At 46.7% G+C, this 71,084-nt stretch overlaps 6 protein-coding genes and 1 pseudogene across 6 annotated transcripts; 2 read left to right on the forward strand and 5 right to left on the reverse strand.

Annotated features, from left to right (window-relative positions):
- Positions 1–13,842: 13,842 nt before the first annotated feature.
- Positions 13,843–15,439, forward strand: LOC119361861 (chalcone synthase 2). The gene is made up of 2 exons (XM_037627017.1): positions 13,843–14,113; positions 14,228–15,439. Exons 1-2 carry the CDS (start codon positions 13,927–13,929, stop codon positions 15,223–15,225), a joined length of 1,185 nt encoding a protein of 394 aa, XP_037482914.1. The 5' UTR covers positions 13,843–13,926; the 3' UTR covers positions 15,226–15,439.
- A 706-nt stretch (positions 15,440–16,145) lies between these two features.
- Positions 16,146–18,466, reverse strand: LOC119361862 (glyoxylate/hydroxypyruvate reductase HPR3-like). Its single transcript, XM_037627018.1, has 2 exons — positions 17,961–18,466; positions 16,146–16,999 (listed from the first exon to the last, which is right to left on the reverse strand). The coding sequence occupies exons 1-2, from the start codon at positions 18,435–18,437 to the stop codon at positions 16,463–16,465; spliced, it is 1,014 nt and encodes a 337-aa protein (XP_037482915.1). The 5' UTR covers positions 18,438–18,466; the 3' UTR covers positions 16,146–16,462.
- Positions 18,467–21,641: 3,175 nt separating this feature from the next.
- LOC119366879 lies at positions 21,642–23,181 on the reverse strand (annotated as a pseudogene).
- An 810-nt stretch (positions 23,182–23,991) lies between these two features.
- On the reverse strand, positions 23,992–27,317 carry LOC119361864 (arginase 1, mitochondrial). The gene is made up of 6 exons (XM_037627019.1): positions 27,037–27,317; positions 25,711–25,870; positions 25,492–25,625; positions 25,098–25,307; positions 24,713–24,823; positions 23,992–24,409 (listed from the first exon to the last, which is right to left on the reverse strand). The coding sequence occupies exons 1-6, from the start codon at positions 27,181–27,183 to the stop codon at positions 24,149–24,151; spliced, it is 1,023 nt and encodes a 340-aa protein (XP_037482916.1). The 5' UTR covers positions 27,184–27,317; the 3' UTR covers positions 23,992–24,148.
- A 5,796-nt stretch (positions 27,318–33,113) lies between these two features.
- LOC119366880 (uncharacterized acetyltransferase At3g50280-like) lies at positions 33,114–34,860 on the reverse strand. Its single transcript, XM_037632569.1, has one exon. It carries the CDS (start codon positions 34,754–34,756, stop codon positions 33,350–33,352), a length of 1,407 nt encoding a protein of 468 aa, XP_037488466.1. The 5' UTR covers positions 34,757–34,860; the 3' UTR covers positions 33,114–33,349.
- A 13,963-nt stretch (positions 34,861–48,823) lies between these two features.
- On the forward strand, positions 48,824–50,365 carry LOC119366881 (uncharacterized acetyltransferase At3g50280-like). Its single transcript, XM_037632570.1, has one exon. It carries the CDS (start codon positions 48,856–48,858, stop codon positions 50,272–50,274), a length of 1,419 nt encoding a protein of 472 aa, XP_037488467.1. The 5' UTR covers positions 48,824–48,855; the 3' UTR covers positions 50,275–50,365.
- Positions 50,366–68,624: 18,259 nt separating this feature from the next.
- Positions 68,625–70,618, reverse strand: LOC119366882 (uncharacterized acetyltransferase At3g50280-like). The gene has a single exon (XM_037632571.1). The coding sequence runs from the start codon at positions 70,616–70,618 to the stop codon at positions 69,236–69,238; it is 1,383 nt and encodes a 460-aa protein (XP_037488468.1). The 3' UTR covers positions 68,625–69,235.
- Positions 70,619–71,084: the final 466 nt, after the last annotated feature.

The raw sequence follows: 71,084 nt of genomic DNA on the forward strand, positions 1-71,084 counted from the left end.
TCTGAGAAAAGAGATATCTATGGTCCCAATTATGGCCGAACTCGCGCCTTGAAGGCAAAAGTGGTTTCCTCATCTGAAGAAAATCTGACTGCGGTTCTGAAGATCCTGAAGACATTGGAAAGGAACTTGCCATGCTTGTGAAGAAGTTCCAGAGGTTCACCAAGAAGAAGGGCTTCAGAAAGTCTTCACGATCTAGCTCAAGAAATGATGAAGCCTCCACTCATGACAACAAGAAGAGAACATGTCACAAGTGCAAGAAACCTGGACACTATCTCTAAGTGTCCTCAGTGGGACAATGAGAAGAACAAGAAGAAGAAGAGCAAGGAATATAATTCTGATGACAAGAAGAAGAAGAAATCTTCAAAGTCTTCTTCTAAGTCCTCATCAAGGTCTTCATCACATAAGAATAGCTAATCTGGAAAGGCTCGTGCTTTTGTTGGCAAGGAAATGGATTCAGAGGAGGAGTCTGCTTCTGAGAAGGTGGAGGTGGAGTCTGAAGAAGAGTCCGACCCTGGCATTGCAAGTCTGGCTCTAGCCACAGCCTATGTTGCCAAGTCCATCTTCAACACTGAAGACAATGACTTCCACACCAACGCTGAAGCTGTTGACATGGACTATCCTGCTCCCACCTACTGCTTCATGGCATGCGGTGCCAAGGTAAAATCACGCGATGCTTACTTTCAAACATCAAGTGAAGATGACTCTGATTGTGAATCTAAACCCAGCTACAAAACACTTGCTAAAATTGCTACTGAACAACAAAGGGCTATGGAACATACTCAAAAACTGTTAGACAAAAGCGACGACCTGTTGGACGCGGAAATGACACGTTCACAGTCCTTAGTTGAAGTCATAAAAAATCTTCATGCTAAGTACCAAGAACTTGAAAGTCTTCATCAGACGCTCTCAACCACTTATGAAAAGCTCTCCTATGATTATCTTCAAAGGAAGCAAGAGTTTGAGAAATTGAAAGCGACTCATGAAGATCTTCAAAAGGAGAATGAGTCATTTCGCGCTCAACAGATCAGTTCCGCTCAGGATGGATTTGAACCACCATGTTTAAAATGCATTGAGCGTGATAACGCTGCCTCTGTTGCTGAATGTTCCAATGCTGCTACTGTTGCTTTGTCTTCAACTACTGATGTGGAAACTAACCCCTCTACTGAGGATACCACTACTATTGCTGATGAAAATGCTAGGTTGAAGACATTGCTTGAAACAGGGATGTATAAAAGTCTGAAAGGGCATCAGACACTTTGTGATGTCCTCAAAAAGAAGATTCTGAACCGAAACCCTAGGAAAGAGGGTGTTGGGTTCGAGAGGAAAATGAATGCTGATGGTTCCAACTGGAAGCCTGAGCAGTATCCCAAAACCACATGGGTTGCTGCAAAGGAACCTTCAGTGGATCCATCCACTTTATCTGGCTTTACCTGTGCTAATCCTATTATCATTGATGAATCCTTTGATGCAAACTATAAACTGTTCAAAAATTAGAATGGTGAAGTGTTTGCCAGGTATATTGGTACTAACTGCAGGAATGGACCACCTATGAAGAAGTTCTGGGTTCCCAAAAGTTGTCTTAAGAATCTTCCAGTGAATGTCATCATGACACCACCTGGGAACAAGACAAACCCCAAACCAAAGGCATCATATGGTCCAACGGCTTCATACGAATACAGGACTCACTTGAGTCACCCTAACGCCAATGTTTTGCAGGGAAATAGTACTCAAACTTATGAATATGAACGTGTGTCCTCAAACCGCCATGTTCATAGGACTAAGAACTTTTATGCTTATTCATATGAGTATCGTTCATCTCCTGCAAGGCTATTTGCTAGGGCTTCAAAGCCGAAATTCTCAGATGCTGCACTTAGACTCATTGCTTCTAAGCCACCCCAGAAGATGTGGGTGGTGAAGAATAATTAACTCTCTTTTGCAGAATATGGTCTCCAGCCAGCAATCAAAGGCGTCTGATATTATTGTTGGGGACCTAAAACACAAAGGGACGCATGATAAAATGACTTACTATGTATTCCACATATGAATCGCTTACCTGTCATACCGTGTGCTAACTTTCATCTAAGCTGTGATAATCCAAGTGTGCGTCAAATGCTTATGCTTCACAACATACCTTGTGAAGCCTATCCTCCTAACTGCACTGTAGGGTATGACACCTCGTGCTTCAGAATGGATTATGGACAGCGGATGCACTAATCATATGACTGGTGATCGAAGTCTTCTCATGGACTCAACCTTACGTCCATCCGACAAGAGTCAAATCACATTTGCTGACACCGGTAAAGGCAAGGTATTGGGTCTAGGTAGAGTTGCAATCTCAAAGGATCAACACATGGATAAAGTGATGCTTGTTGAATCCCTTGGATTCAACTTAATGTCTGTCTCAATGCTTTGTGACTTAAACATGATTGTGATATTTGGAAAATATCGTTGCCTTGTACTAATGGAATCTGACAAGTCTCTAGTCTTCGAAGGGTATAGAAAAGGTGATCTATACATGGTAGATTTCTCAGCAGGTCCACAGCTTGCCATATGTCTTCTTGGAAAAGCTTCAGAATGCTGGCTCTGGCATCGAAGGCTGGGGCATGCTGGCATGAGGAACTTACACACTCTCGTCAAGAAGAAGCATGTCATAGGCATCGAAGGTGTCAAGTTCAAGAAAGATCATTTGTGTGGTGCCTGCGAAGATGGAAAGATGACGAGGGCCAAGCACCCCTCGAAGACAATCATGACGACATCTCAACCCTTTGAGCTGTTGCACATGGACTTATTTGGCCCTACTCACTACTCTACCCTCACAACAACAGCTTGTCTCTATGGCTTCGTCATTGTTGATGACTACTCAAGATATACATGGGTGCACATAATTCTCTACAAGACTGAAGTACAAGATGTCTTCAGACGATTCGCCAGTCAAGCAATGAACAACTATGGCGTCAAGATCAAGCATATCAAAAGTGATAACGGCACTGAATTCAAGAACACCAAGCTTGATCTCTATCTGGATACAATGGGAATCACTCATGAGTTTTCTGCTCCATACACACCTCAGCAAAATGGCATTGTTGAGCGCAAGAACAGAACGCTCATTGAGATGGCTCGAACAATGCTCGACGAGTACAAGACACCAAGAAAGTTCTGGCCTGAAGCTATTGATACAGCATGTCACATCATCAACCGTGTTTACATCCACAAGCTTCTGGGCAAAACATCCTATGAGCTCCTTACTGGCAAGAAGTGAATTGTCAGCTACTTCAGAGTCTTTGGTGCTAGGTGCTGGATCAAGGATCCCCATCACAAGTCAAAATTTGAACCCAAAGCTCACGAAGGCTTCATGCTCGGTTATGGAAAGGATTCACACTCTTACAGAGTCTTCAACCTCTTCCACTACAAAATCGTTGAAACTGTGGACGTGCGATTTGATGAAACCAATGGTTCATAACGAGAGCTCCTGCCAAGCACATTAGATGAAGCTCCTTCCAGCGAATCTATCAAGCTGATGGGAACTGGTGAAATCATGCCCTCTGAAGCACAGCCTGAAGAGGAACTTATCATTTCTGCACCAAACCAACCTGAAGACAATGCTCAGACCAAAGACAATCCTCCCAATGATGACAATGATCAGCATGAGCAAGGGCTTCATCCAGTTCATCCTCGTGTTGCAAATGAAGTACAAATTGAGAAGATAATTGATAGCATTAATGCACCTGGTCCGCTTACTCGCTCAAGAGCAACACAGTTAGCAAATTTCTGTGGGCACTTTTCATTTGTATCAATATCTGAACCCAAGAAAGTTGCTGAAGCCTTTATGGAACCTGGATGGATTCAAGCCATGCAAGAAGAACTTCAAGAGTTCAAGCTGAATAATGTTTGGGAACTTGTCAAGCGCCCTGACCCTCGCAAACATAACATTATTGGCACTAAATGGATATATCGGAACAAACAAGATGAGCATCGTCAAGTCGTCAGAAACAAAGCATGTCTTGTGGCTCAAGGATATACTCAAGTTGAAGGAATCGACTTCAATGAAACATTTGCTCCGGTGGCTAGGCTTGAAGCTATTCGCATACTGCTAGCCTATGCTAATCACCACAACATCTTGCTATATCAAATGGATGTGAAGAGTGCTTTCCTCAATGGCAAGATTCAAGAAGAAGTGTATGTTGCTCAACCACCTAGTTTTGAAGATCCAAAACATCCTGATATGGTGTACAAACTAAACAAAGCACTGTATGGCCTCAAACAAGCTCCTCGTGCTTGGTATGATACAATCAAAGACTTCCTGAAGAGCAAAGGCTTCAAACCAGGATCCCTAGATCCCACACTCTTCACGAAGACATATGATAGTGAACTATTTGTATGCCAAATATATGTGGATGACATAATCTTCGGCTGGACTAACCAGAAGTATAGTGATGAGTTTGGATATATGATGCAAGAGCAATATCAGATGTCCATGATGGGTGAGCTGAAGTTCTTCCTTGCTCTTCAAATTCGTCAGCAAAGAAATGGCATCTTCATTTCTCAAGAAAAATATCTCAAAGACTGTCTGAAGAAGTTCGGCATGCAAGATTGCAAAGGTTACACGACGCCAATGCCAGCCAAACATCATCTTGGTCCCGACGACAATGGTAAAGAGTTTGATCAAAAGGTATACCGCTCCATGATTGGTTCTTTACTTTACCTATGTGCATCTAGGCCAGATATTATGCTTAGTGTTTGCATGTGTGCTCGATTCCAAGCGGCACCAAAGGAATCGCATCACTTAGCTGTGAAGCGAATTCTTAGATATTTGGCTTACACCCCAACACTCGGATTATGGTATCCAAAGGGCTCAAGATTTGATCTGGTTGGATTCTAGGATGCTGATTATGCTGGTGACAAGGTGGATCACAAATCTACATCAGGAACATGTCACTTTCTAGGACGATCACTTGTCTGTTGGTCTTCAAAGAAGCAAAACTGTGTATCACTCTCAACTGCTGAATATGAATATATTGCTGTTGGATCTTGTTGTGCTCAGCTTCTGTGGATGAAGCAAACTCTCAAGGACTATGGCATCAATCTGAAGCAAGTCCCTCTCTTTTGCGACAACGAAAGCGCCGTCAAGATTGCCGACAATCCAGTTCAGCACTCGAAGACAAAGCACATTGAAATTCGTCATCACTTCCTCAGAGATCATGTCATGAAGAAAGATATTGACATCATTCACGTCAACACTGATGAGCAACTGGCAGATATCTTCACAAAGCCCTTGGATGAGAAAAGGTTTTGCAAGTTACGGTGTGAGCTAAATATCTTGGAATCCTCAAATGTCCTGTGATCAGGCACACATCCTAACACTTATGCATGTTGATGACTTAGATGTGCAACACACGAAGTAAAGTATATCTTCAATCAACGAAGACTTACATTCTAAGTGTGAATACATTAACTTGTAATTTGACTTCGGAGCGCCACGATAATTGTGCGCCGTGTCTGGGTCTACTACTTCCTATACGGTGGGTAACGCCACCACCAAATTTCTTGGTTTGAAGTGTTTCACTCATGGCGTTATTGTTGAATACATTCACATTTGATTTGTCTTCAACTTTCAACTTATCTTCATGAATTACTTCACTATGTTGAGTTGATTGCTTTCCCATATATATATACTAGTTTTCTGTCCTCTACAGCATTCACTTATAGCTATGTCTACACTGTTGAATCTTTTGAACTAAGTGAATGTGATCGGACCCTAATCTTTCTATGCTTTCTATCTCAAACTCTATCTGTCCAAATCATATGCATTCTATTGAAACTGTCAAATGTCTTCTCTGCATCCTTGTCAGCAGAAGACACAGAGACAAACATCAAGTCCTTTTAAATGATTCATCTTTATTGTTGAAATCTGGAGAAGCCGGAACGACCATCCGACAAACTTGGCGGGCGTGGGAACGTGGGACAACTCTGAGTATGTTGCATGCTTGCCACGTGTCCCTCAGATGTGAACAGGCAGGGGCACCTACGTAATTGCGCTGTGTCGCACACCTTCTTATAAATACGTGCCCCTGCGGTCAAGAAAACCTTCTTCCACCTCTCCACCTCGTCAAAACCCTAGCGCCATCGCTAGCTCTCGACGACGCCGGCGACGAAGTGCTTAGCTGCCACGACTTCTCCGACGCCGTCCTCACGCCGGCCGCGGGCATCGTCCTCTCCGCTGCCGCCGTAGGTGTCCTCCGTCGCCAAGTTAGGGCACGGTGGATTGAAATGCTCGATCTCCAATTCATCTCATCTAGCAGTTCATCGTGTGGTAAATATAACTCTATTTTTACCATCTTTTTGATCCTCAATGATTCATCCAATTTACCAAAATTGGTTTCTGTCTATACAAAATTAGATCTACTCTCTCCATCTCATACTGCCTAGAATATTCACTTAAGCTTCATATCTAGTTAGATTCCTCACTTGTACTTATTCACGGATTCGTACAAATCTGGAACCGACTCTCAACATATAAGTGAATGTCTTCGCAACATGAGGTCAATGTCTTCAAACTGATTTATCTTCAAACTCTTCTGAGAATGCATATGACCTCTTCCCCTTCCCTCGCATCTCTAATGCTGTCACAGGTACATGTCCGTGGGAGAATCCCTAGGTTCTCATAGTCTGCATTCGTTTGCAGAATTCTTACAGCAACACATTGAATCTCCCGAAGCCAGTTCCTGTCTGACCAGCAAGCGAAAGCCTTTGAAGCCTTTGAACATATTGAAACCATTCAGTTTGAAGTTCATGGCTACGGAGAAATCTGTAAGGAAGGGTGGCAGACAGCGTCGAGGGGGAACATCAAAGGATCTGCCTGATGATCTTGCAGAAATCTACAAAACAGATCCTGAAGAGGATTATAATCAGCGCAAGACACGAATCCAATGGATTCGATGCTATTGGGATAAACAATGGTTCAAGTACAAATTCATGACCCAGGAATATGCTGAGAAGAATGCTATCAAAAGTCCTTGGGGTGATATTCTCTATCGAGGCCTTCAACCCAAGAACAGAGCTGAAGCTATTGCACAGGGTTTCTATCCTTGTATGGTCCGTGGACCTCAGCCTGCAAATGCCGACCCAACATCATTGCTCTGGTGTCGTGACGATAATCTCTTCAAGCGCAACTTCCAGTATGCAAAGGCATCGGCAAAGGAGAACAAGAAGTCATGGGGATTAGACTTCAATCCTGGTCCCTCTGCTCCCCATGCTGATGGCACACGTGAAGCGGAAGAAAATAGAATTGGCCCCTTTTCAAACTTTGATGGCCTCATCTCTTACATCTTGGTGCAAGGTGCCAAAGTCGATCATTCTGATAATGATGTTGATTCTGATGAAGCCCCAGCTCCTCCTCCAATTCCGCAGAAGCCAAAGAAAATTAAGGCTTCAACATCAGCTGCACCTCCAAAAGCTTCTCGTGTGAAGCCACTGGCCACTGCACCTCCTGAAGACAGTGTGCAGTCTGAAGATCTTTCACGCATCTCCAAGAAGACGGAGAAGAAAAACAAAATCATCAAGAGTACTGATCAGACATTGACTCCTGCTGCTATTCTGCGTGAAGAGCACATTGATCTGTCCAGCGATGACGATCTTGCAGATGATGCTCTTGAGCAACTGATCAAGAGCAAGGAAGAAGCTGAGATCTTCAACAACTTGCCTCTTTTTGACGTGGCAATCATCCATAACTTCATTGATGAGTGGTTTGACACACCAAATCTCAGCTTTGATGACTTGCAACTTCCAATTGGCCTCAACGTCGCCTTCAATGGCGCCATTGCTTCTGAGCTACCTATTGCTCAGTGCATCGTCGAACTGAAGCACAAGAGTGACTATGAAAAGGCTCAGTTCAAGAAGCATGTGGCCACGCTCAACGTGCAAGATGTCAAGAACTTCAAGATCATGCTACACGAGCTCAAAGAAGCCTTTCACAAGAAGCGTGAAGAAGCTCGAGGCTCCAGAGAGCGCATGAAAAATCTAGCTCACAAGTGTGTGTTGCCTACAATGAGGCTGGGAAGCGCAAGGCTCTTGGTCGTCCTGGCATCGACCCCCAGGATGGCTGCAAAGAAGAAGAAATTGACTGTCCAATCTGCACCTTCAAGGCATGATGAACCTCGCATTGTCTTCCCAAGCAGCATGACTGGCTCGAAGCCAAAAGTCACGTCAACCGCTTCAGAACAGAAGAAGACGAGGGCTGCAGAGGCTGAAGCCAGAAAACGGAAAACCTCAGAAGCCTCTGATGCTGCTCCCTCCAAGAAGAACCGCAAGACCAAGAAAAATCGGGCTGCTCCCATAGAGCCCCTTGTTGTTGAACCCATCTCAGTGGTTCGTCCTGCATCTGCAACCCAAGAACTTCGATTGACTGTTCATGAGCCTGCTTTCACAGAGGCTCCTGAAGCTGAAGAGATTCTAGCAGTTGATCCCATCACTGCTGAAGACATTGGTCACCATGACAATTTTGAAGATGATGAAGTTCTTCCTCAAATTGAATACAATGCGGTATCATCGCCTGTTCTTACGAACAGCGAAATCATCAGCATTGGTCGTCTTCTAACGCCAATTGCTCAGGATGCTTCATGGGCTGATCACCCACAACAACAAGACCCCCCCCCAGTACTCCCCAACAACAACATGTCACACCCTCCGTGCAAGTTGAAGAGGATGAGGACCTGCCTACTCCATCTCCAAAGGCGTCGCCTGTATTACAAAGGCTTCGCAAAGGACCAAGGCCTCAAGTCCCTCTTCCGAGCGTTCCAGAAGGAGAAGTGCACCATCAACCTGTTGCACGTAAGTGTTTTCAGAAGCCACTCCAACTGTGAATGTCTCCGTGTCTGAAGTCCCAGCTGCTGAAGACAATTCGGCTGCATCAGCCGATGACGAACTTCAAGAAGAACATGTCCCTACTCCCCCCCATTCCTGAAGAAGTTGTTCATGATGTGAACGTGTCTGTGCCTGACCCTCCAGCTCATCAAGTGGAGGTTGAAAACCTTGAGGCTGCCACCACCAACACCAATGAACCTGATGACATAGTCATGGCTGAAGCTAATGTGGAGCCTGTCCCAAGCCCCATACCAGAAGTCAATGCTGAAAATTCTCCTGAAGCTTCTGTTGTGCAGTCCGAAGCCACTGTTGCTGCCACTGCTCCTGTTCCGCCACCAAGGACCTATACAATTGAGCAAGCATACAACCATGGCGAGCTAATCACAGTAAGATGGCTCGTTCTGGTCCCTCCGCCTACTATCTCGGGTCCTCATTTTGATTATCACATTGAGCATAGGCCTCAGGTCCAGAAGCCAAAGCCAAGACTGCCAAGGTTTCCAGGTACTGACACATCTGTCGGGTCCTTCAATGCAAATGTCTTGAAAAGCCACAACACATTCTTTGACAGTTCAAAGAACCCCTACACAAAGCCAAGAATATCATCAGATCGTTTCTGGAGTCATTAGTAGCGAAGCTATTACTCCTGTGTTCTATATGATCAAGGGCGCATTTTCCCTCATATGCGCCTCGACACTGAAGCCATTGCTGGACTGCCATGCTTAGAAGAAGCACTTGACTGCTTTCATGATGCTGGTCTGCTCAGCTTTGTGACAGACAAAGAACATTGGAATGAAGATCTATTGCTTCAATTCTATGCTACGCTCCACATTCGCGGTTATAACAGAGATACGAAGACATGGGTTCTCGAGTGGATGACAGGAAATGTTCATCATCAAGCCAAAGCTCTTGACATCCTTGAGCTTACAGGCCTATCCACTCCCGGAGAGCTTTATGAACCTGGCTGTCAAAACCACCGCAATGCACTGGAGAGCATCTTCCACAAGCCTGAACCCAATATGAGCCAGATGTTGAGCATGATGAAGCCATTGCCTCATGACGCTGAATACCCAAAGGAGTTCTTTGTTGATGACCTTGAGTATCTGCCGCGCACCATATATCACATCATTAGGCGGACTCTATGGCCTATCAAAGGACATTCATCAGCTGCAAAACTTGAAGGAGCCATGAAGACATTGATCTTTTACATCCTCAATGGCATCAGCTTCAATGCGCAAGATTTCTTCATCAGGTAACTGGCTGCATCTGGATCTGACCTTTTCGAACTGAAATTCTATGCTCCATGGGTCATGCGCCTCATTAAGCAACATTCTGCTGTCAACTATCAACCCTTTGCTCGCAATCATGTGATCTTTCTACCAGAGGTTGATATGTCAGTTGAAGCCATATACCCTGAACCTGCCAAGAAGCCTCTTTGTCTTCAAAATGTTGAACATCAAAGCTTCACTAAGCCTATGGAAGGAATCCAAGCTGTCATGCGTGTCTATCCGATGGCTGGAAATACTCGTCTGCCTCATCGTGCGCCAACTGAAGCTACTGAGAGCACAATTGCTCAAAGGCCTCGGAAGCGCTCTCGGGTCCTAAATGATCGAGAACTTCTTGTGGCCCTGCATCAGAAACAAGATAAGCATCATTTTTGGCTCAAGCGTCAGATGCAAAGCCTCTTGGTGGATGTAAATCGCATTCGAAACCTTGCCACCAAGAATGCATTTGTCACTCACGAAACTTGTCGACGATCATGGAAGAGTTTGACCCTGCTCAGTGCTGAAGCAGATCTTCAAGATGATGGCTTCACTGAAAGATTCAAGTTTGACTCCACTCCTCCACGGAATGTTGTCCTACAAAGAACTCCATCTCTTGAAGACTCTGACTATTCTTCCTCCGCGGCAACTGTAAATGCCAATGTGATCGATGATGAAGACGATGCTACGTCACCACCCCCTACTTCTGCACGCATCAACACTGCACCAAGTTCGCTGCACCGCCAAACGACAACGACAACCCTGCTGCTTCAACTACTCCTCCTGAGGACGAGTAGATGCTCTATGTCTTCAAACCTTTTTGGTCATTACTGACAAAAGGGGGAGAAGCGTATGAGTTTGATAGTCTTCAAGCGGGTTCATATGGGCAGTTGCTTTATATTTTTGCCTAGTGTTTACAACTCTTGCTTTTGATACATTTCGTTCTTTGAGTTGTAACACTTAAACTCGATGGTCGTCTGGTACTTATTTGCTCTTTCATGTGCGATGATAACTTCCGCACTTAGATCATTCTGCAGACATTCATTTTCCATTATGCATGTCATTCCTTAAGTTATATCGTTTCATGCATGATGAATTATCTTCATAAGTTGAAGGGGATCTCCACAAGTACAACCTGCCATGTGCATTTGCAATCCAAAAGCAAATCATCTATATGCACATCTTCAGGGGGAGCCCTTGCCACTTATGAAGACAATACACTATCCTTTACAATTTCACATACTTCTTTCCCGTTGAAAACTTCAACCAGTTTGTCATCAATCACCAAAAAGGGGGAGATTGTAAGTGCATCTAGTGCCACCCCTAGTTGGTTTGGAGTATTGACGACAAAGTTGGTTGAGGGACTAATGCGTTTGTGAGAATTGCAGGATAACGCGGGTAGTGTCCCTCATTGATTCGGTTTACCTACCGAAGATGACCCCTAAAAATGTATGAAGACATTGAAGACAATGGTGGTGTGTGAAGATATTCACACTGAAGTCTATGACATGAGAAGACATTGAGTGAAGACTATGGAGCGCGAAGACTGAGTTGTTTTGTTGTTTCCTTTTCTTCTTGTTGAGTCATAGGAACCACCGTACTGTTAAGTGGGGTCCAAGTGAACAAAGTCAGAGTGACTGAAGTGATGCTCAACCCAAATCCTATGTCTTCGAGCGAAGACAATGAGAGCAAATCTTATCCAGAGCTGGATGAGTCAGCTTTGCTTGTAGCCCAAGTAAACTTGTCGTGTGTGTTTGAAATCTGACCGTTGGAACACGTGTCAGTTCCTTAGTGACCCAGGGTCATTTCGGACATATCAGGTCGGGTTGCCTTGTGGCTATAAATAGCCCACCCCCTACACCATAAATTGGTGGCTGCTCAGAGTTAGTTTACGACTTTTGTCGTTTTGAGAGCAACCCACCTCGAAGCCTTTGAGAGAGAAATCCTTGCGAGGACAAAGCCCAAACACCCAGAGCCAAAGAGTGTTAGGCATCACTGAAGTCTTTCTGTCTGTGTGACCTGAAGACTTATTACACTTGAGGACTGTGTATCCTTCAGCCGGTTAGGCGTCGCGTTCTGAGCATCCAAGAGTCATTGTGGATCGCCGGTGAACGAAGTCTGTGAAGGTTCGGAAGTCTACCTTGAAGACTTATCAGAGTGATTGGGCGAGGACTGTGTGTCCTTAGCTCAAGGGGAATAAGGTGAAGACGCGGTCTTCTGAGTTGAATCTCAGTCTCCCTAACCAGACGTACAGTTGTCACAGCAACTGGAACTGGTCCAACAAATCATGTGTCTTCAACAAGTGACTGGTTCTATCCCTTCCCTCCTTTACTTTGAGTTTGTCTTCGTGAAGTCATTGCTTATTTGTCTTATCTGTTTGACTTCATCGCTTGACTACTATCGTTGATTGGCTTCATACTATCTTCCATCCTGATCCTTACTACCTTGTTGCTATTAGTCTTTGTACGTTCACATTATTGCATACTTGACTATGGCTTGCTCGTTGTAGTTTATCTTCCGCTGCATATCAATTAGGTCATTTCTATTGTTTGTCTTCGAAACTTCCACGTTTTGAAGACTTTGATAAAAATCGCCTATTCACCCCCCCCCCCTCTAGTCGATAACTAGCACTTTCAGTGTCAGCGCTCAGTCCTCCTCCTTTTATAGTGCGCGAGGGATGCTGGATGCTCCCCTCTTTTATTCTTCTGCGTCATAGCTGGAAGCCGGGGTATCTCGTAGCTTGACACGCCTTATGCACCGTTGAAGTGCCTCGGTGTTTGCGACATCAAGCCTTGCGTGACTCCGATGCTAGACTGATATTTTTGTCTAGACTGAGAACTTTGTCCAGACTGAGAATTTTGTCCAGACTGGAATATTTGTCTTGACCGCGAATTTTGTCTTGACTGGAACTTTTGTCTTGACTGGAATCTTTGTCTTGACAGATGATTTTGTCCAGACTGAAGCTCTTGTCTTCATTGCAACTCTTGCCATGATTTATACTTCCACGCCTTGCATGCACCCTGATATGGGTCATCCATGCATGGCTGAATATTGTCTTCATGCAACTTGGATGAAGGGTCTTGTCTTGAATTAACTCCTTGATCTTTCCCGATACGGATGTTGCATGGCTGCTTGTTGCATAATTATTCTTGCTACCATTATTATTATTATTATTATTATTATTATTATTATTATTATTATTATTATTATTATTATTATTATTATTATTTATGGGTATGGGTCTACCCCACCCATATTATTGATAATACCTTATCAATATTTCGAATTCTATCAATATTCGGGCACCCATAAAAATAAAAATAAAAAAATAATAATAATCGTTCTGGAGATACAATTGTCGGGCCTTCAGGAGATACAATTGTCGTTCTGCTGGTGATGCGGACGGCCACACGAGTCCTACTATAGCTGTGGTAGTAGCTGAGGGAATCAAGCACGAGTGCGTGCAACTGTCTGGACAGATGATAGCACACGAGTGCGTGCAACCGGGGAGGCGCAAAGCCAAGCGACCCAACTAACCCCCACTCGACCGGACGGTAGACGTACGTGGCACACGCGCCATCCATGCATCTCCTGCCCCGGCATTCGTGGCCCTCCATCTTCCCGTCCAGCTGACCAAATCACTTCTCCGCATTTCCCCTACCAACCCTTCCCGCCTAGGAGTATATATCCCTTTCCCCACACCCGTATCACCACACCGCACCAGTATCTGTCACACTCATCTCCGCCTCCAGCCGGCCACTGTTGAGCTAGCTAGTCGATCAGCCGCTTGTAACGTACGTGTAGATCAATGGCGGCGACGATGACGGTGGAGGAGGTGAGGAAGGCGCAGCGGGCGGAGGGGCCGGCCACGGTGCTGGCCATCGGCACGGCGACGCCGGCAAACTGCGTCTACCAGGCCGACTACCCGGACTACTACTTCAAGATCACCAAGAGCGACCACATGGCCGACCTCAAGGACAAGTTCAAGAGGATGTGTAAGCTCAATCAATTCCATTCCATTCCATTCTTCTTTGCCGTCTCTTTTATGACTTCTCTCGGACGATGGACACGCGACCTAACGAACAAACTATGCTTCATTTCATGTTCAGGTGACAAGTCCCAGATCAGGAAGAGGTACATGCACCTGACGGAGGAGATCCTGCAGGACAACCCCAACATGTGCGCCTACATGGCGCCCTCCCTGGACGCGCGCCAGGACATCGTCGTCGTGGAGGTCCCCAAGCTCGGGAAGGCGGCGGCGCAGAAGGCCATCAAGGAGTGGGGCCAGCCGCGCTCCAAGATCACCCACCTTGTCTTCTGCACCACCTCCGGCGTCGACATGCCGGGCGCCGACTACCAGCTCACCAAGATGCTCGGCCTGCGCCCCTCCGTGAAGCGCCTCATGATGTACCAGCAGGGCTGCTTCGCCGGCGGCACCGTGCTTCGCCTTGCCAAGGACCTCGCCGAGAACAACCGCGGCGCGCGCGTGCTGGTGGTCTGCTCCGAGATCACCGCGGTCACCTTCCGCGGCCCGCACGAGTCCCACCTCGACTCGCTGGTGGGTCAGGCGCTCTTCGGCGACGGTGCAGCCGCCGTGATCGTCGGTGCGGACCCCGATGAGTCCGTCGAGCGCCCCCTATTCCAGCTGGTGTCTGCGAGCCAGACGATTCTACCGGACTCGGAGGGCGCCATCGACGGACACCTCCGGGAGGTTGGCCTCACCTTCCACCTCCTCAAGGATGTGCCCGGGCTCATCTCCAAGAACATCGAGCGCGCCCTAGAGGACGCCTTCAAGCCAATTGGCATCGATGACTGGAACTCCGTCTTCTGGATGGCGCACCCCGGCGGGCCGGCAATCCTTGACATGGTGGAGGCGAAGGTAAACCTGAACAAGGAACGGATGCGCGCCACCAGGCATGTCCTCTCCGAATATGGCAACATGTCCAGCGCCTGCGTGCTCTTCATCATGGACGAGATGCGCAAACGCTCTGCCGAGGATGGCCACACCACAACGGGCGAGGGAATGGACTGGGGCGTTCTCTTCGGCTTCGGCCCCGGTCTCACCGTGGAGACGGTCGTCCTCCATAGCGTCCCCATCACTGCCTAGGCCAGCGCATGATCATTCATTCTCCATTTATCGTCGTCATGAAATAATCTACTACTGTTGCTGCTACACCCAAGTTTGGACTCTATTCTGTTGTATGAGGTTTGTAAGTACTAGAAGAGTAGGCGCGTTTCTTTCCTCTGTGCTACATACACCCTGTTTATTGTTGAGATCGTTGTGGTATATATGAACTGTTGATCTACATGATTGAAAGTAACCAATTACGTTTCTGATGAAACCTCAGAATCAAGCATTGATCCAATTTGACTACCCCTACGGGATAGACCTCAACAAGAAAACCGTTGAGTAACGGCACGGAGTGAATGAGTTTAGTAATTCCCAAGAAATTATTGACTCTATAGATACGGTAATATGGACAAGATAAAATTGTTCGAAGCACTCGCAGAAGCGGAAGCGCCCCTTATTTCAAAGAGAGGACTCGCAGAAGCGGAGGCGCCACTTATTTCAAAGAGAGGATGACGGGTTATTCACATTTAATTTGATGGCCACAGGCAGTGGTTGATGCGTTGGACGTTCTCTGTGTGGGCCTAGTCGTATGACAACGGCCTTCGTGAAAACACCCGTGGTGGCATTTCATTTCCACATTTGAAGAACAATCATCAAATAGGCTAAAACAGTGAGATATTTATTGGGATGGAAATAATAAGATATACTCCACCTTTTTGTCAAGCAATCGCACTTTGAGAGCCTATCAACGTCCAAGGTTTGTCGCCGCAAACCTCGAAGCCTTCTTCGCAGGGGAGCCTTTGCTCAGCCCCGCGCAGCTCTGAAACAAGAGCACCATTGGTTGATTGGATAAAATTGGTCTGCGATCATCCACTCTTGTGCTCTTGTGATCAATCGGCCTGAATGAAGTGCAATCTGCAGAAATAATATGCTCATGACTTTACCAACCAGAGGAATGCTGCACAAATTTGCTTCTTGTGTTCTGAATGTTCATGTGAAAAAAATTGTACAATGGCAACAGAAGGCTAAACAGAGAGTAGTACTAGAAGAAGCAACTCCACTACTTTTGGCGGCACTATTTCTGATTTCTGCAGTGGTTTGCCTTGCATGTTCATCTATTTTCTGTATCTCTTTTCTCATGGTGAGCAGAGACCTCACTGGTATCAGCTCCTGCAATGCGTGTCCGTGTAAATAGAGCAGCAGGCACCGTGTCACACATCTGCACATACTCCGCAATCAACAAAAGTTGTGGTGCACTTTTGCTAACTTGCGCTCACTGCGCTAGAGAATCAGCATGCACCGGAGTGAGCAATGGCTGACCGGAGAAGAAGGCTTCAAGGTTGCCAATGGTGTGCAGACACAGGTCCGACCTAGACTCCTCCGTCAACACCGCCACGTGGCGCGACAGAACCACATTCTCCATGGTGAACAGCTCCGCCGGCACCTTTGGCTCGTGCTCGAAGACGTCAAGGCCTGCGCCTGCTATCTTCCCCTCCCTGAGTGCAATGACCAGTTCTGCCTCGTCGATGTTTGCTCCTCGGCCGATGTTGACGACCACACCGTCCTTTCCTAGGGCCTCCAGCACATCCTTGTTCACGATGTGCAGTGTCGCCTTGTTCAGTGCGCACGCGACAACGAGCACGTTAGATTCAGCAGCAAGATCATGGACATTTGGGAAGTATTTGTAAGAGACTGAATCCTTAGGTTTTCTCGAGTTGTAGTGGATGACGCAGCCGAAAGCTTCAAGCCTCTTTGCAACCCGTGAGCCGATGTTCCCCAAGCCGATGATGCCAACACGCTTACCACCAAGCTGAGACCATTAAAATAACACCAACAACATTGTATTAGTTTTTAGTGCCAAAGGAATAAGAAAAAAAAACATGTCTTTGCACCATAGACATACATGGTGCCAATTACTGAATGAAGAGAGCACAAAAAAAGTGCGCAATACATGGCTTTCTGAGGAAGTAGCAGTAGAGCAGTGTAGCACGCCAATAGGTCTTAGACAACACACAAAAAAAGAGACCAACTAAACCTCTGACGATGAAGCAGAGGACATACAGAAGAATACAACCTTCGGTTCATCCCAGGATGAATGCGCTGGTTAATTCCATGCTTGTGTAAGTCATATCTTCGGTTCATACCTTTGGTTCATATCTCACAAGGAGTATGTGTAATCTATACACTAATCGATATTACCCTCATGAAGCTTGCAGCATTAAATTGCTAACTGAACCCGGACAGACATTCCCTCTCCCCTGACCCGCTCCCTCTATCTGCAGGTAATCTCCATCGATTTCCAACCTGAGTTTCTTAATCGGTACTAGAATCATAGAAGCGGTTAAACAGCAAAGATGCCGCTGCAAATGCCTTCTCAAATAATTCACTTCAGCGTCTGTAACAAGTGCATTTGCCATAAATAAATTTGGATAGAAGCTGCTCACTCACAAAATTAACTTCCCTCTGTGTGACTGCACGACACAATGGATTTGGGTTGCTTGGTATTGGAAACATTAGGATGTCTAAGAGGATAGCTAGCTGTTGGGTTTGTGATACGTACTCATCATGTTAACCTTCAGAAATTGACAAAATTGAACTGGGTCTGAGAGTCTGTGAACCCCTAATTCAGTTTGTGAACGGTCTGCTCCGACTCAAAATAATTCTTGTTTCAATCTCTCCAAGCAACTGCTCTGAATTTCTCTCAAGCTTCGAGAATCAGAAACATAATAATGTCAGTTTACAGAAAGCCAAACAGGAGGCAGGAACCGGACCTTAGATCCGAGAGGATAGTCCCCCTGCGCCGGCCAGGACCCGCGCCGGACGTAGCGCTCGGACGCCGACACGCGCCGGAGCACGTCGAGAAGCAGGCCGACGGCGTAGTCGGCCACGTCGGCGGAGTAGACCTCCCCGGAGTTGGCGACGGCGACGCCGCGGCGCGCGCACTCGGCCAGGTCGATGTGGTCGAGCCCCGCGGCCGTGCTGACGACGCAGCGGAGGGAGGGGGCGGCGTCGAGGAACGAGGCGTCCACGCGCACGCCTCCCCAGATGACCATGGCGCGCGGGGGCTCTGGCACGGCGGCGGCCGCGGCGACGAAGGCCAGGGCCGGGAGCGCCTGCCCCGGCGCGTACAGGTCAAGGACGTGGAAGCGGTCGCGCAGAGCGGCGGCGAAGGGCGCGTCCACCGGACGGAGCAGGAGGACGTGCGGCTTGGTCTCGCCGCCGCCGGACGCCAAAGTTGCGAGCTTCATCAGACTTCCCTTTCTGTTGGTCTTTCCATGTCCACACCTAACCTCAGCACCTTTCCTTTGTCTCTCCAAAAATAGTAAAACTTACAGTTAATGTAAGCTGTTAACTCTAGAAAAGGGAAATTTTTTGTTTTTCCCACTTTAGCTTTTGCCAATTTTTCATATGCCACTCTAGATTCTGATATTTCTCTTTTGCCACTATTAGCTTTTTGACAATTATCACAATTGCCATTTCGTGGCAAAATCAAAATTTCAGAAATGCTAAGTGTGGCAGTTTGCTATGCTAATTATTATGCATTAGCTGTTGATGATAGGTTGCAAGAGAGCTTTATTTTAGAAAAAGAAGAGTAAAACCCTCAATGTCTAATCGATATATATATACTCATATGACGCTTGTAGCATTATATTGCTAATTAAGACTGGAGAGACATTCCCTCTCTCTCTCTCTCGCATTACATTGTAATTGCGTAATGTGTACCCTGAGTTTCCTAATGTGTACTAGAGTCATAGAAGCGGTTAAGCAGCAAGGGTACTGCCGCCGACGCCTTCAAAAATATTCAGTTTAGAGTCTACAGCGGTTTGGACTGATGGTGATGTGGAGCTGTTACGGACCTATGCAATGGATTTGGGTTGATTTCGTCGTATTGGAAATATTAGGATGTCAACAGGATAGCTAACAGTTGGGATTGTTATGTCGATGTTAACCTTCAAGAAAGTGACAAAAAGGGAACTGTAAATCAATCATGTGTTGTCTCCACCACTTTTCTGTGATCCTAGCAATGACAGGCGTGTTAGGCTAGAAATTCCACCACACCGCTACACCACCAACCCTGTGCGTCGCACCGTCGCCGGCAAATTGACTGAAGCGAAAGCCGCCAAAACCCACAGTGGAGTCTTCCGGCTACATCCCGCAACCTTGCTAGTTCAGCTGGTGCTATCATAGTCATATTTGAAGTAGAAATCCTCCCAGATCAAACACCCAACGAAGAAGTTCCCCAATCTGATCGGATATGACCACCAGCGAGAAAGGGAGCGACTAGCCCCAACACTCACAAGCAGCCCGCCTGCGCCCCATCCAGGCCAGATATGCTCCCTCTCTCTCTCTCTCTCTCATTGCAATTCTTCCTCAACTCTTATTCGAATTGAAAGGGTTTTAATAATTTAATAAAATCAATTTTTTAAAGAAAATAAAAGACTATTTTGATTCCTATATAAGTCTTATGCAGTACTAGAATATCACTCCCTCTTGTCTTTTTTACTCCACATAGAAGATTTGTTTGAAATCAAATGTATATAGAGAGTAAAAAGGGCCGGAGGAAGTTTTTTTCCCTTGATGTTCTGCTTCGTAATCTTCTTGCTTATCATTAGCACATCTTTTGAAACTTTTCTAGAAAGAATCCACTTCTCTCAAAGGATGGAACATTTTGGGCAGTGTGCCAGAGATAAAACGTGTGATGGCCGGCCTGTATGCAGAAAGTGCAGGCGCACAAGTTTAGGGGAGAAGTGAATTTATAGGTTAGCCCATACCGTCTTGGAGTAGCACCTGCCACATGGTATGAGCTCTAGGACATTCCGATTGCATGCACATGCTCCGGCCAAGATTGAACGTCGAAATAACAATACTAGCAAACGTTGAAATGGAAGAGCAGAAGTACAGCAACAAACCGATTGAAACTTGCAGACACGACTGACTGACTGACTGACTGACCGACTGACTGGATACATGCAAACCGGAGACATGACACACTCAAAAGTGCAAGCCGACGGCGACGGGGCACCTCCACCGCCACGCTCCCTCCAACGGCGAGGCCATCAGGATTCAGGAGTGAGGCCTCGCCATCAGGATCCAAGTCCGCCGCCATCACCTCTGCCCTCCTAGACCGACGGCGAGCCTGGCGAGCACATCCGGCGCGAGGCACGTGTCTGGTCCACTAAGGGCATGGAGCTGCAGGTGTGCTGGCCATTCCGTTGAGAGGGAAGAAGGACCAGACCACACGCGGGATGCAGACCGTGCCGGTGACCCCGGGCGCTACGGCGTGGACGAACTCGGCGCCCTTCTGGACGTAGTCCACGAGGAGCTGCTGCAGGTCCCATGGGGTCAGGTGGACGGTCTCAGGCTCCGGCGGCCGTGAGCTCTTCGGGAAACGATCTGGACAGCGCCGCCTTCTATTTTTGATCGCCGGATGAGCGGTGGCCACTATGGAGGATGTGAGTTTGAGCTCGATCGTTTGTGTTCTGTGGGTTGGGGTGGCCGGGTTGGAGTACTGTATATATTGAGGGAGGCCATGTGAGCCATTCTTCGTGGAGCACGAGCGTGCTTCAGTAAACCATACAAGAAAATTAGTAGCATGAGCGTGTCCCAGCACAACGGCAAAGATCTGGAGCACATGTGTATAGAAAGCACATGAAGAAAATAAGCAATTACTAGCACAGATCTGGAGCAGATGAGCACAAGCGCCATGTGCTCCGGCATGTCCGGCCGTTCAAATCAGAGATGCCCCTTCTGGTCAGATCGAGGGGTAATCTGTACTACAGCATATATCCGGCAAAGCACATGATCCTATCATTGTATATATATATATATATATATATATATATATATATATATATATATATATATATATATATATATATATATATATATATATATATATATATAGTTGTTAGTTGCCGATATGTTACCATTCTGTAATTTGTTGTACACGATTTCATCAGATCAGATTTTTTTTTCTCTTAACATATCCACATTAGCTAAATGACGGTCGAATGAATTTTAAATTGGGGTCAGTCGATTTTGAGAGTTCGCCGGAGGAAAGGAAGGAGAAAGAAAAGGCTCGCCAGAGGGTTACTCCATCATCTACATTAGGGTTAATACCGGACACGCGCGGGGCTAGATGGCCTGGGCCAGCGGCAAGACCGGCGAGGCTAAGCGTGAGCGCTGCCGGCTGCGAGTGATGGCCGCAGGCGGATCGGCCGGTAGCCTGTGTGGCAGCCTGGGAAGAAGAAGAAGAAGCTGGTGGAAGAAGAAGGCCTGTCCACTGTTTGATCTGCATCCAACGGACAGAATCAATCGACTTGGCCAAATTTGAAAATCGAACGACTGACGTGTAGCCATTCCATCCCAAAGTGAGCTCTAGCAGAGGCATTCGTATCCAGATAATTTTATTACTTTATTACAGCAACAAACTTGACGCTGGGCATCAGGATTATCACTAGTTTTACTACAGCACACAAGATACGGCATTTTAAACAAGATAAAAGCACCGGAACCAGCAGGCTCTCCGTCGGCGAGGGCAACACCTCCGCTCCGGCGCCATCATCTCTCAGCTGAGCTCCTAGACGGACGTGCTCATCAGCTCTTCGTCGGCGACGAGCCTGGCGAGCACATCAGCAGGGAGGCACACCTCCAGTTCCATGCCGCCGGCCTCTCCGCCGGCCTCGAAAACCGTGATCAGCCCGTCCTCCTTGTCCCCCGGCCCAGTCCGGACGCCCACCGGCCTGCCCCACCCAAAGTCGTTGCCATACACGTCGAACCGCGGCGAGCCGCTCATCATCACCGCCGCAGGATCCCCATCGCGGCCATCCACGCCCACGTGGCTGAAGCTGGGGTTTCGAGGCCAAGCCGCGAGCTCGGCCCTCACGCTCGCCTCGTCGACCGACGCCACGGCGCGGTTCACGAGCCACGCCGTCCGGCCCAGCCGGCCTTCGCCCAGGATCTCGCCGACGGGGTGCCTGGCTACTCGCCTACTCCACTTGTCAAGGCGTTGCCCATGTAAGACTCCGGAATGCCCTTCACCCGCGCCCGGCATCCCACGGGGAGCGTGAGCTTCGCCTCCACGTCCGGCCCCAGCACCCGGGCGCGGCACACCGCTCGCCATAGGTGCGCGAGCACGGCCTGCAGCGAGGAGATGGGGGCCGTGGCCGTGGCCGTGCCGGCCATCTCGGCGTTCGCCTTCGCCTTCAGCTTCTTTATGCTCTCCGGGGAGAAATGGATCGAGCATTCCTGCACCGGCGGGTACTCGAAAGGCGTCGCCATGTCCTGCACCTTGGCGAAGGGAAGAGGGATCGGCACGGGGCAGCCGTCGGGGAACCACCTCTCGAGTGCCGGCGCCGCTGTGGATATGTCACTCTTGTTTCGGCTGATCTCCGACCACGTGTTGAAGAGGTCCCAGAACGTCGTCCAGTCGGCGGCCGCGTGGCTGAGCGACATGCCGACGAAGACGCCGTCGGCGAGCTCGGTGACCTGCGAGGCCAGGAGCGGCCGGCTGGGGTCAGCGGCCGCGTCCGTGCTGAGCATCCCGTTGAGAGGGAAGAAGGACCAGACGACGCGCGGGATGACGCGGAGCGGGCCGGAGATGTCGGCCACGGCGACCCCGGGCGCCGCGGCGTGGACGAACTCGGCGCCTTCGTCGCCGCAGCGGAGCGAGATCGTCAGGCTGTCGGCGCTGCCCGCTGGCGCGACGGCAAAGCGGCCGGCAAGGGGGTGGAAGCGGCCCAAGGCGCGCGCGAAGGACGACGCGAGGTGTTCGACGGCGTGCATGCCGGCCGGAGGCTTGGGCAGGAGGACGCCGTTCTGGCTGTAGCCCATGGTGATCCGCCGGAGATCCCATGGCGTCAGGTGGACGGTCTCAGGCTCCGGCGGTGGTGAGCTCTTTTGATACTCCGGCTTGACCATGCGCCGGGAGATGATCTGCACACCGCCGTCTTCCATTTTGATCGCCGGATGAACAGTGGCCTCTATGGAGAATGTGAGTTTGAGGTCGATCGTGCGTCTTGTGTGGGTTGGAGTGAGGGGTATATATTGTGTGGAGTGGAGGCCTTTATTCGCCCATGTGGAGCACGAGCGTGTGCTTCAATATAACCATCTCTATCACTATCTCTTATGTTATCACCTCCCGCCTATATACCCAACCCTGCTTTTTTTTGGGAAACTTTCAATCAATTCATTATGTCATGGCAGTATAAAAAACACAGAAATAACAAAACATTCATGTTCGTGAACCATCCAACAACGACTACAAACACTGAAGCGAACTATAGGCATTGCCGCCGTCATCGTCCATATGTCACTAGAGTTGGGCTAGACTTATTATGATAGACAGTCAAGAAGTCGTCATGCTGAGACCTCGCGGGACCAGCACACTTAAACGGCACTCGTCGCCGATGAAGAGAAGTACATGCAGACACACAGATGGAAGATGAACCTCTCCGTGGAAAGCCTACCCCTTCCACTCCACTAAAGGAAACACCGCCCACTTTCAGTTATTATTTACTTTTTTTTGCGGGGTCAGTTATTATTTACTTGTGGCCTCTTGTTCCCTAGTTCCATTACTTTCCGTTACATTTGCTCTTCAACTACAACTATCTCAAGTCCTGCAGATACCATACTAATCAATTCACTCAAGACTAGTGACACCTTGATTTTTCAAATTCATTTCAGATTTTTCAACATATCCTTTGCGTGAGAGACGATGTTCTTATCGACTACTAGGCACCTACGAGCTTAATCTTGGATGCGTGCATGTGAAAGGAGAACCAACAAATACCACAGAGCACATACCAAATTCGAAGTCGTTTTGCAGCCTGATTTTATTATTTATAGAAGATTGTCAGACTAAAACGTGGCACAACTGAATGATTGGCAGGAACTAAGATCAACGACCACTGTGCCTGAAAATCCTCTCTGCTGCTGCCTCTGTCCTGACTGTCGCTGCTCATTTTGAGATCTTGGCGCTCAGCTCCCGGACCAGCTTCGCGGCGACCATAGCCGTCATCCCGTCGACCGTGTCGCGCTGCGGGTTGAACTCCACCACATCTCCGGCGACGACATCGCCTTGCAGATTCTGGAGGATGTTGAGCACGTCGCGAAATGAGAGGCCTCCCGGCTCGATATGAGACACGCCAGGAGCGAATGCGGGGTCGAGGCAGTCCACGTCAACGGAGACATACACCCCCTTCACACCTTCCCCAAGTTTCTGCCAAAAGCAGTGAAGAACAATCATTCAAGAAATTCATATCATTTTGGTGATAAAGTATTCGACTGAAGGAGTACAGGAAAGAAAAACACAAGGTTACTACTGCACATTGTGTTGAATTAAAATGAGCAAAGAATGGTCTATGATGAATTTTGAATACCAACAGAGGTAGATAATACCAAATGAAATTAATAGGAAGAACTGAACCATAGGACACATCAATATGAACTGTCCTCGTGATAAAATGAATAACTGACAAAGACAGACATGTATGAAATGATGTGGTTTATGTTAGTGAGTTACCAGATTCTCAAGCTTCTCCCGATCTCTGGAGAAGGTGCGCATCTCATACTGTTCCACACCAAATCTCTTCCCTTGCTCACGTCCTTCTTTGGTAATTGATCTAAGTCCAACCTGAAATGCATCAAAATCAAGGTAAAGATGCAGAAGCAGGGTAGAAGCAGAGTTGCACACTACTGACTGCAGAGCACCAAAAGGTTAGTCCAGGGACAGTACAAAAAAGTTCTAAAACTCCCAGCCGGTAAAATCTTTGTAACACCTTATAACCATTATTTCAACCTTGATACAACTTATTGATGTTAAATCATCATAAAATGTTTTGCAACGAATAAGTTACCAACATGTTTCATTTGGGATTCAGAACTCAGACATGAAAAAACAGAGTTACCTGCAAAAGTCGCCTCGCATAACCTCCTTCCATTATTCTTGCAAATGAAGAAGCGTGTGAGTAAGTGTTGCCTTCAAAACAGTCATAGATATCTGGATGTGCGTCAAGATGAAGAATGTCAACAGGTCCGCCAAGCTTTTCAGACACAGCCCTAACAACTGGATAAGATATCGAGTGATCGCCTCCTAAGACCAACGGCCTAAGAGGATCCTATACAACAACGTGTCATAGTTAAATATGTGAAGATCTTCAAAAATTATTCTGCTTCAGCTTAGATAAGAAATCCCAGCAAACTTCACCAGATTCTGATGTTTTATAATACAGTACTGAAATGTTTGGATATGCTGAAAGAAAAATTCTGAATCAAACACGATGGGACACTATATATACTTACTTCGTCCATTACTGTTTTGACAGACTCGCTGATTACATGCATCAATCTGTCATCTTCAACACCACAGTCACGAATCTCTTGTATGGGGACATCACCGACATCAGTTAGCACCCTTGGATCATTTAATTCCTTGCCTGCATAGCATGAACTCCATAACTGTTTCTTTGATAAATGTCTCTTGCGTACAAGGTACTAGCATGTTGATAATATTAAGTTTACCTTCTTCTGTGCTAGAGTTGGTGCTTCCACACCAAATGGCCTCCCTTATGCGAGGAGGAGCAAACGCAGGCCCCTGCAAGAAAGACGAGTTGTGCCCAAGGGGTACTCCTAAGAGTGTTGCAGAAGCTTTGACACCGCCCATAGCACGCAGCAGCTCGCCCTACATCCAAACATGAGTAAAGTCAGGACTCAGGACTAGTAGAATTCTCATAACTCATAAGTGTGTTGTATTCTAACATGAAGCCGTAACCTAGCCGCAAACTTATCCCATTTCACTTATTAGATCACGTGGTAGGAATGTACAACTGTTGTAAACATCAACAAGCCTAGGGTTTTAATGATAAATTTGAACAAATCAAGCATTTCCTAAAAGAAGCAGGGGGAAGTTACTATTTGAACATAACTTTTGCCCAACTCCCTTTGCCTTTTTTTCAGGTGTGGTATTAGTACAGAAGTTCTATATAATAGACCAGCTGCCTCAAAGAAGGAACACCAGAGTAAACTATGAAGGTGCTAGATTCCAGCTGAGAAAAAGCTTAACTGAGGCCATGTGCATGTGACCAGCTTTGACCATATCTTACTCCTAGTTATAGTCTAAATAAAACAATTAGGCTTAGTCCTCAAAAGACTCGATCGTCACATGAGTACCAAACAACTCCCGAGAACAGTTTATTACTCCCTCCGTCCCATAATGTAAGACGTTTTTTGACACTGGTGTCAAAAAACGTCTTACATTATGGGACGAAGTGAGTAAAAGATAGCCGACGGTGTTTCTTAATGTTGAAATAAAAATTGTTTCGGTCCAGTCCAGGTGTTTCACAGAATTGTGATGTGGGACATCAGGTCTGCTACTGTATGAATGTGTGCCTTTCCCCATTTCAGAAGAGATGATACAGGTGTTCTCCCCTGTTTGCTGTAAAATGTTCTCCCCTGTTTATTTCTGAACCATTACTGTAAGCTGACCAAATTGCAGTGTATCAAGGGGGCTGTAACTCTTCAGTAGATAATTAGTAGTACTACTGTGCTAATCACGTGCTTTGAGAGGATATAAGAACCTGTATTCCCATCAGCTGATGCGAAATAATGATAAAAGAAGATTCAAGAAAAAGGAAAGGACACGAGTCGATTCGATCCGGACTGACACAGACCTTGATTCTCCACCCAAAAAAAGGAACTTTTTCTATTTAGTCAGTCAAGTCAGTCAGTGGCACGCGTGCAATCCGAATCGCGCCGAATGGAATGGAATATGCAGAAAAAATCCATCCAGCGCCGGTGATTCGGGAGATGGGGAAAGAAGAAGAAAAAAAGAGGAGAGGGAAGGGGGACCTTGAGCTTGGCGCGCTCGCGGATGAGGGTGAGGGAGGCGTCGATGACGCGGCTCTGGCCCCGCTCCAGCGCCTCCGTCGAGATCCTGGCCGCGCTCAGCCGCTGGATCCACCTGGCGGCGCCCGTCGCCGCCGCCGCGCCGCCCATCGCCGAGGAATCGTCGAGGGGTGGGACGGAGGACTGGAGGAGGAGGCGGAGACGGCGAGAGAAGGCAAGCGAGCGAAGCGGCTGCGGGGAACTGAGAAAGGAAGGAAGAGACGTGACGAAATGCCAAGCGAGTGAAGTGCACGATACCTGTTTTTCTACTAGAAGATTCATATGCCCTTTTAGATGTTCAGAGATTGCAAAACACTCGGCACAATATACAAGATGCATAGATAAGCGTGCCGAAATACTTCGGGCTCACGAGGTCTTAAGTTTAAGACCCGGCCAATCATGCTAGGATACATAGACCAAAGGCAGCGACAAGCCGATAAGTATGTTTTGCCGACTGGTTCTACCGCCACGGATGAGAACTGCGGACCATGAGAACGGTGTGTGATTGTCGTAGCGCTCTGAATTGAGATTTTGGTGGCTGGTGACATTCCTCCCTCAGTCACCGTCACGATGTACGATGGTGACCTTCATTGCTCGCAGTTCTTGGTGGCAAACTGGCTCCTCCTGTCGCCACTCGGTTGCATGCTTGTTTGAGCTTGGTCTTCACTTCCATCGCATCTCACGTCAAGATTGTGTTGCGCATGTAGTCGTTGGGGTCGTCACATTTTGACATTGATTTGGTGATGCTTCTCAAGTACTGACCTCAAGCTCTTGGATGAAAACCCGAGGTGGGACCTTAATTAGTTATATCTGGCAATTTTGATATTTTTGTATCCTTGCCTTGCTGAAAGCAGTGTTTGAGTTTAAACAGACTTGATCTTTAGGGTAAAAACCCATGATTTGGCCTTCAGTGGTTAGATCTTACAAGGATGATACTTGAGAATTGTTTTTATATTTTTTGAAGACATTGTTGTTGAAGAAGCGGCCCATGGCGCAAAATGTTTTTTTACCGGTGCCAGGATTTACCGGTGTGCAATCCACCATCCGTTAGTTTTATCTTTTATCAAGATTCGTGCAGTCTAACAAGTATAAAACATGTAGATTATTATACCACTGAAATACACAAGTGGAACCCATTGGTGTGCAGCTTTTTGCAAGTGAGAGTGGGTGTGGATCGCTGCATGCATTCTAACGTGTTCTCTCTCCCCAAAACAAACTAGTTGTATTTTATTTCATGGTCACATTTCGAATGGCTAATAACTTATGAACCATATTTCTATTTGTGAAATATTTTATATATTTGAATTCTTGACGCTAAAATCTGTAAAACAAGACCAAACTTGAGTATGTTTCACACGAGTTTCAGAAAACTCATTCAAAAAACTATTTCACTCATTTCATTAGACATATTTTACTCACTCCAAACAAACTATTTTACTAATTTCAGAATACATATTTCACTCATTTACAAAACACATTAGATTCACCCATAGAGAACTGATTTCACTCATAAAAATATATAGATTTTAAAACTACGTTTCACTCGTTTCAAGAAACTAATTTCAGAAAAATATATTACACTCACTCAACTGAAATACTATATTTCTTGTTTCAGAAAACTATTTCATTCATTTCAATAAACTATTTCACTCATTTCAATTCACAAATTTTACTCGTTTAAAAAAATATCGGTTAAAAAACCATTTCACTCATTAAAAAAAATAGCTTTCACACATTTCAGGAAACACATTACTCTCATTTGCAATACTAATCTCACTGCGAATTTATGTAATATATTGAAATGTATTCCGCTCATAAAAATATTAGTTTCAAACACCGAAAAAATAGTTTCACGGCAAAAATTGGTTTTATTTCACTTTTATTGAAATAACTTATTTCACTCATTTCAGAAACACACTGCATCATTTACAAAATATAGATTTCACTCATTTCACTGGTTTCAGAAAACACAGTACACTCATTTTCAGAAAACGTATTACACTCATTTCACTAGTTTCCAAAATAAGTATTTCAAAAAACGTATTACACTCATTTCACTCATTTCTGTAAACACGTTACAGTCGCTCAATTGAAATACTATATTCCACTTGTTTCAAAAAATTGATTACAGTCATTACAAAAGATAGATTTCACTAGTTTCAGAAAACACATCACAGTTACTCCATTGAAGAAACAGTTTCGCAAGCTGGAATATGAAACTCATAAAGAAAACTATATTCTGGAAAGTGGTTTCAATCATTTCAATAACTGATTTCAATCATTTTGAAAATTGTAATTTGAAATGAGTGAAATTATTATTTTGATATGATTGAAATAGTAAAAATTAAACTAGTTTAAATATACTCAAGATTGATCTCATTCTAAGGATCTTATGTTCACGAATTTGAATATATGAAAATTTTCAATACTAGGACAATGCTGTAAAAAATATTGGCCATCTAAAATGTAAACAAAAATAAAATGCATGAGTTTGTTTGAGAGAGAGGAAAGATGTTGCATGCATGCGTATATCCCACTGCAAAAAGTACTGCTTCTCCTGACATGGGCCCTATTAATCTAACATTGATTTGACTATATACAAAAGATTAACTATCATAATACATGGTTATACATATGAACGGGTCCTACTTAAACACAGATCGTAAAGCATGTAAATGGTGGATGGTTCGCCGGTAGCTTCCTGCACCGGTAAAAAGAGCTTTCTGTCCCATGGCGCGCACGAAGGATGACGCTAAGGTGTTCGACAACGTGCACGGCGGACGGGGGCTTAGGCAGGACGACCCCTCCTGGATGTAGTTCACGGTGATCCACTGCAGGTCCCATGGCGTCAGGTGCACGGTCTCAGGCCCCCGAGGCGGCCAACTTTCATTTTGATTGCGCTAGATCGTGCCGTGTGGCTTGGGGCGTGCGCCGTGCGGTATATATATATTTGGGGAGCACGAGCAAGTTAAGATCTTCTCATCGTTCTTTTATTTTTTGTCTCTTTTTGCGAATAACCACACCGTACAATGAGCATACAAACGAGACATTTTTTTGAAATCCGTGGTAATGAGAAACCAATCTACTACATGTACTACACCTCGGCTCAATCTTCAACATAGTACACGCGAACCAATCCGTGGTTCAATGGTTGGAAAGATAGTGATATCCCAGCTCACCAGGGTCCAACTCCTAAACTTAATATTGATGCTTGCATCCTTCTATATTTATTTTAAGACATCCATGTGTGTCTTCAGTGTAATAAATATATACATAATAATAAAGTCATTAATGCTTTTAGTAGTACGTCACCTAAATTGCCCTCAAAATTACAAAATATTACCCACCGATGCCATCAATAAGTGACAAAAAAAAAACTCCACACAGGGGAATCCCCCGCCTGGGCCGGCCCACGGAGTAGGGACCTCCTATACTCCACTTTGCGCGCTGGAAGAAGACTCAACATGCCCGTTTCGGTCGACCTATGTGTGGGCGGCCTGTTTTTAAATTTCATTCTTTATTTTCATTTTTTATTTTATCTTTTTGTTTTTTATCCTTTAAATAATTTGGTACTTAAAGAGTTCCAAAAATAAAAAAAGAGAATTTTCAAATAAAATGTTCAATAAATCATAAAATGTTTGTGGATTCTTAAAATGTTCGTAATTTTCTTAAAATGTCCGCTTATTCAAAAAAGTTCGCAATTTTTAAAAAATATTTGGGATATCAATAAAATGTTCATGATTTTTTAAAAAATTTGTGTATTAAAAAGTGTTAATGAAATTGAAAAAAATGTTCGACAAAATGTTATAGGTGAGGTGGCAAAATGTTGTCATGGCCTTAGGGACTATGGTTTTTTTTTCTCCCATTGCAACGCACAAGCCCTTTTACTAGTAATATAAATGTTCTTCGTGGTTCCTGTCATACAATGGCGGCGACTGGCACAGGGGCAATTATCTGCTGCTTCCTTTATTGTAGATGTAAACGCTATTTGTCACTGTTGCTGCATTGTACCTTTGCTGGCCTAGGTCATGGGCCAATCTTGGCGCTGCTACTACTGTCATATGCCTCACAGTGTTGGGATGCACTAACGTGTGACTTAGGGCACTTCAAAGCTGACCCGTAAATGTCTTTAATGTATGTCCATTTTTATGTTCGGACGTGGTCCGCAGAGATGATGCGGGAGGGAGCCATCCAACACTAATTATAAAGTATCCGATTGGGAAGAGAAAACGTAGATGGACGCCATGCATGTGATGTGATATTTGTGATTTAGTGTTCGGTTGGGAGTAGAGAGAGGAGAGGAGGACCATGCATGTGCGGTTAGTAGGAGAGAGAAAGGAGAAGGACCATGCATATGATCGGTCAAGTGCATGTCCGGACTCTGGCAAAGCCCGCCACATTTGTCTCTTGGAAACCGAAATCTATATGTCCGGAGTACTAAGCGGACGTATAAAGGTTATAATTGGATGATAAAAGTGATCTGGACAGTATGGTCTAGACATATAGTAGAGTTTTGAAGGTTCGCTTTGGAGATGCCCCTACACAATATCACCATGGCAGACATGATAGTAGCATGCAACCGGATCATCATGACATGAGCGGCCAGTCTCACAGATCAGACAGTGTACACAACCATCGTGTTGGAAGGCATGAGCAGACACATCCGTGCATTAGAATTCCAAATAATAATATTACATATATTTTATTGATTTGATGGACAAAGAATATAACTTAATATCTATGTGAATTACAAAATATAAGCAAGAAATAAAGTATTAAATATATTTCCTTTATTTAAAATTAAAGTTATAGGGTTTAAACATAAAATTATAACTAGTAAAACAGAACATAATATTAAAGTTAAAGTAAGTTATAATGCGATTATAATCTAAGTAGAATATAAGTTGTTGAAGAACAATAGGATATTCGAAAAGAAAAAAATTAATACCATTTTAAATGAACATACACCAATAGTTACTTTGTCTCATATAGCGAGACAATTGGTAATTATGCCCCAAAAATATCATCTTTTTTACATGGTAGAATATAAGTTTATTGAAGAACAATAGGCTTATCAGTAACCGATGAAATTTCTTCTCTGTGTCTAAATTTGTTGAACGGCTTCTTTTGTAGCTCAATTGCTAGGTGTTTTGTTTAGGTGCACATGCCACGGGTGAATCTATTTTTTTGGGAACACAGTACATAAGCAGTAGCTCATATATACGCGGCGTGCACTTTCTATGAACACACACATGCATAATCTACTCCTATGAGCACATTTGAGAGACTGGTCCGACACATCATTTTGGGATTGACGAAGTCACTTCAATCATCTCGTAGTCAACAGAAATGTCTCCTCCGACTGAACGCACCATCACCGGATGTCCTGAAATAAATTCAGGATAGTGAGAGCACCAAGATTAGAACCCTGAGGGGCTTGGGATATCACTGTTCTCCTAACCATCAAACCACAAGTTGGTTCGCTCATGAACTACTTTATATCCAAATTGTTGACATCAACAACTAAGATACGATACTGTGATACTAATATTTGGCGTGTCACAACTGTTTAACTCAAGAGCAAAATATTACGTATAACACACGAAAAAATATGTCTAAATCATAATAAAAAAATTGTTCATTTTTATTGGTCATGTGCTATATTTTTCTGAGAAGAAAACAAAAAATTTGCTTTTATTCATTTGGTCGACCCATTAGCGCCCGTCACCAAAGTAGAAGCAGTCAGACTTGGAGTTTCTGCTGCGTGTGACACAAACTCTGCAGTTTTTTCCATTATATTAGCTAGAGATTGACAGTCTTTGTAAATGCTCCTAATATTTATGCTGTTTCTCGTGTGGGAGTATGGAGGATTTCATGGAGTTTGTTGATGTCATCATGCCTGGTGATGGGTAATGGAGGAGGGGGTTTTGAGCCATTGGGTTAGTGAATTGGGGTATTTTGTCTTTCATTACAACACAGGGGCATTTGTGCTACACAGGGAAAAAAAATATGATAAGATGTTTTTCACATATTTGGTTCACTAAATTCGAAAACACATCATATTTGTTTTCTTTGTTGCAACGGGCATATGTGCTAGTAACATCTATAGCTGGAGGAATCTGGATGTAGACATGATCAGAAATTTTGAAACATATTATCCACTTTCAATACACTCTTTTTTAGGAAAAATAATACAGTAGACTTCCATTGTATATCTGAAATTCTGAATGGCAAACTCCTTCGACGCATTGGTGCACCATGCACCTACCATCGCGGATCAGTACGTCGGCCCTCCTACCACCGCGGCCATCAGCTCTTCGTCGGCGACGAGCCTGGCGAGCGCATCAGGGGCGAGGCACACCTCCAGCTCCATGCTCCCTGTCCCTCCGCCGCCCTCGTAGACCGTGACCATCCCGTCCAGCTTGTTCCCGGCGCCGCTCCGGACGGCCACCGGTCTGCCCCACCCGAAGTCGTTGTCGTACACGTCGAACCGCGGCGAGCCGGTGGCCACCATCGCCGCAGGAGGATCCCCACCGAACTCGGCAGCGTACTTGAAGCTGGGGTTTCCTGGCCACGCCGCGAGCTCGTCCCTCACGCTCGCCTCGTCGACCGCAGCCACGGCCCGGTTCAGAAGCCACGCCGCCCATCCCAGCCGGCCGTCGCCCAGGATCTCGCCGACGGCGGCCCTGCCGACGGCGCCCGCCACCGCGTTGCCTAGGTAACCCTGCGGCATGCCCTTCACGCGTGTCCGGCATCCGACGGGAAGCGCGCACGACGTCTCCTGGTCCGGCGCGAGCCCACGGGCCCGGCACATTGCTCGCCATAGCTGTGCAAGCACGGCTTGCAAGGAGGAGATGGTGGCTGTGCCGGTGGCCATCTCGGCGTTCGCTTTTGCCTTCAGCTTCTTCACGCTCTCCGACGAGAAACGGAGCGAGCATTCCTGCACCGGCGGGTACTCGAACCGCCTGGCGATGTCCTCCACCCTGGCAAAGGGGAGAGGGATCGGCACGGTGCAGCCGTCGAGGAACCATCTCTTAGGAGGTGGGGCCACCGTGGAGATGTCTCCGTTGGCGGCGGCACGGCTCCGGCTGATATCCGACCATGCGTTGAACAGGTCCCAGAACGTGGTCCCGTCGGCGGCGCCGTGGTTCAGCGACATGGCGACCACGAGGCCATCGGCGAGCTCCGTGACCTGCGCGGCCAGGACCGGCCGGCCGGGGTCGACGACGGCGTCGGCGCCGAGCATCCCGCTGAGAGGGAAGAAGGACCACACCACCCGTGGGATGACGTGAAGCGGGCCGGCGATGTCGGCGACAGCCACCCCGGGAGCCACGGCGTGGACGAACTCGGCGCCTTCGTCGCCGCAGCGGAGCGAGATCGTCAAGCTCGGCCGAGGTGACGGCGCCCCGTCGTCGTCGGTGGCCCCCGGCGCGACGGTGAAGCGGCCGGCGAGGGGGTAGAAGCGGCCCACGGCGCGCGCGAAGGACGACGCGAGGTGTTCGGCGGCGTGCGCGCCGGGCGGAGGCTTGGGCAGGACGACTCCCTTCTGGATGTAGTCCACCGTGATCCGCCGCAGGTCCCATGGCGTCAGGTGGACGGTCTCGGGCTCCGGCGGCCGGGTGCTCGTTTGGTAATCTGGCTTGACCGTGCGCCGAGATACGATCTGGACTGCGCCGCCTTCCATTTTTGTGTTGCGAGGAAGCCGGGTACTCGTGAAAGAAGGAGAGGGCACAGGCGCTAGTGCCCGTCTCGCCCGGCTGCGCGCACGATCCGCATGATGCCACACCGGCCGCGCACAGGACGCGCTCAAACGCATGCTCGGATCGCCCCGGCTGCTTTGCAACCAACTCCAACAACCTGATCCTATGGGATGGACTACGAGGCACACTCACGCGCCAACGTAACACACGCGAACGCATGCACGCACACGCGCCGGTCACCGGAGCAGAGTAGCCAAACTGTTATTTTGCGCTCAACCGTGTTTGTTGTGAGGCCATGGGTTGGGCGATATAAATAAGAGAAAAATCCACTTTTCAACCCTGAACAAACCAGGCTTGATTTACAAGCCTTATCTTCGAAACCGGTCGAATTGCACCCTCAACTTACCAAAAAGGTTCAAAAGACAACCCTGGTCACGGTTTTGAGCTGGTCAACCAATCTTGAGACCGAGTCAGACTCTTCCTTCCACCCCCAAGCGGCCAAGCCTCTGCACTACCTCCAACTCTTCGCAACTTCATATCCTTGACGGTTGTGTGTGGCCTTCGTCGGCCTGAGCCTCACCCGATAAGATGTTGCTAGCTCAAGGATACCAAGCACCCAAGAGTAATAAGCTTCTCAACTAGAAACTTCCACGTATAACCGTGGAGAACACAAACCGATGCACCAAATGCAATGGCAAGGGCACACGGAGTGCCCAAGTCCTTCTCTCCCAAATGAGAGGAAGAACGAAGAAGAGAACACAAAGAACTCCAAGATCTAGATCCAAAGGGTTCCCCTCACATAGAGGAGAAAGTGATTGGTGGAAACGTAGATCTAGATCTCCTCTCTCTTTTCTCCCCCAAACTAGCAAGAATCCATGGAGGGATTGAGTGAAAGCAAGCTCGAAGAAGGTCAACAATGGGGGAAGAACGCGAGCTCAAAGGATAAGGCTCAATGGGGAAGAAGACCCCCTTTTATAGGAGTGGGAAAAAATCCAACCGTTATCCCCATTCTCAGCCTCCAGCGAACGATACTACCGCTCTAGGGAGTGGTACTACCGTTGGCCGCAGCGGTATTGCTGCTCGGAGTACCGCTGGGACCTCACACATCGCCTAAGGGAGAAGGAACAAAGAGGAGGGCCGTTGAGCGGCACTAGTAGCTTACAAGCGGTACTACCGCTTACAAGCGGTACTACCGCTCATACTGCCGCTGCTACTGCCGCTGAACCCAACAGGAGACACGCAGGTCTCGAGTCGAGGCGGTACTAGCGCGGAATCGGAGTTGTACTACCGCCTGTGGTCGTGGGCGATACTACTGCTGTGAAACAGCGGTACTGCTACCCCGGGCCGCGGTACTACCGCTGGCGCCTCCCTTATGCCACTTCCAAGCAAAACAGATGCTCCAGAAAAACCAGAACTGCCACAACTTCTGCAAATGAACTCTAAATTGAGCAAACTCAAGCTTGTTGGATAGATGACAACGAGTAGCATACAACAGCGAAGAGGCAGGAGAGGTATGCCAAGATATAGAAGAGACAATCCTCCAACAGAGAAGAACCGGCATAACCTCCAACATCGAAAACATCATAGAAGATGCACGTGAACTCCGTTTTCGATGAACTCGAGCTTGTCATCAAGATGACCATAAGCTCCAAATCTAACAAGGAGAAAAGACAAACAAGAACCAATAAAGATGATGCAATGATGCAATGGTTCGAGCTCTCTACGAATGATACGATCAAGCTACTCATCATGATGCCCCCCTTGATAGTACGGCAATCGATCCTATAGCCTGGTCTCCCAACTACAACCATGAGACCGATAAAATAGAAAACATATCAAGGGCAAACCTTTGCCTTACATATGGTGTCTAGCTTTCATTGCTTCTAATTTGTTGAAATGTCTTCTGCTTAGTTTACACATCATAAGCTCTGAATATGCAATGTTGTGAATATGCAATGGCACTAATGATGAGAGAGCTTTAACTTGGTAGTGTGTTGTTGTTTGCATCTTGCATATGATTTATTTCTTGTACTGATTCACATTTGTTTAAACGCCAGTTATGACGAGACACTGTTAACTTGACAGAGCGGTATTTGTAGCATCTTTCATATGGTGTCTACCTTCCATTGCGTTGCTTCTAATTTATTGAAATGCATTCTGCTTAGGTTACACATCATAGTTCTGATTATCTCATGTCGTCCTATTTTTCGTACATATTACATCCTCCTATCATGTGGTTGTCTAACATCAAAGTTTAGTTCGTCTGTATCACGCATCAATTTGTTCCGAAGAACTAAAGTTTTATTCCTTTTTCTTGTCGGCTTGACTTAACATGGCACAGAGAAAGAGGAAGGAACACAAAATGACAGGGGATGGTGTTAGTACTAAGGACACACGGAAACGAAAGCAGAATAATTATGCAGATTCTGCTGGTAATGGTGCAATAGAAGGTCAAAGTTCAGCGAAAAATTGTACAAATGCGGTATCACGTGCTACACGAGCTACAAAACAAGCCAAACAGAAACTAATAGCTGCCACCAAACAAGCAGTGACAGCCCTAGTTGTTGCAACACCTTCCACAGTACCACCAGCTACACGAGTTACTCGTTTGTCAACTCAGCTAGCAGCACGTTCACAAAGTTTCATTCCGTTCTGAGAACTTTTATTTCTGCACAAAAACAACACCATGGTAGTTTTAGTGAGAATATCGTCAGTCTGGGTTAGTTTCATTCAAATCATGCAATTAGAGTCCAAAACAAGAGGAAAAGCGTTAGGAAAAGTATATACGACGGAGATGTATCACTCCTCCGCACGCTCCGCGTCTTCAAGAACCGACTGCATCATCACCATCTCATACGTGTAGTCCTCCTCGCTGGACAAGCCATCGGACGACTCAACATAGTGCTTATATATGTACTCCGAATCGGAATCCATTGCTTGAAAGAAGAGGGGACAACTTTTATAGCTTCGACAATTCATCAAACTGTTGCCGGGCTTGGTGAGTATAGAAGTAGCGGATGATATCTGGCGTGGTGGTCGGAGGAGAGGGTTTGAACAACGGCGGGGGAGAAGTGTCGTGGAGCCCGCCTGGAACGCTGGAGGCGATGGAGGCATAAAGTTTTGGCAGGGGTGTGGCATTTTGGCCAGGGTGGTGGAGCAGCGGCGAAGGCAAGAGAGAAAGAAGGAAGGAGTGAGATTGGGGAGGATGGATGCGCGGGGTCGGGGGAGGGTTTTGGTGTTGGAAATATGCCCTAGAGGCAATAATAGTTATTATTATTATATTTCCTTGTTCATGATAATCGTTTATTATCCATGCTATAATTGTATTGATAGGAAACTCAGATACATGTGTGGGTACATAGACAACACCATGTCCCTAGTAAGCCTCTAGTTGACTAGCTCGTTGATCAATAGATGGTTACGGTTTCCTGACCATGGACATTGGATGTCGTTGATAACAGGATCACATCATTAGGAGAATGATGTGATGGACAAGACCCAATCCTAAGCCTAGCACAAAGATCGTGTAGTTCGTATGCTAAAGCTTTTCTAATGTTAAGTATCATTTCCTTAGACCATGAGATTATGCAACTCCCGGATACCGTAGGAATGCTTTGGGTGTACCAAACGTCACAACGTAACTGGGTGGCTATAAAGGTGCACTACGGGTATCTCTGAAAGTGTCTGTTGGGTTGGCACGAATCGAGATTGGGATTTGTCACTCCGTGTGACGGAGAGGTATCTCTGGGCCCACTCGGTAGGACATCATCATAATGTGCACAATGTGACCAAGGGGTTGATCACGGGATGATGTGTTATGGAACGAGTAAAAAGACTTGCCGGTAACGAGATTGAACAAGGTATCGGGATACCGACGATCGAATCTCGGGCAAGTAACATACCGCTAGACAAAGGGAATTGTATACGGGATTGATTGAATCCTCGACATCGTGGTTCATCCGATGAGATCATCGTGGAACATGTGGGATCCAACATGGGTATCCAGATCCAGCTGTTGGTTATTGACCGGAGAATGTCTCGGTCATGTCTGCATGGTTCCCGAACCCGTAGGGTCTACACACTTAAGGTTCGATGATGCTAGGGTTATAGGGAATAGATATACGTGGTTACCGAATGTTGTTCGGAGTCCCAGATGAGATCCCGGACGTCACGAGGAGTTCCGAAGTGATCCAGAGGTAAAGATTTATATATGGGAAGTCCTGTTTTGGTCACCGAAAAAGTTTCGGGTGCTATCGGTAACGTACCGGGACCACCGGGAGGGTCCCGGGGGTCTACCAAGTGGGGCCACCGGCCCCAGAGGGCAGAGTGGGCCAAGTGTGGGAGGGGACCAGCCCCGGGTGGGCGGTGCGCCCCCCACCAGGGCCCAAGGCGCCTAGGGTTTGGGGGAACCCTAAAAGGGGGCGCCCCCCTTTGCCTTGGGGGGTAAGGCAACCGCCCTGGCCGCCGCCCCCTCCTCAGATTGGATCTAAGGGGGACGGCCCCCTCTCCCTTGCCCCTATATATATGTGGGGGGTGGGGAGGGCAGCCGCACCCAAGTTCTGGCGCAGCCCTCCCCCTCTCCCAAGTCCTCCTCCTCTCCCGCGGTGCTTGGCGAAGCCCTGCAGGATTGCCACGCTCCTCCACCACCACCACGCCGTTGTGTTGTTGCTGGACGGAGTCTTCCCCAACCTCTTCCTCTCTCCTTGCTGGATCAAGGCATGGGAGACGTCACCGGGCTGCACGTGTGTTGAACGCGGAGGTACCGTCCGTTCGGCACTAGGATCTCCGGTGATTTGGATCACGACGAGTACGACTCCTTCAACCCCGTTCTCTTGAACGCTTCCGCTTAGCGATCTATAAGGGTATGTAGATGCACTCCCCTTCCCCTCATTTCTAGTCTCCCCATAGATAGATCTTGGTGACTCGTAGGAAAATTTTGAATTTCTGCTGCGTTCCCCAACAGTGGCATCATGAGCTAGGTCTATTGCGTAGATTCTATGCATGAGTAGAACACAAAGTAGTTGTGGGCGTTGATTTTATTCAATATGCTTACCGCTACTAGTCCAATCTTGTTTCGACGGTATTGTGGGATGAAGCGGCCTGGACCGACCTTACACGTACACTTACGTGAGACAGGTTCCACCGACTGACATGCACTTGTTGCATAAGCTGGCTAGCGGGTGCCAGTATCTCCCACTTTAGTCGGATCGGATTCGATGAAAAGGGTCCTTATGAAGGGTAAATAGCAATTGGCATATCACGTTGTGGTTTTTGCGTAGGTAAGAAACATTCTTGCTAGAAACCCATAGCAGCCACGTAAAACATGCAAACAACAATTAGAGGACGTCTACTTGTTTTTGCAGGGTATGCTATGTGATGTGATATGGCCAAAAAGAATGTGATGAATGATATGTGATGTATGAGATTGATCATATTCTTGTAACAGGAATTACGACTTGCATGTCGATGAGTATGACAACCGGCAGGAGCCATAGGAGTTGTCTTAATTTATTGTATGACCTGCGTGTCATTGAACAACGCCATGTAATTACTTTACTTTATTGCTAAACCGTTAGCCATAGTAGTAGAAGTAATAGCTGGCGAGACAACTTCATGAAAACACGATGATGGAGATCATGATGATGGAGATCATGGTTTCATGCCGGTGACGATGATGATCATGGAGCCCCGAAGATGGAGATCAAAAGGAGCAAAATAATATTGGCCATATCATGTCACTTTTTGATTGCATGTGATGTTTATCATATTTATGCATCTTATTTGCTTAGAACGACAGTAGTAAATAATATGATCCCTCATTAAAATTTCAAGAAAGTGTTCCCCCTAACTGTGCACCGTTACGAAAGTTCGTTGTTTCGAAGCACCACATGATGATCGGGTGAGATAGATTCTAACGTTCACATACAATGGGTGTAAGCCAGATTTACACACGCGAAACACTTAGGTTGACTTGACGAGCCTAGCATGTACAGACATGGCCTCGGAACACAAGAGACCGAAAGGTCGAGCATGAGTCGTATAGTAGATACGATCAAAATGAAGATGTTCACCGATGATGACTAGTCCGTCTCACGTGATGATCGGACACGGCCTAGTTGACTCAGATCATGTAATCACTTAGATGACTAGAGGGATGTCTATCTGAGTGGGAGTTCATAAGATGAACTTAATTATCCTGAACATAGTCAAAAGATTCTTGCAAATTATGTCGTAGCTCACGCTTTAGTTCTACTGTTTTAGATATCTTCCTAGAGAAAATTTAGTTGAAAGTTGATAGTAGCAATTATGTGGACTGGGTCCGTAAACTGAGGGTTGTCCTCATTGCTTCATAGAAGGCTTATGTGCTTAATGCACCGCTCGGTGTGCTGAACCTCGAACGTCGTCTGTGGATGTTGCGAACATTTGACATACACGTTTTGATAACTACGTGATAGTTCAGTTAAACGGTTTAGAGATGAGGCACCAAAGACGATTTCGAAACGTCGCGGAACATGTGAGATGTCTCGAGGGCTGAAATTGGGATTTCAGGCTCGTGCCCATGTCAAGAGGTATAAGACCTGCGACGATTTTCTTAGCTTGCAAACTAAGGGAGAAAAGCTCAATCATTGAGCTTGTGCTCAGATTGTCTGAGTACAACAATCACTTGAATCGAGTGGGAGTTGATCTTCCAGATGAGATAGTGATGTTTCTCCAAAGTCATTGCCACCAAGCTGCTAGAGCTTTGTGATGAACTATAACATATCAGGGATAGATATGATGATCCTTGAGATATTCGCGATGTTTGACACCGCGAAAGTAGAAATCAAGAAGGAGCATCAATTGTTGATGGTTGGTAAAACCACTAGTTTCAAGAAGGGCAAGGGCAAGAAGGGATACTTCATGAAACGGCAAAACAGTTGCTGCTCTAGTGAAAACCCAAGGTTGAACCCAAACCCGAGACTAAGTGCTTCTGTAATGAGAGGAACGGACACTAAAGCAGAACCACCCTAGATACTTAGTAGATAAGAAGGCAGGCAAGGTCGACGGAAGTATATTGGATATACATTATGTTAATGTGTACTTTACTAGTACTCCTAGTAGCACCAGGGTATTAGATACCGGTTCGGTTGCAAAGTGTTGGTAACTCGAAATAAAAGCTACGGAATAAATGGAGACTAGCTAAAGGTGAGCTGACGATATGTGTTGGAAGTGTTTCCAAGGTTGATGTGATCAAGCATCGCACACTCCCTCTACCATCGAGATTGGTGTTAAACCTAAATAATTGTTATTTGGTGTTTGCGTTGAGAATAGACATGATTGGATTATGTCTATCGCAATACGGTTATTCATTTAAGGAGAATATATTTACTCTGTTTATTTGAATAATACCTTCAATGGTCTTGCACCTAAAATGAATGGTTTATTGAATCTCGATCATAGTGATACACATATTCATGCCAAAAGATATAAGATAGTAGTGATAGTACCACATACTTGTGGCACTGAGTCATATTGGTATAAAATGCATGAAGAAGCTCCATGTTGATGGATCTTTGGACTCACTCGTTTTGAAAAGTTTGAGACATGTGAACCATGTCTATTGGTGTATATGCATGAAGAAACTCCATGCAAATGGACCGTTTGGACTCACTTGATTTTGAATCACTTGAGACATGCAAATCATACCACACGGGCAAGATGACTGAAAGCCTCATTTTCAGTAAAATGGAACAAGAAAGCAACTTGTTGGAAGTAATACATTTTGATGTGTGCAGTCCAATGAGTGCTGAGGCACGCAGTGGATATCGTTATGTTCTTACTTCACGGATGATTTGAGTAGATACTGAGTATATTTACTTGATGAAACACAAGTCTGAATTATTGAATGGTTCAAGTAATTTCAGAGTGAAGTTGAAGATCATCGTGACAAGAGGATAAAATGTCTATGATATGATCATGGAGATCAGTATCTGAGTTACGAGCTTTGGCACACAATTAAGACATTGTGGAAATTGTTTCACAATTAATACCGCCTGGAACACCATAGTGCGATGGTGTGTCCGAACATCATAGTTGCACCCTATTGGATATGGTGCGTACCATGATGTCTCTTATCGAATTACCACTATCATTCATGGGTTAGGAATTAGAGACAACCGCATTCACTTTAAATAGGGCACCACGTAATTACGTTGAGATGACACCGTGTGAACTATGGTTTAGAGAAACCTAAGCTGTCGTTTCTTGAAAGTTTGGGGCTGCGACACTTATGTGGAAAAGTTTCAGGTTGATAAGCTCGAACCCAAAGTGGATAAAATGCATCTTCATAGGACACCCAAAACAGTTGGGTATACCTCCTAATTCAGATCCGAAAGCAATAGGGATTGTTTCTGGAATCGGGTCCTTTCTCGAGGAAAGGTTTGTCTCGAAAGAATTGAGTGGGAGGATGGTGGAGACTTGATGACGTTGTTGAACCATCACTTCAACTAGTGTGTAGCAGGTCACAGGAAGTTGTTCCTATGGCACCTACACCAATTGAAGTAGAAGCTTATGATAGTGATCATGAAACTTCGGATCAACTCACTATCAAACCTTGTAGGTCGACAAGGATGTGTACTGCTTCAGAGTGGTATGGAGGTCATTTTGCTAGACAACAATGAACCTACGAGCTATGGAGAAGCGATGGTGGGCCCGGATTCCGACGAATGGCTCGAGGCCATAAAATCAGAGAAAGGATCCATGACTTTGGAAGAAATACTTGATGGTCGTAAGGCCGTTGGGTACAGATGGATTTTAAAAGGAAGACAGACAATGATGGTAAGTATCACCATTAAGAAAGCTCGACTTGTCGTTAAGATGTTTTCCGACAAGTTCAAGGAGTTGACTACGATGAGACTTTCTCACTCGTAGCGATGCTAAGAGTCTGTTGGGATTATATTAGCAATTACTGCATGATTTATGAAATCTTGCAGATAGGATGTCAAATCATTGTTTCCTCGACGATATCCTTGAGGAAAGGTTGTATGTGATAGAACCAGAAGGTTTTGTCAATCCTGAAGAATGCTAACAAATATGCAAAGCTCCAGCAATCCTTCTAAGGACTGGAGTAAGCATCTCAGAGTTGGAATGTACGCTTTGATGAGATGATCAAAGATTTTGGGTTTATACAAAGTTTATGAGAAACTTGTATTTCCAAAGAAGTGAGTGGGAGCACTATAGAATTTCTGATGAGTATATGTTGTTGACATATTGTTGATCAAAAATGATGTAGAATTTCTGGAAAGCATATAGGGTTATTTGAAAGGTGTTTTTCAATAGAAAACCTGGAATAAGCTGCTTGAACATTGAGCATCAAGATCTATGAGGATAGATCAAAAAACGCTAAATGGTACTTTCAAATGAGCACATACATTTACATGATCTTGAAGGTGTTCAAGATGGATCAGTCAAAGAAGGAGTTCTTGCCTGAGTTGTAAGGTATGAAGTTAAGAGTTAAAGCTCGACCACGGCAGAAGAGAGAGAAAGAATGAAAGTCGTCCCCTATGCTTCAGACGTAGGCTCTATAGTATGCTATGCTGTGTACCGCACCGAAAGTGTGCCTTGCCATGAGTCAGTCAAGGGGTACAAGAATGATCCAGGAATGGATCATTGGACAGCGGTCAAAATTGTCCTTGGAGTAAATAAAGGACATGTTTCTCGATTATGGAGGTGATAAAGAGTTCTGCGTAAAGGGTTACGTTGATGCAAGCTTTAACACCTATCCGAATGACTCTGAGTAGCAAACCGAATACGTATAGTGGAGAAACCATTTGGAATAGCTCCAAGTGGAGCGTGGAAGCAACATTTACAATATGACATAGAGAATTGCGAAATACATACGGATCTGAATGTTGCAGACCCATTGACTAAAACCTCTCTCACAAGCAAAACATGATCAAACCCCCGAACTCATTGAGTCTTAATCACATGGTGATGTGAACTAGTTTAGTGACACTAGTAAACTCTTTGGATGTTGGTCACATGGCGATGTGACCTGTCAATGTTAATCACATGGCGATGTGAACTAGATTATTGACTCTAGTGCAAGTGGGAGACTGTTGGAACAATGCCCTAGAGGCAATAATAAATTAGTTATTATTATTATATTTCCTTGTTCATGATAATCGTTTATTATCCATGCTATAATTGTATTGATAGGAAACTCAGATACATGTGTGGGTACATAGACAACACCATGTCCCTAGTAAGCCTCTAGTTGACTAGCTCGTTGATCAATAGATGGTTACGGTTTCCTGACCATGGACATTGGATGTCGTTGATAACAGGATCACATCATTAGGAGAATGATGTGATGGACAAGACCCAATCCTAAGCCTAGCACAAAGATCGTGTAGTTCGTATGCTAAAGCTTTTCTAATGTCAAGTATCATTTCCTTAGACCATGAGATTGTGCAACTCCCGGATACCGTAGGAATGCTTTGGGTGTACCAAACGTCACAACGTAACTGGGTGGCTATAAAGGTGCACTACGGGTATCTCCGAAAGTGTCTGTTGAGTTGGCACGAATCGAGACTGGGATTTGTCACTCCGTGTGACGGAGAGGTATCTCTGGGACCACTCGGTAGGACATCATCATAATGTGCACAATGTGACCAAGGGGTTGATCCCGGGATGATGTGTTACGGAACGAGTAAAGAGACTTGCCGGTAACGAGATTGAACAAGGTATCGTGATACCGACGATCGAATCTCGGGCAAGTAACATACCGCTAGACAAAAGGAATTGTATACGGGATTGATTGAATCCTCGACATCATGGTTCATCCGATGAGATCATCGTGGAATATGTGGGAGCCAACATGGGTATCCAGATCCCGCTGTTGGTTATTGACCGGAGAATGTCTCGGTCATGTCTGCATGGTTCCTGAACCCGTAGGGTCTACACACTTAAGGTTCGATGACACTAGGGTTATAGGGAATAGATATACGTGGTTACTGAATGTTGTTCGGAGTGTCGGATGACATCCCGGACGTCACGAGGAGTTCCGGAATGATCCAGAGGTAAAGATTTATATATGGGAAGTCCTGTTTTGGTCACCGGAAAAGTTTCGGGTGCTATCGGTAACGTACCGGGACCACCGGGAGGGTCCCGGGGGTCCACCAAGTGGGGCCACCGGCCCTAGAGGGCAGCGTGGGCCAAGTGTGGGAGGGGACCAGCCCCAGGTGGGCTCGTGCGCCCTCCCACCAAGGCCCAAGGCGCCTAGGGTTTGGGGGAACCCTAAAAGGGGGCGCCCCCCTTTGCCTTGGGGGGTAAGGCAACCCCCCTGGCCGCTGCCCCCTCCTCAGATTGGATCTGAGGGGGCCGACCCCCCTCTCCCTTGCCCCTATATATATGTGGGGGGTGGGGAGGGCAGCCGCACCCAAGTTCTGGCGCAGCCCTCCCCCTCTCCCAACTCCTCCTCCTCTCCCGCGGTGCTTGGCGAAGCCCTGCAGGATTGCCACGCTCCTCCACCACCACCACGCCGTTGTGCTGCTGCTGGACGGAGTCTTCCCCAACCTCTCCCTCTCTCCTTGCTGGATCAAGGCATGGGAGACGTCACCGGGCTGCACGTGTGTTGAACGCGGAGGTGTCGTCCGTTCGGCACTAGGATCTTCGGTGATTTGGATCACGACGAGTACGACTCCTTCAACCCCGTTCTCTTGAACGCTTCCGCTTAGCGATCTACAAGGATATGTAGATGCACTCTCCTTCCCCTCGTTGCTAGTCTCTCCATAGATAGATCTTGGTGACTCGTAGGAAAATTTTGAATTTCTGTTACGTTCCCTAACATTTGGATGGGCCGGGGTGTCGGAGTCCTACGTGGATTCTATCCCGACTCCCACAAAGCCCCCGCATTCGTCTTGAGTTTGCCGAGAAAAGTATGTCCGGACCGCTCAGCGGACCGATATAGACAAACCCGCATTGGATGGCAAAGCATGTCCGGACCGCGCGGTCCAGACAATTGCGGGCAGCTTAGGGCCCCTCCTTGGATATGCCCTTAGGCACTTTAGTATATGTATAGATAGATAAGTTAGCATATGTGAATAAATGTAATGGATTATTTCATCTTACCGTGTTTGTCATAGGTTGGTCAGCATATATAGTTTTGTTGGTGCTTTTCTACATATAGTCTAGAAATTCTAATTTGGAGGTCATTGTCGCAGCCACTCGCTTGTGTGACCAAAACATTATACATAAAGATGTGTCTTTTTATCATATTAAATACAAAAGTTGAACATGCCTGCTCAGCTCGTTGGTATAGACTCACATATTATCTTTATGGTAGCTCTAGAGATGAAGTACATTTGAAGGAAAGAAAAAGAATGGTGCCACAAGCAAAAAGGGCAACCAATAAACCTACACCTAAAGCTTTGCTTGCAAACTTTTTGTGTAATCATTTAGCTAAGAGCATGTATAATTAATAAGCTGATGTAAGCGGGCTACAAAGATTTAAAAATTCTGTTTTTGATGAGTTGAAAGAGAGAGAAGAGGAGAAAAAAGAGAAACAGTAGATTTATGGCCGGCTCTGCACGTGCTTGAAGAAGCTTTGTGAGAATGAAAGGCGGGTCTTATATTAATAAAGTAGTACTTCTATATAGTTAACTATTATAAGTGTTGGCTATTACACTGCGTATAGACGACATGACAACATTGTTATAGGCAGCAAAAAACTATATTATTAACCATGCTCTAATTTCTCCCCGCTGAATCCAATCATTGGCTCACACCTCAGCCCGTTACCCTGCACACTCCGTAATCTTGTCTCCAACTCATGATGGCTCGTTGACGTCATCGATTTCATCATCAATTGCATCATTTATGTATTAAGTCTTTGTGTGGATGAACTGCTCTATGGTTGATTGGCTGAGCCCAATGTGTCATATCATATACGCACATGTATATATGACTTGTTTAACATCGAATCCTAGCTGATTAGGACTGATCACTTAATCAATAGATGAGTGCGGAGGGTGCAAATGATTAGACATCTTAAGCTAGAAAAGATTTCCTCCGCTAAAAAGCTACAAAAGAATTTAAATTTATGAAAACCAGTCTTCTAATGCCGTGACGTTGCTCTATTTGCTTTTTGTTTTGTGCACATAGCCATTATAATTTATTTTCCACATGCACCTAACAAATAACTGCTCTCTTCTTTCCTTCTGGCATGTTTTTGTTGTTGCCCAACGGACTTTAATTTCTATGCCCTATTGAACTTGATGTATGGATGTGTTGGTTGCTTTATTTATAAAACGCAGTGATAGCCTTTTTTGACTGTAGCCACTCTCATGTTTTTCATGGAAAACCGATCACATCGTTGTCTTGTCTTTATATCCCTCTCGGGTGTGAACTGAACCTAACTTATGGTTAGGTTCTTTATGCTGGTACCAATTTAAGCCTTGTACAATGAGAGGTGCTTAGGGAAGGTGTTTAGAGAAATAAATCAGGCTTTTCTTAAGCACCGGTGCTTATTTGTATAGGATAGATGCTTAACTAAGCGTTTCTTTTGTAGAAATTGGCACCGGTGCTTCAGAAAAAATCGGTTTACTTTTCTAAGCACCTCTCATTGTACAAGGCCTTACCAGAGTTCAAGTTCTTTCACTGGTGCTTGCATTATTTCAATTTATACCAGCTTTTCTAGTGATGTTCATTTAATGGAAGAAAGTGTTCTCATTGACTTTGTCTATAAAGTTGAGTGTATGTGTGCATGTACTTCCTTCGTTTTTATTTGCCGCATATTATCTTTGGTCAAAGTCAATGTTTATAAACTTTGACAAAGTTTATAAACAAAGTTACATATACAATAACAAATCAATATCATTAAATTTATTATATTGTTATGATAAATGTTTATATTGTTTTCTATAAACTATATCAAACTTTATAAAATTTGACTTTAGTCAATTTTAATATACAAAGTAAATAAAAACGAGGCAGTACCTGCTAATAGGCTTATTTATATCGCCCAATCCATGGCCATACAATGATACAACAAACACGGTCGAACGCAAAATAACAGTTTCGCTACTCTGCTCCGGCGATCAAAATGGAAGGCCGCGGAGTCCAGATCGTATCTCGGCGTATGCTCAAGCCAGATTATCAAACGAGCTCCCTGCCGGGGGAGCCTGAGACCGTCCACCTGACGCCATGGGACCTGCGGCGGATCACGGTGGACTACATCCAGAAGGGGGTCGTCCTGCCCAAGCCTCCTGCCGGCGCACACGCAGTCGAACACCTCGCGTCGTCCTTCGCGCGCGCCGTGGGCCGCTTCTACCCCCTCGCCGGCCGCTTCACCGTCGCGCCGGGGGCCAACGACGACGACGGGGCGCAGTCACCTCGGCCGAGCTTGACGATCTCGCTCCGCTGCGGCGACGAAGGCGCCGAGTTCGTCCACGCCGTGGCGCCCGGGGTGGCTGTCGCCGACATCGCCGGCCCGCTTCACGTCATCCCACGGGTGGTGTGGTCCTTCTTCCCTCTCAGCGGGATGCTCGGCGCCGACGCCGTCGTGGATCCCAGCCGGCCGCTCCTGGCCGTGCAGGTCACGGAGCTCGCCGATGGCCTCGTAGTCGCCATGTCGCTGAACCACGGCGCCGCCGACGGGACCACGTTCTGGGATCTGTTCAACGCATGGTCGGATATCAGCCGGAGCGGCAGCGCCGCCAACGGGGACATCTCAATGGTGCCGACACCCAAGAGATGGTTCCTCGACGGCTGTACCGTGCCGATCCCTCTCCCCTTTGCCAGGGTGGAGGACATCGCGAGGCGGTTCGAGTACCCGCCGGTGCAGGAATGCTCGCTCCGTTTCTCGTCGGAGAGCGTGAAGAAGCTGAAGGCGAAAGCGAACGCTGAGATGGCCACCGGCACAGCCACCATCTCCTCCTTGCAAGCCGTGCTTGCACATCTATGGCGAGCAATGTGTCGGGCCCGTGGGCTCGCGCCGGACCAGGAGACGACGTGCGCGCTCCCCGTGGGATGCCGGACACGCGTGAAGGGCATGTTGCAGGGTTATCTGGGCAACGCGGTGACGCGAGTCGCAGGCAGGTCCACCGTCGGCGAGATACTGGGCGATGGCCGGCTGGGCTGGGCGGCGTGGCTTTTGAACCAGGCCGTGGCTGCTGTCGACGAGGCGAGCGTGAAGGACGAGCTCGCGGCGTGGGCTGCTAACCCCGGCTTCAAGTACTTGTCCGAGTACGGCCGATTTCCTCCTGCGGCGATGGTGGTCACCGGATCGCCGCGGTTCGACGTGTACGGCAACGACTTCGGGTGGGGCAGGCCGGTAGCCGTCCGGAGCGGCGCCGGGAACAAGCTGGACGGGATGGTCACGGTTTACGAGGGCGGCGAAGGGGCAGGGAGCATGGAGCTGGAGGTGTGCGTCGCCCGTGATGCGCTCGCCAGGCTAGTCGCCGACGAAGAGCTGATGGACGCGGTGGTAGGAGAGGGTCGACGTACTGATCCGCAGTGGTAGGTGCAAGGTGCACCAATGCGTCGAAGGAGTTTGCCGTTCAGATACAATGGAACTCTACTGTATTATTTTTCCTAAAAAGAGTATATTGCAAAGTGGATAATATGTTTCAAAATTTCTGCTCATGTCTACGCCAGACTCCATTATTAGCACATACGCCCGTGCGTTATAACGAAAGAAAATATGATGCATTTTCAAATTTAGTGAATCAAATATGTGAAAACATCTCATCAAAACCTTTTCTGTGTAGCACAAATGCCCGTGTGTTGTAATGGCTCAAGACCCCCTCCTCCACCTCCTTCATTACCCATCATCGGCATTACGACATAAACAAACTCCTTGGAATCCCCCATGCTCCACATGAGAAACAACATAAATATTGAAAGCGTTTACAAAGACCGTCTATCTCTGGTTAATATAATGAAGAAAACTGTGGAGTTTGTGTCACACACAACAGAAACTCTCAAGTCCGGCTGCTTGTACTTTGGCGACGGCCGCTAGCGGGTTGAATGGAAAAATAAAAGCAAAAAATTGCTTTCTTCTCAGAAAAATATAACACATGACCAACAAAAAATTGAACACTTTTTATTATGATTTAGACATAGTTTTTTTGCGTGTGTCATATGTAATATTTTTCTTTTGAGTTAAACAGTTCTGACATGCTAAATATTAGTATCACATTATCGTGTCTTAGTTATTGACAACAATTCGGATATAAAGTAGTTCATGAGCGAACCAACCTGTGGTTTGATGGTTAGGAGGATAGCGGTATCCCCATCCCATCAGGGTTCAAGTCCTGGTGCTCGCATTATCCTGGATTTATTTCAGGATATAGGGTGATGTGCATTCTGTGAAAGAAGACGTTTCCGTTGACTACAGACGCTTGAGGTGACTTCGTCAATGATGATATGCCGGCTCAGTCTCTCAAATATGCTCATAGGAGTAGGGTGTTGATACGTCTCCAACGTATCTATAATTTATGAAGTATTCATGCCATGTTTAAAATAGTTTTATATCATTTTGGTATGATTTGATTAGAACTAACCCGGATTGATGTTGTTTTCAGCAGAACTACCGTGGTATTGTTTTTGTGCAGAAATAAAAGTTCTCGAAATGCGCTGAAAATCAACCGAGATTTTTTCTAGAAAATATAAAAAATACCGGAACAAAAAGTTACAGGAGGGGAGTCCCGTGGGCCCCATGAGGGTGGAGGGCGCCCCTACCCCCCGGGGTGCGCCCCCCTGCCTCGTGGACTCCCCGTGGGCCCCCTTGACTTGTTCTCGACGCCAACCTCTCCTATAAATGCCCAAACCTCCAGAAAATAACCTATATCGGAAGTTCCGCCGCCGCAAGCCTCTGTAGCCACAAGAAATCAATCTAGGCCCTCTCTGGCACCCTGCTGGAGGGGGCCATCATCACCGGAGGCCATGAAGAAGGATCTCGGAGGGGCCTTCATCGCCATGGAGGCCAAGGACCTGAGGGAGAACCTCTCCCCATCCAGGGGGGAGGCCATGGAGGAGGAAGCACAAGGGGGATAACCTCTCCTCCTCTCTCACGGTGGCGCCGGAGTGCCATCTGGAGGGGAATCATCGCCGCGGTGATCATCTTCATCAACATCACCATCATCATCACCATCCTCATCTCTTTTACGTGGTCCACTCTCCCGCACCCCGCTTTAATCCCTACTTGAACATGGTGCTTTATGCCACATATTATGATCCAATGATGTGTTTCCATCCTATGATGTTTTGAGTAGATATTCTTTGTCTTTGGGTTAATTGATGATCTAGATTGGTATGGGTTGTATGTTTTATTTTGGTGATGTCCTATTGTGCCCTCTGTGTCGCGCAAGCGTGAGGGATTCCCATTGTAGGTTGTTGCAATACGTTCATGATTCGCTTATAGTGGGTTGCTTGAGAGATAGAAGCATAAACCCGAGTAAGGGGGTTGTTGTGTATGGGATAAAGGGGACTTGATATGTTAATGCTATGGTAGGGGTTTACCTTAATGATCTTTAGTAGTTGCGGATGCTTGCTAGAGTTCCAATCATAAGTGCATATGATCCAAGAAGAGAAAGTGTGTTAGCTTATGCATCTCCCTCATATGAAATTGCAATGATGACTACCTGTCTTGTTAACAATTGCCTAGGATAATTCCACACACCGACCCATCATTATTCCACACTCGCTATTTATAATATCTAGTAATATATTCTAAATTTATGATAACAGCACCTATTTTTATATCTTAGCTCTCCGATATCATGCAAATTTATCCTCTTCATACCCACAACGTAGTTTTATTTCTCGTTTCTAATTGAAAGCAAATGTTTGGTGTACGTAGAGTCGTACCAGTGGCGAATAGGACTTGAGAGGATATTGATCTTGCCTTTAGCTCCTTGTGGGTTCGACATTGCATACTTATCACTTCCACCTTTGGGAATTTCTATGATGATTCCCTACACTTGGGGATTATATAGCTCTTTTCTGGCGCCGTTGCCGGGGAGCAATAGCGGGGGGTTGATATTCTTGTGTATGCTTGTTTGCTTTCTTCACTAAGTAGTTTTTGTTTTCCCTTTTTGTTTATTTTTAGTTGTGGGTGAAACATACAAAAAAATCAAAAAAATAAAATACAAAAAGATTCACTTGCCTCATGTGCCTAAAAACATTTTTTTCAAAAAGAGAAGTGATTGGAAAGTTATGCATTGGAGAAGTGAGGGTCGACCTTGAACACGTGTGTTCATGCTTATGGAAACAATGTAAAAAATTTCATGAAAGTTTCTCTGAAAAAAATTATCCCCTTGTATATATCCAATGTATTATAAAAATAATATGCCAAGTTTTGGTTTTAGGAGGATTAGATTGCTTGTTTACTATGTGCAGTACAAAAAACAGAAACTTTGCCTGTAGCGCGTGAATTTACATTTTTTACTCGAAAGTCAAATGGGTCTGAAACTTTTTGCACATTACTTCTGTACAATTTGTTTAAATTTTAATATTTGTTTTAGAATTTTTGGAGTTACAGAAGTATACGAAATCTCCAGATTATTACAGACTGTCCTGTTTTTGACAGATTCTGTTTTCTTTGTGTTGTTCGCTTATTTTGATGAATCTATGGGTAGTACCGGGGGGTATGAACCACAGTGAAGTTGGAATACAGTAGATAAAGTGTTAATATGAAATTGGAATGAGTTTACAACAGTACCTAAAGGTAGTGATTTGCTTTAGTATACTAACAGATCTCATAAAGTTTTTGTTAAGTTTTTGTGGATGAAGTGTTCGAAGAACGAGGAGTTACCGATGTGAGAAGAATAAAGAGAGGCAAGAGTTCAAGATTGGGGATGCCCAAGGCACCCCAAGTAAATATTACAAGGATACTCAAGCATCTAAGCTTCGGGATGCCCCGGTTGGCATCCCATCTTTCTTCTTCAACAATTATCAGTATACCTCGGTTTTTGTTTTGTCCACATGATTTGTGTCATTTGTGTTTTTCTTTTTCTTTAAGAACCATGCTAGTATGAGATAGCCCTTCATCGATTTATAGAATGCTTCATGCGCTTCACTTATATCTTTTGAGTATGACCTTATAGAATGCTCTTTGTGCTTCACTTAAATCTTTTGAGTATGATTTTATAGAATGCTTCATGTCCTTCACTTATATATTTTGAGCTTGGATATTGGTTAGTCTATATTAATTGTAGAATGCTAGCTCCATGAACTTCACTTATATCTTTTGGAGTATGAATAATAATATCATCTAAAGTGGGTTTGGAAGAGTGTCAACTTTAGAAATTAGTGATCCCACTATTTTGGACGGTGTTGAATCTTAGTGTGATATTTATGAAAGTGGATTTGGAAGAGTGTCAACTTTAGTTAGTAATGATTCCGCTATTCGGAAGAGGTTCCAATTATGAGAACAAAGTTGCTATCTATGATGATTATTGTGATGATATGTATGCTATAAAGAATAATGTTAACCATGAAACTTGCCATCATGATTTTAATTTTCAATTGGATTATGCCTCACATGACAGTTATTTTGTTGAGTTTGCTCCCACTATTCCGAATGAGAAGAATTTTGCTTATGTAGAGAGTAGAAAAATTTATATGTTTGTAGATCATGAAAAGAATGCTTTATGTGATGGTTATATTCTTGAACTCATTCATGCTGCTACTGAAAATGTGCTTAAAGTTTTGAAGTTATACTCGTTTTGCCTTCCTATGCTAGTTGATTCTTGTTCCTATAAATTGTGTGCTCACAAAATCCCTAGGCATAGAAAGTGGGTTAGATTTAAATGTGCTAGTTATATTCTTCATGATGCTCTCTTTATGTTTCAATTCTTATCTTTTATGTGAGCATCATTGAAATCATCATGCCTAGCTAAAAGGCATTAAAGAAAAGCGCTTGCTGGGAGACAACCCAATATTTACCCTTACTGTTTTTGTGTGTTCACATGATTAAGCTACTGTAGTAATCATGTTTTATAGCTTTTGTTTCAATAAACTGCCAAGTAAGACCCTCAGTAAGCCACCATAGTTCATGCCCTTAGTAGTCCAGACGTACGGACTAAGGTATCCAAGAGACAAACGTGGGGGCTTATGACGCCCGGATATTTAAGCTACAATGAACCTCCGCTAAGGATGCCATGTCACCTCGATTACTGTTGCTAGTCTCACGTTAGTTTGAAACCGATTCAAATTCAAATTTAAAATCAAGCAAACAATAAATGTTTTCAAATGTTCGGTGTGAGCCAAATAATGCATAGGTAATTGTGCTGGAGAAACCACACTTTTATAAAATCTTTAGATGCTCAAATGGGAATGAAACAACAACATAACCAATTTAATAAATGCCTTTTGTTAATTATAAAATATTAAAATATTTTATTTAGGGGTTTAAACTTGTAATACTGAATTTGGTACAACTTTTATGTTTTTATAAAACTCAGATAAGATGGGACTAAAAATAAAACAGTAACGGGAAAATAAATAAAAGAAAAGACTAAACATGATTAAGACAAGAACAAAACAAAGTAAAAGCCCCCCCCCCCAGCTGGGCCTCGGCCCAGCAGGCTACAGGGCCGCCAGGCCGGCCCAGCCGCACCCCACACCCTCCCCCTTATCCACCCCACTGGGGGAAAACCCTAACCACCCACCCCGCTCGCCCCACTCCTCTCTCCCCCTCCCCATTCTGGATCAGGATCGGCACCCGACGCCCGACACCCCGGCTCGTCCCCGCCGTCTCACCGTTCGCCGGCGACCGCCCCGTCCTCATCTCCTCCCCATCATTCCTTCGTCACCGAGCCGCACCCGCCCGTCGTCGCCGTGTGCCACCACTGTCGCCCGAAGGCCCCGCCGTCGCCGACCACCGTCGCCGCTCGGATCGCCCTCCGCCTCGCGTCTCCGACCTCGCCGCTCGCCTACGCCGGACCTCCTCCTCTACGTCGCCGTCGTCCTCGTCCTCCTCCCCAAAGGCTCCATCGAGCCTCACCGACCCTCGCCTCTGCAACGCCGGTGAGGCCACGGCCTCCCTCTCCTCTCCTCCCCCTCTCTATTGCACGTCACCGTGCCCGCACCCCGTTCGCCCCTGCTCGACCCAGCGCGCACCCACACGCTCCTGTGCGCCCTCGCGCGCGCGACCCGCGCCAACCAGCCGCCGCCACGGCGCCCGTCGTCCCCTGCTGCCTACAACCGCCGCCGTCTCTGCCCCGCGGCGCCTGGCCGCGTCCGCCCGTGTCGCCGTCGTCGTCCGGGGCCTCATCCCACTCCCGCTACGTCCGCCGTCCGCTGCAGCGGCCCTCTCCGCTACCCGCACCGCCCTGCTCGGGCTGCGGCCACGGTCGTCGGTGCCCACGGGGCCGCTGCCCTTCATCCCAACGCCAGCCGCCGCCTCTTCGGTGGATCGCCGGAGCCCCGTCCGCCCCATCATGGTCGCCGCTCCCCAACCGCGCCCAATCGGGCTGGGCGTCAGCCCCCCCCAGCGCCTGAAACCCTGTTTCGCCAGCGCCCGTTAGCCCGCTAAGGCCCCTATGGCCCTATGACATGTGGGGCCCGCCCCAGAACGTAATTAAGAATAAAAATAAAATAAATAAATAAATTAATTAACTTAATTAATTTTGATTAATTAAATTAAACAACTAATTAAACTAATAACACATTAGTTACCTAATTAACCTGATCTGTTAATTAGTTAATTAAGTAGTCAATGACCGTGGGCCCCATCCCTAATTAATACTAATTAGGTTAATTAAAATGTTTAATTAAAATGTGTCACTCACCAGTGGGACCCACTGGTCAGGTTGACCAGTCAACCCTTGTTGACTGCTGACACCAGCATGACATCATGCTGATGTCAGAAATCCAATTTTGAATTAAATTAAATAATTAATTAAATTTCATAAATTAATACAATCTTTAGAAAATCATATCTTTTAATCCGTAACTCGGATTAAATTATTTTCAACATGAAAGTTGATCAGAACGACGAGACAAATCCGGATACGCAGCCCGTTCATCCGCCACACATCCCTAACATACCGAACTTGCAACTTTCCCTCTTCGGTTCATCTGTCCGAAAACGCGAAACACCGGGAATACTTTCCCGGATGTTTCCCCCCTTCGCTGGTACCACCTCCTACCATGTTAGGTCACCTCTAGCACCGCGTATTGCCATGCTACGCTTTGTGATACTTTGATTGCTCTGTTATTTATTGTGTTCCCCCTCTGTTACTTCTTTCCGATAGACCTCGAGGCTGCTGACGACCCCCCAGTTCAACTACGGTGTTGACGACCCCTCCTTGCCAGAGCAACCAGGCAAGCCCCCCCTGATCACCAGATATCGCCTATTCTTCTCTATACTGCTTGCATTAGAGTAGTGTAGCATGCTACTGTTCGGTTACTCCTATTCTGTTGCATAGCCTGTCATTGTTGCTACGGTCATTTGATACCTTACCCGCAATCCTCAATGCTTAGTATAGGATGCTAGTTTATCATCATTGGCCCTACATTCTTGTCGGTATGCTTGCTATACTATCGGTCCGTGATCACTTGGGAGGTGATCACGGGTATATACTATACATATATACATACTACAGATGGTGACTAAAGTCGGGTTGGCTCGTTGAGTACCCGCGAGTGATTCACGGATTGGGGGCTGAAAGGACCTTTGTCCCGATGGCCCTCTGTGTGGATCTTTGTAGCGGAGCGACAGGGCAGGTTGAGACCACCTAGGCGAGAGGTGGGCCTGGCCCTGGTCGGTGTTCGCGGTTGCTTCATAATAACACGCTTAACAAGATCTTGGTATTTGATCTGAGTCTGGCCACTGGCCTATACGCACTAACCAACTACGCGGGAAAGATATGGGCACTCGACGTCGTGGTATCAGCCGAAGCCTTCTTGACGTCAGCGACTGAGCGGGGCGCGCCGGATTGGAACGTAAGCCTGCTCTTATATTAAGGGGGCTAGTTCTGCTTCTGGCCGCCCTCGGAACGTGCAGGTGTGCAATGGGCGATGGGCCCAGACCCCTGCGCGCATAGGATTTAGACCGGCGTGTTGACCTCTCTGTTGTGCCTAGGTGGGGTTGCGACGTGTTGATCTTCCGAGGCCGGGCATGACCCAGGAAAGTGTGTCCGGCCAAATGGGATCGAGCGTGTTGGGTTATGTGGTGCACCCCTGCAGGGAAATTTATCTATTCGAATAGCCGTGTCCCTCGGTAAAAGGACGACCCAGAGTTGTACCTTGACCTTATGACAACTAGAACCGGATACTTAATAAAACACACCCAGAAAAGTTCCACAAACAACCCGGTGATCGCTTTCCCACAGGGTGACGAGGGGAGGATCGCCGGGTAGGATTATGCTATGCGATGCTACTTGGAGGACTTCAATCTACTCTCTTCTACATGCTGCAAGACGGAGGCTGCTAGAAGCGTAGTCTTCGTTAGGACTAGCTATCCCCCTCATATTCTGGCATTCTGCAGTTCAGTCCACTGATATTGCCTCCTTACACATATACCCATGCATATGTAGTGTAGCTCCTTGCTTGCGAGTACTTTGGATGAGTACTCACGGTTGCTTTTCTCCCTCTTTTCTCCCGTATTCCTCTTCTTCTCGGATGCCGCAACCAGACGTTGGAGCCCAGGAGCCAGACGCCACCTTCGACGACGACTCCTACTACACTGGAGGTGCTTACTACTACGTGCAGGCCGCTGACGACGATCAGGAGTAGTTAGGAGGATCCCAGGCAGGAGGCCTGCGCCTCTTTCGATATGTATCCCAGTTTGTGCTAGCCATCTTATGGCAACTTGTTTAACTTATGTCTGTACTCAGATATTGTTGCTTCCGCTGACTCGTCTATGATCGAGCACTTGTATTCGAGCCCTCGAGGCCCCTGGCTTGTATTATGATGCTTGTATGACTTATTTTCTTTGTAGAGTTGTGTTGTGATATCTTCCCGTGAGTCCCTGATCTTGATCGTACACGTTTGCGTGTATGATTAGTGTATGATTGAATCGGGGGCGTCACAGGGCTTTGCCAGAGTCCGGACAGAGTCTGGACATTTACTTGACCAATCACATGCATGGTCCCTCTCCTCCCAACCGCACATGTGTGGTCCCCCTCTCCTCTTTCTCCTTCCAACCTAACGCTAAATCGCAAATATCCCAGCACATGAATGGTCCCCACCTACCGAAGACATTTATGGGTCAGCTTTGAAGCTGCCCTAAGTTACATGATAGTGCATCACAACACTGTGAGGCATATGACAACAGTAGTGAGCCAAGATTGGCCGATTACCCAGACCAACAGCATATTGGAGATTCGCCCATGAACCTGATACGTCTCCAACATATCTATAATGTACAAAGTATTCATGTCATGTTTACAACAATTCTATATGGTTTTGATATGATTTGAATGAAACTAACCCAGACTGATATGTTTTCAGCAAAACTACCATGGTGTTGTTTTTTGTGTAGAAATCAAAGTTCTCCAAATGCAGCGAAACTTTTTGATGATTTTTTGGAACAAAAAAGGCACTAGAAGCTTCGTGGGAGGGCCAGAAGGTGAAGGAGGTGGCCACTACCCACCAGGGCGCACCAGGGGCCTTGCCCGTTTGTTGGTGGGTAGTGGGCCCCTGGAAGCCCATCTAGACATGAGACCGATGCCAAAAAATCCTACAAATACAGAAACCCTCAGAAATAAACCTAGATCGGAAGTTCTGGCGCCGCAAGCCTCTGTAGCAACGAAAAAACAATCTAGACCCTGTTCTGGCACCCTATCGGAGGGGGAAATCATCACCGGTGGCCATCTTCATCATCTCGGCGGCTGTCATGATGAGGAGGGAGTAGTCCACCCTTAGGGCTAAGGGTTTGTACCAGTAGCTATGTGTTTAATCTCTCTCTCTCTCATGTTCTTGAATTGGCACGATCTTGATGTATTGCGAGCTTTGTTAATATAGTTGGATCATATGATGTTTCTCCCTCTCTATTTTATTGTGATGAATTGAGTTTTCCCTTTGAGATTTCATTCTTATCGGATTGAATACTTTTATGGATTTGAAAGCACTTGATGCATGTCTTGCTATGAATACCCGTGGTGACAATGGCGTATTGATGCGGCTTGAACTACGTCGTTATTTCCCCAAAGAGGAAGGGATGATGCAGTATAGCTACGGTAGGTATTTCCCTTAGTTGTGAAACCAAGGTATCAATCCAGTAGGAGAACCAAGCAATACTATGTAAACGGTACTTGCACACAAAGAACAAATACTTGCAACCCAACGCGTAAGAGGGGTTGTCAATCCATCCTCGGTAAAAAGATAGATAAATTTGTATGAGATTGGATAAATAGATCTGAATAAAACATGAAATGAAATAAATAAAAAGTGCAGCAAGGTATTTTGGGGGTTTTGGAATAATAGATCTGAAAACAAATGCGATAAAAGATAGATTAGAAAGCAATATGATAAAAGATAGACCCAGGGGCCATAGGTTTCATTAGTGGCTTCTCTCGAGAAAATATCAAACAATGGGTAAACAATTTACTATTGGGAAATTGATAGAAGAACAAATAATTAGGACGATATCCAAGGCAATGATCATGAATATAGGCATCATGTCCAAGATTAGTAGACCGACTCCTACCTGCATCTACTATTATTACTCCACACATCGACCGCTATCCAGCATGCATCTAGTGTATTAAGTTCATGGAGAAACGGAATAATGCAATAAGAACGATGACATTTGATACGTCTCCAACGTATCTATAATTTATGAAGTATTCATGCTGTTATGTCATCATTCTTGGATGTTTTACTACCTTTTTATATCAACTTTATATCATTTTTTGGGACTAACCTATTGACATAGTGCCCAGTGCGAGTTGTTGTTTTTTGCTTGTTTTTTACATCACGGAAAATCAATACGAAACGACCCCAGAACTTTTTGGGGATTTTTTATGGACCAGAAGCAACAACGTCGGCTGGGGAAGTACCGGAGAGGCGGCCCGAGGTGGGCAACCCCCACATGGGCGAGCTAGGAGGCCCCATGCGCGCCCATGTGGGAGTTGCCCTCCTTGGTGGCCTCCCGCACACCCTCTTCGCCCCATAAAGTGCCAAATATTCTGAAACCCCTCTAGGTTAACCTAGATCAGAAGTTCCGCCGCTGCAAGTTCCAGAACCACGAGAAACCAATCTAGACCCCGTTCCGGCACCCTGCCGGAGGGTGGAATCATCTCCGGTGGCCATCTTCATCATCCCGGCGGCCACCCCGATGAGGAGGGAGTAGTCCACCCTCAGGGCTGAGGATTTGTACCAGTAACTATGTGTTTAATCTCTCCCTCTCGTGTTCTTAATGGCACGATCTTGATGTATTGGGAGCTTTGTTAATATAGTCGGATCATATGGTGTTTTCCCCTCTCTATCCTGTTGTGAATTGAGTTTTCCCTTTGAGATTTCTTTCTTATCGGATTGAATACTTTTATGGTTTTCAGAGCACTTGATGTATGCCTTGCTGAGTACCTGTGGTGACAATGGGGTGCCATATTGATTCAGTTGATATATGTTTTGGCATTCAACTTGTGGATCCCGCGGTGATATTGGGGTAATCTATGCATAGGGGTTGATGCACGTTCTTATCTTTGTTTCTCCGGTAGTAATCTTGAGGCACTCTTTGAAGTTCTTTGTGTTGGATTGAATATTATGAATCTGAAATTGTTTGATGCGTATCGTGTCGGAGCGTGCGCCGCCATAGGGTACATGAATGTGAAAGACAAAAACACAAAGATATGGCAATGGTCTCGCGGGCCACGGAAAGGCACACTATTAACAACTACCATCATCGCCTCTAACTAAGAAATTGTGGGCGACCACGAAAGACCAATCGGCTAAAGGGCAAGTTTCGACAGTTCCGCTAAGAATTCTCCCATGTATCTCAAAACCAAGGACCCCTAAAAGTCATCAAAGAGAAATGATGAAGACAATTTAGATCCACTGAAAGCACATGAAGAGCCCTTTGAGATTAATTTTCCGCATCCACCTCCAAGCATGTTGTTGGAACGGTCGTAGGAAAAACTTCGTATGAGAAATCATTTGTATAGCCAACCTTCCTTCTTTTGAGCAAATAAATTTAGAATTTAGTTCAACGAATCGCTGGTGAGTTCACGCGATATCGTGAAAGTGGAGTATTTGTGTCTAAGGTCTTTCTGCCCTCCAGGGAACATTTTGTTCGTACATCTCGTATGGTAAAACATGCATTTATGCCCTATAAGGTAAGACGGATTTCAATGGTTCCCCCAAAATAGTTCTCTTATTTTTTTTAACAATATCCATGACTACCATTCGAAACTAAACAACTACATCTCCAACTACTACTTTCCCAACAGTTAGTTTTCAGGTCTACATATACAAGATCATCTCTCTAATCGCTCTCACACAAATATACTTATGTCTCCTCTTCCACTTCTCTTTCCACATCTCCCTGCCATCTCTCCACAATAAAATGAGTCATCGCCGAAGATGGTCTCATCGTATTTTGCGAGCATCCCTGATTCGAAGATCAGGAACACTCATGATGGATGCCATCATGGTAGCGAAAGAACAAGCGCGGTTGGATGATTGACACCATGGCGGTTCACTTCCGGGATGTCAATCTTTGTTGTTGGCATGGAAGAAATCACACTTTTCCAATAACAAGTGCCAGATTGATCGACTCCTAGATCCCGGGTTATCGTGAGGTATGCAACCACCAAAGCCAAATATTCAAGACTATAGATTATTTTGTTGTTGTTTTTTCTATATGTTCTTTTTTTCTACTTTTTGCTTTCACTTTCTTAATAAAATACTTTTTTATGAAACATAATACTCCCTCCGTTTCTTTTTACTTCACGTATAAGTTTTGGTCAAAGTCAAACTACACAAAGTTTGACCAAGTTTATATTAAAAAATATAAACATCTACAATACTTAAACTATATAATATGAAAATACATTTCATGGTGCATCTGAAAATGTTGATTTCATATTGTGAATGTTGATATTTTTTAATATAAAGTTAGTCAAACTATGCAAAGCTTGACTTTGACCAAACCTTATATGCAGACTAAAAAGAAACGGAGGGAGTATTTTTTAAAAAGACGTGAACACCTATGAAATTTTATGAGAATTTTGATTTAATATATGAACACTTTTAAATCCATTTTTTATAAAATACGCTAACATTTTCAAAAAATGCGGTAGCACTTGGTAAGAACTGCGTGAACATTTTCTAAGATGTGCACTATTATATAAAAATGTGCAAACATTTTTAGAAAGTATATTAACACTTTTTTAATACCATGAACATTTTCTAAATATGTTATTTTGAAAAAATACAGAATAATTTTATTCCAGTACATGAATAAATTTTCAAATTATGCAAACATAGTTTGAATGTCCTCGTCTTCACATTTAAAATTGTGCAAATAAATGAATAAAATTTCAAATTATGCAAACATATTATTATTATTATTATTATTACATTGTTTGCCATAAAAATAATAAGACTTTTTTAGCAGATCAAATTTCAGGGAAGAAGGAAAAAAATAAAAATACTTTACTTTCTTGGATGGGCCACACTGATTCGGCCCATCTACCACCGGCCGTGTGGACGAGCGCTCTGTCTCGTGCCAATCAACCGACTGCCCAACGAGGTACTAGTAGCATTGAAATGTAACAGGATCTGTCTGTCGCCTGAGACTGAGAGCGGCTGGTAAACAGCAACGGCGACTCATCCACAGTGCCCGTGCTACAGCATCCGTCCTCTCCACCGTGCATGTCCACGGTGCCCGGCCGGTGCTACAGTTCCTGATCTGGGCTGCCCATTTACTATCCAACGGTGGATTTACGCTGGGATCTCTGTCCCGAACGAGCAACCAGCGAGATACCGGCGCAAGGCAGTGAGATGCTACTGTGCGCTCGCGTGATTGGAACAGAGGAATAGGACAATGCACACACTTAGCCCGCCTGCCCCGGACGAACCTAGAAACAATTAGGCCACCTCCACCGCACGACCCTATCCTGTCCGCCCCCGTCCGTTTGAGGTAAAAGGGACAAAAGAGACGGCCCAGCGCGCGGGCGTAAACGGACTTTGTGTCCGCTTTGTGTCCGCTTTCGACCCATCCCCGGCCCAAACTTGCGCTGGTTTTGGGGTGAAACGGACAGCGCGCGGACGGGCGGGACGCGCGCCCTTGTCCTCCCCTGGCCCGCCCGTCGGTGGGAGAAACCAAACCCCCCCCCACGCCAATTTGGCGCCATTTGCCCTAAACCCTCCCGCCTCCCTCCCGCCGCCCCCTCTCTCCTCCGTCCATGGCCGACGCCCCGCCAAGTCCCGGCGGCCTGGCCGCCGACCCTCCCGCAAAGGTGAAGAAGAAGGCGCCAAGGAAACCGCGGTCGGAGTACACGCCGGAGGAGATCGCCAAGTTGGACGCAGAGTCGGCGAAGAGGAGGGAACGGAGAGCGGTCGTCAAGCTCAATGCCGCCGCGGCCAAGAGAGCCGCCATGCGCGAGGAGCTGGAGGCCGCGCGGCGCAAGGTCGCTGCCGACGAGAAGGAGGACCTCGTCAACAAAGCTCACGCCATCCTCATGCTTGGCATGGGCCGTCCTGCCGGGTTCCCTGCAGCGGCCGTCGCCCCGGCGAGCACCAGCTCATCGGTTGCGCGGCCTACGCACTGCCAGTCGCCGACGTCGCGCACCACGCCCATGTCGCCCGGCTTTCCTCCGCCAAGGCACGACGGACAGACTCGTTTCTCGGGGTCGCCGGAGGTGGGCTTGTTCGCGCCGTCCACACCGCGCCCCGCGGCCGTCATCGACCTCAACGTCACGCCCAGGTCCAGCAGCGGCGGGTGGCCGTCCGTCGAGATGCTAAGAAAGCAGGCATGGGCACCGTTCACGGGCACCATGCCGGCCCCCCGTGTCTTGTTTGACGGAATGCCAACCCCAACGCCAGCGGTCGACGACCCCTTCTACAACCGGTACATGGAGGACGTGATCTTCGACGGTGGCCATGGCCGTAGCTACGACGTCGATGAGACCCAAAGCCAGGATGGCCGTGCCCAGTACGTCCCCGATGAAGAGGCCGACGAACGTGCTGACTACGACCACGGTGACTCGTGGCATGAAGATGATGACATCTATGTCGAAGGTGATGAAGAAGAAGAAGAAAGCAATGACGTTGATATTAGTGGTGCGCCATTGTTCATCGACGAGTTCACCCAAAGAGCGGAGGCACAAAAGAAGAGGAAGAGCATTCGCACGGGTTCATATACACAAGATGAGGACAAGTTGATTTGCCAAGCTTGGATGGAGATTAGCCAAGATCCGAGGACCGGCGCGCAACAAAAGAGCATTGGTTTTTGGACGAGAGTCCACAAAACATTCCATGAAAGGAAGATGTTTGATCCCTTTCAAATTACAAGCAACCGTGGCATCGGTTCGATTCAAAAAAGATGGTTGTTCATCCAACAAGAGTGCAACAAGTATTGCGCCGCATTTGAGAGCGTTGAAGCACGGCCCGTGAGTGGTCTCGACGTTGGGGACATGGTATGATCTCCTCTTTCTAGCCCTTTCCTTGCTACGGCCATGAGACTTTGGGCGTGTATATGTTTGCATGTTCACTTGTTGTTGATCATGTGATGTAGGCATTCCAATCTTTGGAGGCATTCAAGGCCCGGCACAATGACAAACCATTCACTCTTACGCATTGTTGGACGCTCATCAACATGTGCCCTAAGTTCAAGGACCAATACCGTGAACTACAAAGGAAAAGAGGACTGAAGACGGCCAAGTTCACCGGAGGTGGAGATGGCGAGGCGTTGAAGAGGCCGAGGGGCAAGACCAACTCCAAGGTGGACGACATACGTGACGCCTCATCCATGGCCTTGCATGAGACTTTGCATGGCATGATGTCCCAAAAGGATGTGAGGGACGAGAAGAAGCGGCAAAGCAAGGACGAGCAAATGAAGCAATACCTAGACCTTCAAAGACAGAAGCTTGAGATGGAGGAGGCGGCCAAGAGGAGAAAGCTCGACATGGAGGAGGCGGCCCGGCAAAGGCAGCTCGACATGGAGGAGGCGGCCCGGCAAAGGCAGCTGGACATCGAGGCCGACAACGTCAAGGCCAGGCAGAGGCAGCTCGACATCGAGGCCACCAATGCCGCCACCAAAGCGAAGGAGGTGGCCCTTGCGATCATGAGCGTGGACTTGTCGAAGATGAGCGACAAGACGAGGGCCTGGTTCGAGGCCAGGCAGAAGGAGATGCTCGACGCCGAAGGCCTGAACTAGGTCATCCGATCGGCGTGGCCGTTCTTTTTGAGGCTGGCATGGGTGCCGCCCGCCCGTCGGGGCCGCTGGGAGTGTGCCGACGAGAAAACATTTATTTTGGAGGCCAGCTGTGTTGCCGGCGAGGAGAACTATTCATTTTGGAGGCTGGCTGTGTTGCCGGCCGCTGGCTGATGCCGGCGATGGACGTGTAGGCCGGCGTGATGAACCGGAGACGCTGGCCTGAACTACGGCTTGACATGTGAAATGCTGTTTTTTAGTTTTTTAAGTGGACGCAGACAGGATGGGGCAAATGGATGCGGCCGCGCGCTGCGCGCACGGCCACCGCATCCCAGGATAGGCCCGGACACGGCCCCAAACCCCTACCCAAACGGACAGAATCCGGATAAACTGGACGTCCGTTTGGGATCGCGCGGTGGAGTTGGCCTTACTAGCAATAAGAAGGCGGTTCGTGCGCCGAAGATTCAGTTGTTCAGGTGGTTACGCCGATCCATGCGCGGAAAGTTGTGTGTCATTCAGGTTGCAGTCACGAACGAGCAACAAAAAGGCCATGGCGCAATGGTGGTTCTACTTGCAGCAGCAGCGGTAACCAATCCGTGCGTGCAGCATACCATTTCTTGAGCTCAACTTAACGTCACAAGGCAACTCAAACATCTCTAGCCTCCTGTAGCAATGTGAATCATATTCACGAAGATTGTCCTTTGAAGTTATTATGTGCAGGCATGAAAGTTCAGGGAATTGTAAATCTCAGTGTAAACTGCTTGAACTCTGAATGATTTTGCAATAGATTGGCGCCTTTGGTTGTTCAAAAAAAAGAAGAAGAAAAAAAACGTCACAAGGCATGCGTTTGATAAATTTCACAGTTGCAGTCGTTCTGTTGGTTAGCTACCATAATTTTTTTTTAAAAGCGTGTGTGGTGCTTGATGGATAAATTGCTCGGGGAGGGAGATGGCATGCAAACCAATCGATCGGAGTCATATGCATTTTACTGACGGCGATGGAGGGGCGCACACAAGCACACGCCATGTCGACGACTTCACCGAGTTCGTCGTCTACAGATGGACCCCGACGCACTGACAGCACCTAATCGGCGTCGTTTCCCCACCCCCCGGACACACTCCTGAAAGATCGGAGTCATATCAACCAAGGCGTGTACACCTGGACCGAGGAAGTGGGTAGAGTATCTACAGCCGGGCGCCTCAAACCCGCTTCATACGTTCGAGCGGGCCGCTCGAGTCACCGTATTATTCTTTTATAAATTGTTCAAATACAGAAGTTGAACCAAGGTATTATTCTTTTATAAATTGTTCTTTCATGAGTTTATTTATCAATGTATGTTCCTGTATGCTTATTACCCAGTAGGATGTTTTGTTGTTTGATGCAAATAAGGAGCACAATCAGTGATCAGTTAAAGTTGGTGAGGAGATATTCACAATACATCCATGTTTTCTTACAAGTATATCGTTCCACTTAGAAAACCATTTATCTACACAAGTCTTCATAATAGGGCAGATTTCCTGGAAGGCAACACCAAATCAACCATTTTTGTATCGGTTTCCTTGCAAGCTCCTTGCCTTATAAGCTTAGAACTCTCAAATTCTACTACAATTTATATTTGATGCATGAAACTCACCTCTTAGCAATCACCAATTCAATAATATTTTTGTTATATGCATTCATCAGGCTTATGCATTGATGATCACATATATATGGATGTACAAAAGGGACAAATGCACAAGGACAATGGTGGAAAACAGAGCAGTAGCACGATGTCCTCTCCCTCAAGCTCTTCCTATAAGGAAGACACCCATTGGCCGCCGTGTCTAGGATGATGGAGCATACGTCGGCATATCCAAAATAATGGTTTTTCTCGGTTTAACTTAGCATACCCAAAATCATCAAAATATGTTGGGTGTTTTTTTCTTTGAAAGGGAAGGAAGAACTATATTAATCTCCTAATCATTGCGTTCAGACGATGCCAGCCATCTGGGTGCTGATTTGTGCATTTTGCATCAAGTAGCTCGCTAAAGATACAAGTGAATCACTAAACTGCCAGCGTAAGTTAAATTTGTGACACACAAAGTATTTTTCTTTTATATCCAGCCTCTGTTTGAGTTTTAACATCGTCCTTCAATGTTGCTATGTGTAGGAGCGTGTATCAGTTTTACAAAATCAACAATTTTTGAACATACATGCTACAAGATTCAGAATTCTCTTGAAGTTAAATATCTAATGTGAGAGGAAGAATATCATACGGAGACCAATATTCAATGAAAACTTCGTGAAAACCATATTTTAAACTTTTGACAAAATCTGAAAAAATACGGGATGTTAAGATGATGATGTTTCATTGCCACACAAAATTTCAAGTTGAAACACATTACGAGATGTGAGCTATGAAAAAGACAAATTCAGCCCTGAATATTGGCATTACTGTTTAGTGTTCGGCACTATTCAACGCTGATTTTTTCATTTTCATAGCTCACATCGCATAATGTGTTTCAACTTAAAATTTTGCGTGCCAATAAAACATCATCCTCTTAACATCCTGTATTTTTTCCAGATTTTTTCGAAACTTCTAAACATCTTTTTCTCATGGTTTTTCACCGGTTTTCACTGAATGTTGGTTTCCGTATGATATTTTCCCAAGTGAGAAGCCAAAGAAGTTGTCTAGGTAAAAAATACATGTAAGGGGGCGGAGGGTACATAGTTGCGGAGGGCTCTTGGGTCAATGGCGGCGTGGTTAAAGGACGACGGCGGCCTCAGTGGGGCTGCGGACGTCCTATATTGCCTTGTGGGCGGCTGGAGAGGTACAATGGCAACGACGGACGAGTAGGATGCGGATACAGGAGCAGAGACAGAGTGGAAGAAAAATGAACATGCTGAAGGATTTGAGTGGGCTAAAAGTGTCGGAGTTCTACGTGGCGGCCGTCCAAACTCTCACGAAGCCCCCCTCCAACTGCTGTGGATTGATAGGGTACCACGTTGCACGGTAAAATGGATCCGAAAGGTACAGACGGATGCTGGCTGTTTAAGGTCCATCTTGTGGCAACATTGTTGGCAGTCAGACACTGGAGTAGGACTGAGGCATGGGGATCACCAGCTCACAAGCATTACGGTTTGACTGCTGCAATTCATGCCCGGGTGCACCAACCTACTGTGCTGACGCGACCATCAGCTCTTGGTCGGCGACGAGCCTGGCGAGCGCGCCAGGAGCGAGGCACACCTCCAGCTCCATGCCGCCTCTCCCCCCGCCGTCATCCCTGCCCTCGTACACCGAGACCAACCCGTCCACCTTGTTCCCGGCGCCGCTCCGGACGGCCACCGGCAGGCCCCACCCGAAGTCGTTGCCGTACACGTCGAGCACCGGCGAGCCGCTGGCCACCATCGCCGCGCGGCTGAAGTCGGCCAAGTACTTGAAGCTGGGGTTTGCAGGCCACGCCGCGAGCTCGGCCCTCACGCTCGCCTCGTCCACCGCGGCCACCGCCCGGTTCAGGAGCCACGCCGCTCGGCCCAGCCGCCCGTCTCCCAGGATATCGCCGGCGGCAGCCTTGCCGACGGCGCCCGCGGCCGCGTTGCCCACGTAGCCCTGCGGCATGCCCTTCACATGTGTCCGGCATCCGACGGCGAGCGAGCACGTCGTCTCCTGGTCCGGTGCGAGCGCACGGGCACGACACGCGGCCCGCCACACGTGCGCGGCCACGGCCTGCAGCGAGGAGATGGTGGCGGTGCCACCGCCGGCCACCGTCTCGGCGTTCGCTTTCGCCGTCAGCTTCTTCACGCTCTCCGGAGAGAAACGGAGCGAGCACTCCTGCAGCGGCGGGCGCTCGAACGGCCTGGCCATGTCCTCCACCTTGGCGAAGGGGAGAGGGATCGGCACGGGGCAGCCGTCGAGGAACCACCTCTTGGGCACCGTGGGGATATCTTCTCCGCCGGTGGCGCCGCCGCTTCGGCTGATCTCCGACCACGCGTTGAAAAGGTCCCACAACGTTTCCCCGTCGGCGGCGCAGTGATTGAGCGACATGGCGACGAAGACGCCGTCGGCGAGCTCGGTGACCTGCGCGGCCAGGAGCGGCAGGCTGGGGTCCACAGCGGCGTCCACGCCGAGCATCCCGTTGAGAGGGAAGAAGGACCAGACCACGCGCGGGATGACGCGGAGCGGGCCGGAGATGTCGGCAACGGCGACCCCGGGCGCCACGGCGTGGACGAACTCTGCTCCTTCGTCGCCGCAGCTGATCGAGATCGTCAGGCCCGGCCGAGCGTCGGCGCTGGCCACCGGCGAGACGGCGAAGCGGCCGGTGAGGGCGTAGAAGCGGGCCAGAGCGCGAGAAAAGGACGACGCGAGGTGTTCGACGGCGTGCGCGCCACCGGCCGGAGGCTTGGGCAGGACGACGCCCTTCTGCAGGTACTCCACGGTGACCCGCGGCAGGTCCCATGGCGTAAGGCGGACGGTCTCGGGCTCCGGCGGCCGCGAGCTCGCGTGGCGCTCCGGCTTGACCATGCGCCGGGACAAGATCTGGACGCCGTCGCCTTCCATTATGATCGCTGGAGCAGTAGCCAGAGTGTGAGTCTCTGCTTGATCGTGTGGCTCTGGGGCATGTGCTGATTCGTAAGAGTCGTGACAAGCAAGACTAGCGGAGTGCAGCTAATTTTTTGTTGCGAGAAAACCGTATACAAAGAAGCATGCATACGCAAGATTTTTATGGAAACGTGGAGAAGGTACAGGTGTCCAAGAGTAAGAGCAGGAAAAAAAGCACAAAAATTACAAAGAAGCCCTTGAAATCTTCTATGCCCTCCCGCCTCATGGTCGCCCTCCTCGACCACCTTTGTCGAAGCTCCGTGAAGAAGTAACTAAGGGCGTGTTTGGTTGCAGTAGTGAACAGTGGCTGCATTGCATACACATCTCAACCCAGCCTGGCTATGGAAAAACGGCCTCATATGCAACATCTGCAAGTTGTTTGGTTTGGTTGCCTGCATATGGATTTCCTGCATTAGGGGTTCAA

The sequence above is a fragment of the Triticum dicoccoides genome, chromosome 2B, assembly GCF_002162155.2.
Source record: "Triticum dicoccoides isolate Atlit2015 ecotype Zavitan chromosome 2B, WEW_v2.0, whole genome shotgun sequence".
Taxonomy (NCBI): Eukaryota; Viridiplantae; Streptophyta; class Magnoliopsida; order Poales; family Poaceae; genus Triticum; species Triticum dicoccoides.

What these genes read in the sequence shown, in the direction of transcription:
- LOC119361861 (XM_037627017.1), top strand. Translation starts at nt 13,927, where the DNA reads ATGGCGGCGACGATGACGGTGGAGGAGGTGAGGAAGGCGCAGCGGGCG. An exon ending in GGACAAGTTCAAGAGGATGT is followed by an intron (nt 14,114 to 14,227) that starts GTAAGCTCAATC and finishes TTTCATGTTCAG; the next exon opens with GTGACAAGTCCCAGATCAGG.
- LOC119361864 (XM_037627019.1), bottom strand. Translation starts at nt 27,183, where the DNA reads ATGGGCGGCGCGGCGGCGGCGACGGGCGCCGCCAGGTGGATCCAGCGG. An exon ending in CAACTCTAGCACAGAAGAAG is followed by an intron (nt 25,626 to 25,710) that starts GTAAACTTAATA and finishes CATGCTATGCAG; the next exon opens with GCAAGGAATTAAATGATCCA. An exon ending in ATGCGAGGCGACTTTTGCAG is followed by an intron (nt 24,824 to 25,097) that starts GTAACTCTGTTT and finishes GATGCATTTCAG; the next exon opens with GTTGGACTTAGATCAATTAC.
- LOC119361862 (XM_037627018.1), bottom strand. Translation starts at nt 18,437, where the DNA reads ATGAAGCTCGCAACTTTGGCGTCCGGCGGCGGCGAGACCAAGCCGCAC. An exon ending in ACTATCCTCTCGGATCTAAG is followed by an intron (nt 17,000 to 17,960) that starts GTCCGGTTCCTG and finishes TAATGGTCTCAG; the next exon opens with CTTGGTGGTAAGCGTGTTGG.
- LOC119366881 (XM_037632570.1), top strand. Translation starts at nt 48,856, where the DNA reads ATGGAAGGCCGCGGAGTCCAGATCGTATCTCGGCGTATGCTCAAGCCA.
- LOC119366880 (XM_037632569.1), bottom strand. Translation starts at nt 34,756, where the DNA reads ATGGAAGGCGGCGCAGTCCAGATCGTATCTCGGCGCACGGTCAAGCCA.
- LOC119366882 (XM_037632571.1), bottom strand. Translation starts at nt 70,618, where the DNA reads ATGGAAGGCGACGGCGTCCAGATCTTGTCCCGGCGCATGGTCAAGCCG.